The sequence below is a fragment of the Lissotriton vulgaris genome, chromosome 8 (assembly GCF_964263255.1).
Source record: "Lissotriton vulgaris chromosome 8, aLisVul1.2, whole genome shotgun sequence".
Lineage (NCBI taxonomy): Eukaryota > Metazoa > Chordata > Amphibia > Caudata > Salamandridae > Lissotriton > Lissotriton vulgaris.
Window position 1 is genome coordinate 786,036,537 of NC_141696.1, and position 72,089 is coordinate 786,108,625.

Here is a 72,089-nt window from a genome sequence, read left to right on the forward strand (position 1 = left end):
AGGGATGCCTGAGCAGATGCCTGCCCAAAAGCAACACACAAACACTACAGAAACCCACGCACAGAAACCAATCAGAAACAGACATACCCTGTCAGGCAAACTGTGGAAAGGCAATGGGAGCACAGACACAACAGGAGTGCACAACCCCATCACTCAGGAACAAAACACACACAACATACCACAAATCACACAAGAAATGCACCATCACAGAACTACACTGCCAAATGAAACCAATCACAGATGCACATGAAATCAAAAATGAACAAGCACTACATAACATCGGGGGATGCACATCAGGCAATACCAAGGCCACATACACACAGCACTGTATGCCCAACAAGAAGTGTGTGCACACCAAGCAGAACAGTCACACACAGACATGACTGACACAGCATCAACACACACAACACAAATCAGCACAGCACAAACACAACAGCACACCCAGGAAGTGAAGCAATACCACAGCCAACACACATACATCCAACACAACAACAATAGATGCACCACTCTGGGATACAAGAGCAGAACAATCTTGACCAGAGCACAGGGCAGCACACACAGCTGAAGTGCACATGAGCAATCCTCACTGATTAATAGCACAAGAACACCACACATAAACAATTGGGGCAATGTCCAGAGTGGAACATCACTCTTGGCCCAAGAACTGCACCACAAAGCACCTCGTCACAAATGAAGTGAGGGGGAGGCACACACACATGTACACCAAGGGGACAGCTGACATCAAAGTGAACTGACTTGCATGTCAGTAGTAGACATTTCAGGGTTTACCATACACAAATAGAGGGAGTGCAGACCCAAAATGGGTAGGAATAAGTGGCGCACATAGGGGATGGCATTACACCACACACCATGCCATACAGGAGGAGAAAAGGCACCATGTGCCTGCAATGCATGAGAAACACAACCACAGTGGCAGTGTGGAGCAGCAGGGCTACACAGTCTACACAAATACACGCAAGACACATGGATGAGCAAACAAACACAACACTGATGTGCAAGTCATACACTTTGCAAACACATAAGTGACTAAAACTACAAGGAGGCATCAGACAGAACAGCATGGACACACCAACACACTGTACACAGTGCACAACAGACAACTCACACATGCGCATACAACCATATCCACAGGGCAGAACATTACAAACAACAGGCACACAACTCCTGGGTGACACATATGTGTCTTTCACAATCCAGGGGCACACACACATCCACACCCCCTACAAAGTCACACCCTTCACAATGCACAACTCTTGACTACCCAAGAGCACACATCTCATATAGGCCATGGGACCAGGACTAAGGGCCAACACACGATGACCATACACATACATAGGTGGGCACACATAAAGGAATAACACACATACATCATGACATTGCCCAGCCTGCATGCAAACCTATGCACAGCATCACACCCTGTGCTGGCAGTGTCCCTCAACCTGACATGTGAACAATGTAGCCAACAATAGCACACTACTAAAAAGAGAACTGCATGACAGGTAAAATAGCCATCACAGATAACACTAGTATCAGTGTCTGAATGGACTGAAGACCCTGTCCCCCCTGATTAAAAATGTGATGTAGCCAAATAGCTGGGCAATGTTTAAGTGACACATAGAGCATGGACCACAGGCAACCAAATGCACACACCAAAAGAACTTTAATCTTCAAGGACACTGACAAAACAGACAACAGGAGTAACTGTCTTTATTCACATATTGCATAGATGTGACAGTAGAACAACAGTAGACATGAGCAAGGCAGAAAATGCTGATCATATGCAAGATAATCTGCACAGGCAAACTCCAAACAGGAAGGCCAGTGTCCATGGCAGGTCGCACAGCAAGTACACGAGAGGCTGCACGGGGAAGACTCCAACACAGCAGAGCAACAGGGACAGTGTCCATGGCACAGGTAAGACTCCAACACAGCAGAGCAACAGGGCCAGTGTCCATGGCACAGGTGAGACTCCAACACCGCAGAGCAACAGGGCCAGTGTCCATGGCACAGGTAAGACTCCAACACAGCAGAGCAACAGGGCCAGTGCCCATGGCACAGGTGAGACTCCAACACAGCAGAGCAACAGGGCCAGTGTCCATGGCACAGGTGAGAGTACAACACAGCAGAGCAACAGGGCCAGTGTCCATGGCACAGGTGAGAGTACAACACAGCAGAGCAACAGGGCCAGTGTCCATGGCACAGGTGAGACTCCAACACAGCAGAGTAGCAGGTCCAGTGCCCATGGCACAGGTGAGAGTACAACATAGCAGAACAACAGGGCCAGTGTCCATGGCACAGGTGAGAGTACAACACAGCAGAGCAACAGGGCCAGTGTTCATGGCACAGGTGAGAGTACAACACAGCAGAGCAACAGGGCCAGTGTCCATGGCACAGGGGAGAGTACAACACAGCAGAGCAACAGGGCCAGTGGGCATGGCAGGTGGCACAGCAACTATGTTAGAGGCTGCAAAGGGGAGACTCCATCACAGCAGAGCAACAGGGTCAGTGGGCATGGCACAGGTGAGAGTACAACACAGCAGAGCAACAGGGCCAGTGGGCATGGCACAGGTGAGAGTAAAGCACAGCAGAGCAACAGGGCTAGTGGGCATGGCAGGTAACACAGCAAGTATATGAGAGGCTGCACATGGGAGACTCTAACACAGAAGAGCAACAGGGCCAGTGGGCATGGCAAAGTGCAGAGTCAGGACATGAGAAGCTACACAGGCAAGGCCAGAACAGTAGTGATTGACAAGGCCAGTGGGCATGGCAAAGTGCAGAGTCTGGACATGAGAAGCTGCAGAGGCAAGGCCAGAACAGCAGTGAATGACAAGGCCAGTGGGCATGGCAAAGTACAGAGTCAGGCCTTGAGAAGCTGCACAGGCATGGCCAGAACAGCAGTGAATAACAAGGCCAGTGGGCAAGGCAAAGTGCAGAGTCAGGACATGAGAAGCTGCACAGGCAAGGCCAGAACAGCAGTGAATGACAAGGCCACTGAGCATGTCGAAGTGCAGAGTCAGGACACGAGAAGTTGCACAGGCAAGGCCAGAAAAGCAGTGAATGACAAGGCCAGTGGGCATGGCAAAGTGCAGTCAGGACATGAGAAGCTGCACAGTGAGTGTGTTTGACTGTACCCTTCCATGGCCAGCAACACACCCAGGTGGTAAACAATGGGCAGGACTAGCACACCTGTATGTGAGACAGGTGTATGAGGGAGACTACCACTCACACTTGGCTGTCAGGCTGACTTGGAGCTGGCTGTGTGTCGGGGAGAACAGGACCACTTGACTGGGGCTAGAGAGGCCCAGGTGATGTAGGGCTATCAGTGGCTTGGCAAGCTGGAGGGCTGTTTGGACCAGGTGGTGTAGTGGCATATGGAGGTGGAGTCATGCAGACCTGCGACACAGTGTGGGTGGGAGAGGTTTGAGGGGTGCCTTTCCACTTCTTGGGAATTCGAAATGCCTTCCCTGTACTGGGGTCAATGGGAACTGGTGATGACACAACAGGCACACACACCAACAGACCTGCATCGGGTGCAAACACTGGCACTTCCTCTGGTGACATGCTGGATCCTGCGGAATGCTTTGTCTGGCTACGCCTTTGGATCACCTTCCCTGTTTGCCAGGTGTACCCCCTACAGTGCCCTCCTTTGCCTGTTTGCCTGAGGTTGCCCCTACAGTGCCCTCCTTCACCTGCTTCACTGGGCTTGGCATTGGAGTTGATGTGGCAGGGGAATGTGGCCCTGAGCCCTTCCTAGGTGTACCCTTGCCATACAACACCTCCTCAGTGGGCGTAGACACTGCACACCTAGCTCTGTGTGAAGTTTTAGGGACAGGAGAGTCCTTCACTGTTGATGCCTCTGAGGCATATGAGCCTGATGTCTGCTTCATTGATATTTTGACCTTGCTCTTCCCTGACGGGCTCTCATCTTTGCATTCTGGGGTGGCTCTGCTCTTCTGTGGGGATGGTGTCTGGGCAAGCCCGCTTGGGTTGTTTCTGCTCGGTGCTTCTTGTGCTGTATCGTGACTGTGGCACATGGGAACAGTGGTCACTATCATCTGATGTGGCCACTGACTGGGGGATGCACAAATACACTGGAGCAGGAATGGGAGTATGTGCAAGTTGAAGGGCAGACGTCACTGTGGACGACAAAGCTTGGACTGTAAGGTGTAGCCCACCCATGTCAGAGTGTATGCCGTCCATGTAGGCAACCACCTGGCCGAATTTTTTGTCATGGTCACTGAAGGCATTGAGCAGGGCTGCCTGGCCCATACAAAGCAGGCGCAGGAGCTCTACAGACTCAGCACTGAGGGCAGCAGGGGGACAGGTGCAGGCTCAGTGGTGCCAGGTGTGAATCTAACTCGTCCCCTCTTACTGACATGGACACGGGCAGCACCAGAGAAAATGGATGGGAGGCTGGCCACTGGCCGCTGTGTGGTAGAAGATGATGCAGAGTCCCCATTCCCTGTGCCTGCCAACATAGATGCATCACTGCAGGCATCAGATGATGGAGTACTTTGTGTCTCAGGCAGGGATTCCTCCTGCATACTCCGGTCCCCCTCAGATGCGCTGGTGAGCTCTGTGTGTTGGGCTCCGGTGCAGCTGTAGGGTTACTCTCGCCACCACTGGTTTCCGGCTCCTGTTCCTCCGTGTCCACTGGCAATTCTGTATGAGAGAGAGATGCATCGTGTTAGTGTCATCAGCAGGACAATGCAATTCGATCAATACAGTACAGGAGATGCCCAAATCAACATGGTGACCACCACACCCTGCAATCACATTGCAGCAACACACTAAATAGATCACAACAGTGCCTGTAACCCTGAACATCTTCCATGACTGAGCCATTTTAAAGCCACACAGCACAACACTCTGCCCGTGGATGAAGTGTAGCAGACACACAACTTGCTCTGCCCACTCCTAGGGAGATGATGTGGGGATACCACTTATTACCACTAACAGATCTTGAGGGAACAAGAGGGGAAAACACACAAACCTATTAGGACATGACAGTCCACAATGACTAGTAGCCCATACCAAACACCATGTGGTACTCTGGGGCACATTGTTATCAGATGTGTGGGCCTGAACGATCGTGGTGCATGCAAGGTAGCCATACATGAAGTCACACTCAGATAGTGGACACTGCTGTTCACCCCCTAATAGACTCCCCACACTATCCCAATGCTGAATGACCATGTTGATACTAACACATCTGGCTATGGGAATGCACAGCAGGGAGGATCACCTTTGTAAGGCCAGTTTGGGCTAATGCATGACACTGGCACCCTTCCCAGCAACCTCTCACATGACACAGCACAGCACCACCCCACGAACATCACATGGGCCACTGCTGCCACAGGCCCTGTACACATGGATCCGCTCCCAGCCAAAGTCACCCTCCCTAAATACTCACCTCTGCCTTGCTGCTGATGCTCCTTCAGACGTGCATCCAGCTCAGGATGAGTCACTGCCAATATGCGGCCCATCAGTGGTGTCATGCTGCGCCGTTCCAAACGCCGAGTACGTGGTAGCAGCCCCAAGGTCATCTCTGCCACGTTCTTTGCCAGCCGGCTGATGTCGTACCACCTCTTGTGCAGTGGGTGCTTCATCAGTTAGATACCCCCAGGGCTCGCACATTTGCTGCAATGGCCCTCCACACTGCCTTACACTGGTGTACCTTGATCTGCAGGCATGGGAGCAAAGAAGGGGAAATAATCAGTGACACAGTGTCATGTACAAACATCTATCAGTACAGTAGCAAGACACAGACTCATTACCAAATGTAATCTCCCTCTATCCCAAACTGGGGTACACCTCACAAGGGCACTCTGCATGGGCCAAGCAGATGTGATTGCATGCATTAATGAGGGCGTACAGGGTCCCTGATAATCTTACACACATGCAGGATGACTGTACTGAACACCCTCTGTGGCTTGCACACATCTCCAGTCCTATGCATGTCTGGCCACTACATACATCACATATCGACCTGTGTCTGTGTGTAGAATCACTGGGTGCATGACTGGGCAGCATTCAATGAGCATGTCCTGTTAACATATGTGTATGTAATGTGTGTGGCATCGGGGTACATGGACTCACCAACAAAATATCCATCTACACAAGTGTGGTCATGTGCAATTATACAGGGCTGAGATGGTGCATATTTTTATTTCAGTGTGAATTATCAAGAGTAAGGGCACAGTAAGTGCAGTGATGTGATCTCGTCTTGGTGTGCGGGCACTGGGCATAGCCTCTGGGTTCACACTGAGTCGGACAACAGGGGCACACAGAGACAATAAGCCGAGCAATTACTGTCCTGGCACCTGCATGTCCAACATCCTGTGGCTCTGTATGGCTGACAATGTAACACACTCCAATCAGACATACAACTGCAGGCAGGGAAAACTGACATTGGGACATACACACACTCCTTCACCCTGGAGACAGCATGTTTGTCAGTGTATGACACAACCCCACACCCTCAGGCATATACTGCAGCAGTACAACTACATGTCTGCTCCCCTGCCCTACACCTCCCTTTACGATGACTTATCACAACATTGGGGGCACCATACAGCCTTGGGTACTGTGCGAGCACCTCGTCCACCAGGACCTCCAGCTCCTCGCTTGTGAATGGACTGGCAAGGATCTTCTCTTTACTTGATATCCCTGTGGACATGGAACACCTGTGGTGGAAGTGGGTGGTGAGGGATACCAGGCAGTAGGCTCTGTAGGCAGCAGCAGAAGAGAATCTTCCCATGTCTTCATGCCAATGACTACCGCACTTGTGTAAGGGGTGGTGCTGGTGACACACCGCCGTGGCCAGGCGGCATCTACCACGAGTAGGGTGCGGAGCATGCCCACCGCCATTTGGGCATGTCTTCATGCCAATGACTACCGGAACTGTGTAAGGGGTAGTGCTGGTGACACACCGCTCGGGCCAGGCGTTGTCTACCGCGAGTAGGGTGGCAGAGCGTGCCCACCGCCATTGGGCATGTCTACATGCCAATGACTACTGGTACTTGTGTAAAGGGTGGTGCTGGTGAAACACTGCTGTGGCCAGGCGGTAGCTACCACGAGTAGGATGGCGGAGCATGCCCACCGCCATCTTCCCATGACTTCATGCCAATAACTACTGTGCTTGTGTAAGGGGTGGTGCTGGTGACACACTGCCATGGCCAGGCGGTAGCTACCGTGAGTAGGGTCGCGGAGCATGCCCACCGCATCTTCCCATGTATCCATGCCAATGACTACCACACTTGTGTAAGGGGTGGTGCTGGTGACACACCGCCGCGGCCAGGCGGCATCTAGCACGAGTAGGGTGGCAGAGCATGCCCACCGCCATTTGGGCATGCCTCAATGCCAATGACTACCGGTACTTGTGTAAAGGGTGTTGCTGGTGACACACTGCTGTGGCCAGGCGGTAGCTACCGCGAGTAGGATGGTGGAGCAGGCCCACCGCCATCTTTCTATGTCTCCATGCCAATGACTACCGCACTTGTGTAAGGGGTTGTGCTGGTGACACACCGCTGTGGCCAGGCGGTAGCTACCGCGAGTAGGGTGGCGGAGCATGCCCACCACCATTTTCCCATGTCTCCATGCCAATGACTACCGCATTTGTGTAAGGGGTGGTGCGGGTGACTCACCGCTGTGTCCAGGTGGTAGCTACCACGAGTAGGGTGGCAGAGCATGCCCACCGCCATCTTCCCATGTCTCTATGCCAATGACTGCCGCACTTGTGTAAGGGGTGGTGCTGGTGACAAACTGCCGTGTCCAGGCGGGAGCAACCCGAGTAGGGTGGCATTTATTTATTTATTAATCTTATAAAGCGCACTATCACCTTGCAGGCATCCTGGCGCTAAAGGCTCTTGGGGTAGGAGGGGGTGTCAGGTCGGGCTGGTCAGCAAATTACTTGGGAAACAACCATGTTTTAACAGTTTTCCTAAAAGGAAGAAGCTCCTTAATTTGCCTAATTTCACACAGGAGCGTGTTCCATAGTTTGGCAGCTGCCACTTCAAAGGATCTACCCCCTGACCTAATCTTCCTAAACCTTGGCACACTCACCAGTCTAGCCGATGAGGAGCGCAGTAGCCTAGTCGGGGTGTACCAACCAAATTTAGATTGCAATGGTAAGGGTCCTATCCCATGAAGAGCCTTAAACTCGAGACAGAGGGACTTAAATTGTACTCTCTGTCTCAGAGGGAGCCAGTGAAGTTCCGCCAGAGCTGCCGACGCAGATGCTCTTCTAGGAAGCCCGAAGACCAGCCTAGCAGCCGCTGATTGAATTCTTTGTAGCCTATCCATCAAAAAGCCAGGAGATTCAAGCAAAAGGGCGTTACAATAATACAGCCTGCTAAGGATCGTGCATCTAGCCACTTGGGCACGCGCCTGAGAAGGAAGTAGTGGCAAGATCTTTCGCAGAGACCGCAAAATTGCAAAGCAGCAGGATGTCGTTTTTGCAATCTGAGTCTCCAAGCTAAGCTTGTTGTCAAGCATGACGCCTAAATTGCGGACTGAATCCACTGGTCAGACTTTAGTCGCAGTTTCGGGAGGCCAGAAATTCCCTGGAAAAGGACTGGGGAACTTATTCCCTGCACAGAGAAGCCCCTCAGTCTTTCCAGCATTGAATTGAAGGGAGGTATTCTGCAGCCAGTATGACGTATCCCGCAGACCCTTGTGAAACACCTCCATCGGTGTTGAATCCTCAACTGTGTATCGTCTGCATAATTTATTATGTTGATATTGTAAGACTTTATAGGCGTGATCAGAGGTCTTAAATATAAGTGAAATAAAATAGGACTAATTGCCGAGCCCTGCGGCACCCCATGCAGAACAGGAGAAAACGCAGACTGAAAAGGGGGCAGGGACACTGCCTGCTGCCTATCCTGCAGAAACGACCAAAACCAACGCAGAGCGGCTGCCTCTCACCCCAGCATCATTTAGTCTACTCAACAGAATCTTGTGGTTAACCGTATCAAAGGCGGCAGACATATCAAGCAGAATCAGTGCAGCTGCCTGACCCCTGTCTGCTCGCCTTTGAAGCGCATCCATAGCGGTCACCAGGGCCGTCTCGGTCCCATGAGCCGGCAGAAAGCCAAATTGAGGTTCCTCCATTAAGTGATGCTGTTCCAGATGTTTCAAGAGAATTAAGCTGACCATGCGTTCAACAATTTTAGCAGGAAAAGGCAGCAGGGAGATAGGTCTATAGTTCTTGGAGCATTCAGAGGCTAAAGAGGGCTTCTTCAGCAGGGGAGATCTCAGAGCCTGCTTCCAGTAAGCTGGAACAATGCCACTGGCAAGCGATTGATTACAGACCAGGCGAAGAGTAAGGAATAATTCATCCTCATACTCCTTCCAAATCCTGTGTGGCACGGGGTCCAAAGGTGAGCCAGAGGAGACACCCCGTGCCAGCCCGCTAAAGGCTTCGTCCTTAAGAGGCAGACACTCTGATAATTGCTCTTCTAATAGCCAAAATGGACAATTAACCATGGCCTCCGAAAGCCTATGCCCTGTAACACGGGGGCTGCTGGCCTCTGAGGAATTCTCCAAATCCTTGATAATTATGCAATATATATATAATGGCAATGCCCATCAGAAACAGTTAAACAAGTACACAGTGGCAACATGGTGAAGGGCACATCATAGTGCATACAATGCCATTATTCCATTGGATCCACAGGTGCCCGCACGTGCCTTTGTTGGGTATGTGTGACGTACATTGGTCTGTAGTCCATGTCATGTCAAGTATGCATTTGATGGTTGATGATGTATGACAGTGTTGAAGGGGACTCAACAATGTGTGCACTAATCAATGTGTTGTGGGTTAGTGATGACCATGGCAAGGCTTGTCTCACTGTATGATGTTGTTTCTTACTTGTGCTTTTATATCTGCGCCTGGACTCCAGCCAGCACCGGAGACACCACCCGCACGATGAACACCATCCACTCCGGATTACCAACCGACCCCTGCCCCCACCACGTCTTCAACCAGGCCGACTCCATCATCTGTAGTGACCGGGTTTTTGGTTCTATTTCTGAGTGATGGTGACTTTAGCTTGCTACCATCCTAGATCCCTCTTCTTAGCTTGTTTTGGTCCTTTTTAGGCCTCTTTTCAGACCTAGAAGCATAAACTAGAGGATAGCCGCTTTATATGATGATAGATCCCTTATTCCTGACTCTAATCCATCTATTGCCTATTGGCTTTGACATAATTATGTGTCCTTTCATCATTTTCAGGCCTGAAGACCTATAGTAGAGGGTGGATCCTGTAGTTCCGATTTTATATTACCTATTGGTAGGGTTTGTGAATGTACTTTGATAGAGCTATGTGTCTATTTCATCCTTTTTGGGCCTACAAGGCCCAGAACCAGAGAGATTCCATTTTGCTTTCTGCCTCTGCAGACTGAGATGCATGTAGGTCAAGTGTGATGTTTTAGTTATGATGTGTTGTTCGCTCTTTGCTAACTAGAGAGAACCGGCCGGTGCTGAATCTTATCAAGAAGGGTCCCTGGGGCTCAAGTCTCTAGACGAAACAAGCAGCTGATCACTGTGAGAGCGTCTGGAGCAGGGAGCCTGGTACATGGATTTGGTGGGAGGAGGCTACTGGCTGGAACTTTCCACTAGGGGAGAGCATTCCATACTAGCGAAGTGCAGAGAGGTGGAGTTGTCAGAAGCAGTTACTTGTCAGAAGCAGTTGTGTTCAGATGGATCTTGGAGCGGTCAGATGAATCTTGGAATGGAGTTGGAACTGTCAGCTGGAGCTGCCAGTTTGTCAGAATGTATTGAAGCAGTTGCCAGTCAGATGGAAGAGTTGGAGCTGCCAGTTGGAGCTTTTGGAGCAGTTGAGCCAGTGGAGTGAAGCCGTGGTGACAAAGGGAGAGAGCTCTGATTCCACCAGAGAGAGAGAGAAACATTCCTTTCTTATAGGGTGAGGTATTCTAAACTAGTTTGCTTTACACTTAATCATTCACTTTCCTTTATTCCCTAGGCTATATTCCCTACTGTATTGTTACACTGATTAATCCCTTTTCTTTCAGCGGTGTGCAGTCCTGTTATAATTCATTATTCAGCTATATGTGGATGTGTTAGTAATAAAGCTTTATGTATTCCTTAGATGTGTATATTCCCCTTTATTTTTCAGGCTATGTCTAGATTGCTAGTTATTGTGATAATATAATTTGCTATTGTGTAATAAAGGGACCCCAGTTCTTAGTGAACAGCTGTGCAAGTGTTATTTCTTGATGAAACTAACCTTTCTTCTAGTCAGATGCTGTTAGGTGGACGGATGTGTTCCCCGTCCGGGTAAGTGGTAACCGAGCAAGGGAGCAGGGAGCGCCTAAATCAGAGAATAACCTTTGCATATTGTGATTTGGCCATTCTTGTGTGAGTGGATTGAACTGTCTATCTACCACATAAAATATAATAATACATTCCCAGTAGATATTAGATATATAGAGAAACTTCGCAACAGAGAGAGAGAGAGAGAGCTGAAGGAATTCATAGGACAGAGATAGAGTGGCATTAGTGAGAGCATTGATTGTGATCAATGTGTATACCCGCTGGATTGCGGCTTGTGAGAGATTGCCGCTAGAGAGAGTGGCATTAGTGAGAGCATTGATTGTGGTCAGTGTGTATCCGCACCAGATTGTGATGGAAGTGAGAGCACCGGGAGGATACGGTGTGTAGTGAGATTGCCGCTAGAGAAAGTGTCATTAATGAGAGCATTGATTGTGCTCAATGTGTATACCCACCGGATTGTGGCTTGCGTGAGCACTTATTGAGGTCAGTGTGTAATGGTGAATGATCAGAACTGCCCCCTTCACTATGAGGAGGAGGGTAGCGTAGTCTGGGCCTGAGTTGCCGCGAGACTATAAGGTATGAGTGTGGTGTGGATTATGGAATTCCTTAGTAAATAGTGAGTATTCCTAGTAATCCTATAGATTTAGTGGTATTTTTGATGATATGAGCTTGTATATACTTGTGAAACACCACGCTGAAGTGTTCACCCTTTTAACAGAGGAAAGCCCAGATATTATGTTCCTATGCGAAACCTGGCTCCATGACGAACAAACTAGTATCCAGAACCTCTCACTACCCGAGGGCTTCTCTATGAAAACCATCAATAGAGACTCTAGGGGTGGTGGGATAGCTGTCGTTTACCGAACGACATACAACTGCTCCTTCACAAAGGAAGCTATCTGGGGTTGCGAAAGCGCACGGTTTAAGATCTCCACCAGTCCTCAGTTTACCCTCTCTGGACTCTATATCTACCGTTCCCCCGGCCCTACCTCTAGGTTCATTGAAGAACTTCTGGATGCAGCTCACACTCTAGTGGTATCCTCTCCCAACTTCACCATCTTGGGAGACCTCAATCTCCACTTCGACTCTATGTCTGACCCAACCATCAAGAACTTACAGGCAGACCTCACTGCCCTTCAGCTTAACCTGCTTATTCACTCCCCCACTCATTCTGCCGGGCACCTATTGGACCCTGTTTTCTCCAACCTCTCAGAGGCCACGGCTGATTCCCCCAAACCCATGGGCTGGACCGACCATTCCCTTATTAGATTCTCCTTGAGGGTCAGAGACCCGCTCACGAAAAATACCCCCAGTTCCTGCTACAAGAGGCCTTGGCACAGACTGTCATCTAATGACCTCACTAACAATCTAGGCGACTTCCACATTAGCTCTGAAAACAGAGACATACATTTGGCCTATGCTGCCTTTCATGAGTGGATCACCACAGGACTTGACTCCTTAATCCCAGCGAAGTGGACCAAAACCCGTAGCACCCCGTCTAACCCATGGTATAATGAGAACCTAAAAACCCTGCGGAAAGACTGCAAAAGAGCTGAACGCCATTGGCGGAAAGAGTATAAGGATACGGATAAAGCCACCTACCTGTCAAAGCAAAGGTCGTACCACAAGGCGGTACGTACCACCCGTGCATCCTTTTATGCTGAATAAATCAGCTTAAGTACAAACCCCTCCAAAACCATCTTTAAGCTTGTACAAAAACTCCAAAATAGCACTAATCCAGCCCCATGCATTACCTCCTCACAACAATGTGACGACCTCGCCACCTTCTTTATAGAAAAAGTGAGAAAAATCTACAACACTTTTCCACAGGACCTCCTGGAAACCCCCGAACCTCGTAAACTCTCGCCCGATAACCCCAATTTGTCTCTTATACCTAGTATAACTCATGACAATCTAGCCAAACTATGCACAAAGGTTAAGTCCGGTTCTCCTACTGATCCCATGAGACCAGCCAAATTCCTAGAATCCCTTGATTTCTTCCTCCCCCCCCTGGCCACCTTACTCAACCTCTCTTTCTCCTCTGCGGTGGTTCCCACATGCTGGAAGCAGGCAAGGGTCTCTCCGATTATCAAAAAACCCACACTAGACCCCTCAAAGCCAGAAAAGTTTAGACCAATTTCGCTGCTTCCATGGGTTTCGAAACTGGCAGAAGCCCATGTGAACAAAGTACTGTCCGATTACATGGCGCAATATCAAATCCTGGACCCCTCACAGAACGGTTTCCGGCCAGGATTCAGTACTGAGTCCGCCCTGCTGACTACTATTGAACACCTCCGGAACATCATGGACGCCGGTCAAAGTGCTGCGCTGATTTTACTTGACCTCAGCGCGGCCTTTGATACGGTCTCCCACCCTCTTTTGCTAAATCGTCTCGAAGCCATAGGGATCAGTGACCTAGCTCTTGAGTGGTTTCGGTCTTTCCTGAAGGATAGATCCTTCCGGGTCTCAGCCCCCCCATTTATCTCTCAGCCTCACCCCATAGAGCAAGGAGTCCCGCAGGGATCGGCCCTTAGCCCTTCCCTTTTTAATCTCTACGTCCAGCCTCTCGCTGAAGTAGCAAAAGAATGGGACCTCACGCTGGTGTCGTACGCCGACGACACGCAGCTGGTCATTTCTCTATCTTAATGCCCCTCGATCTCAGCTGCGAAATTTAAGAATGGCTTAGAGGCAGTCGCGCGTTGGATGTCACACAACTGCCTACAGCTGAACGCTGGAAAAACAGAGGTGCTGCTCCTGGGAAATAATCCCTGTTACTGGAGTGAGCACTGGTGGCCGTCCTTACTTGGCCCCATCCCTTCCCCCAAAAAGTAGGTGAAAAATCTAGGTGTCTGGGTGGACTCCTCCCTCAATTTCCAGACACACACCAAGAAAGTGGCTGCTACTTGTGTGGGCCTGCTGAGGAGCCTTCACCCGATACTTGGCTTTTTCGACCCCAGTACGCGCCAACTGATAGTTCAATCTATCATTTTGGCTCGACTGGATTATGCCAATGTTCTATTCCTTGGCATCAACAAAGCAGAGATGGCTCGGCTGCAACGGATACAAAACTCTGCAGCCAGGGCTGTCGTAGGCCTCCCTCGCAGATGCTCTGCCAGAAACACCACCCAGAAGCTACACTGGCAACGTATTGAAGCCCGTGTTCAATTCAAGGCTCTCACCACTGCTTTTAAAATTCTTAGATCTGACTGTCCCGGGCTCCTACGCCCACTCCTAGTGCCTTACACCCCCCAGCATGCCCTACGCTCCTTAGGACAACACTTGGGGGTAGTCCCTCGTACTAGGCTAAGCAGAATGGGTGGCCGTTCTTTAAGAGTTTTAGGGGCAAAGCTTTGCAATGCTCTGCCTCCCCACATTCGCTCCATGACCAACTTGTTGGCCTTTCGCAAGGCAATTAAAACTTTTCTATTCTCCCCAACATAATCTCCCTGTAGTTCCTCTCCCCCCTCCCCCTCCCTTCAGGTTTCTGTTATGGTTCAGCGCCGGGACGCCTCGTTGCTGGGGCAGCTGTTTGCGCTTAGTAAAATATTAACATAACATAACATATATATTTTTAATTCCCCATCCCCAGGAAGGTACCTAGGTACTGTGGTAAGTAGGCTCTGGGGAGGGAGATGGTTACGTTTCGGCTGGATTGGTGGTGTCTTGGTGAGCTGGTGATATCTGGTCTGAAAATCCGGGCGTTACATTATCGCACCCCAACTCCGGGACATCATCAACACCTCCTTCAACACCGCCACCTTCCGGGAGATCTGGAAGCGCGCCGAGCTCAGCGCCCTCCTGAAGAAACCAACAGCGGACCCCACCGACCTCAAGAACTACCGCCCCATCTCGCTCCTCCCTTTTCCTGCTAAAGTCATCGAGAAGACCGTCAACAGACAGCTTGCCACCTTCCTCGAGACGAACGGATACCTCAAACCCTCGCAGTTCGGTTTCCGAGCCAACCACAGCACCGAGATGGCCCTCATCGCAGCCATTGATGACATCAGATCCCTGATCGACAACTGGGAAACAGCGGCCCCCATCCTCCAGGACCTCTCTGCAGCTTTTGACACTGTCTGCCACCGCAACCTAGTACAGCGCCTAAACAACATCGGAATCCAAGAGAAGGCACTGGAGTGGATCATCTCATTCGTCGCCGGAAGAACCCAGAGAGTCCGCCTCCCCCGTACATATCCGAGACCACCAAAGTCATCTGCGGCGTACCACAAGGATCATCACTCAGCCCAACCCTCTTCAACGTCTACATGAGCCCTCTCGCAGCCATCGCACGCAAACACAACCTCAACATCATCTCCTACGCCGACGACACAGCTGATCCTCTCCCTCACCAACGACCCCACCACTGCCAGAACCAGCCTACACGAAGGGATGAAAGACGTTGCCGAATGGATGAAGAACAGCCGCCTGAAACTGAACTCAGACAAGACGGAAATCCTCATCCTGGGATCATCGCCCTGCGCCTGGGATAACTCCTGGTGGCCCTCTGCCCTGGGCACCACTCCCAAACCAACGGACCACGTGCGCACCTGGGCTTCATCCTGGACTCCTCCCTCTCGATGACCAGACAATTCAACGCCATCTCATCATCATGCTTCAACACCCTGCGCATGCTCCGCAAGATCTTCCGTTGGATCCCCACCGAAACCAGGAAGACAATCACCCAGGCACTCGTCAACAGCCGGCTGGACTACGGAAACACTCTCTACGCGGGAACCACAGCCAAACTTCAGAAAAGGATCCAGCGCATCCAGAACGCCTACTCACGACTCGTCCTGGACATCCCCCGACACAGCCACATCTCCGGCCACCTGAGAGACCTGCACTGGCTCCCCGTCAGCAAGAGGATCACATTCAGACTACTCACCCACGCACACAAGGCCCTTCACGACCTGGGCCCCAAGTACCTCAACAACCGCCTGACCTTCTACGCGCCCACCCGCCAGCTACGATCGTCCAGCCTCGCCCTCGCCGCTGTACCATGCATCCGCCGCCGGGGGAAGATCCTTCTCCTACCTGGCAGCCAAGACATGGAACTTCCTCCCGATCCACCTCCCGCTGACCCAGGATCACCTCTTCTTCAGGAAGCTCCTCAAGACTTGGGTCTTCGAGCAGTAACTGATCCCTACCCCCCAGCGCCTTGAGACCCTCCCGGGTGAGTAGCGCGCTATACAAATGCCCATGATTGATTGATTGATTGATATCTGCTCATACATACAATTGACAGTTTGCGGACTACTGTGATCATTGTGTTGTGGATGTGTGCCAAGTTTACATGATGCATTGAGGTGTGACAGGTACAGCAGATGAGTATGAGACAGTCATGTTAATTTTACACACATTGGCTGAATGGTACGCTGCAAGGCATGCATATGTGAAATGTGGGGTTTAGTATGTGTGCATTCATAATGACCTATGTGTTGTTTGAGGCACTTGTGTATGGCAAATGGAGAGATGTGCCCTCTGTTGGCTCAAAAGTCCACCCATGTAACCAGGTGTGTCACGCATTTCTCAGGGCAGTCTTTGTTTTTCCGTGACATCCTTAACGGCATGTGCTGTGGCCATTTCATGATGGTTGTCATTGACATGTGTCCATTTTCATCTCAACTAGGAGGAGGCCTAATCTCCTACGTCACTTGACACTGCTGGAGGACATGGAGGATGTTGCGATCATTCGCAAATTCTGCCTCAACTTAGCCACCCTGAAGACCCTTTGTGATCTGTTGGAGCCCCACCTGCAGCGTCGTCGCCACTACCCAACAGCTTTCCTACCAATGTAGAAAGTGATGGCAGCCCTCCATTTTTTTGCAACTGGTTCCTTCCAGGAGACCGTGGCCAGCGCTTCAGGGATGTCTCAACCCATGTTCAGCCTGGTGCTGAGGGATGTTCTTTCAGCCATGAAGACCTTTAAGGACAAATATATACATTTCCTCAGGGGAGCAGAATTGGCCGTTGTGAAGGGAGACTTCTAAATGCTTGGGAACATCCCCTATGTTGTTGGTGCCATTGATTGCACACATGTCTGTCTGTTGCCGCCACAGGCGAGTGAGCACATTTTTCGCAACCGAAAACATTATCACTCGATCAATGTGCAGGGGGTGTGCCTGGCAGACATGATCACTTTGCATGTGTGTGCTAGATTCTGCGGCATGGCCCATGACTCGTACATCCTGCGGAACAGCATTGGGCCCGAATGATGGTAAATATACTTTCCGAGCGTGCTTGGATTGTGGGTGAGTATGCCTAGTAATATGGTGTGCTGTGTGTGTGACCTGCTGCCCTCTGCCTGTGCAACATTGCAATGTGTGTTTGTCATTCCTAGGTGACTCTGCATATTCCAGCCATCCATGGCTGCTGAGCCCACTGCGTAATCCCAGGACCCCGGCTGATATCAGGTACAATGAGGCCCTTGGCAGGACCTGTCGTGTCATTGTGCGGACTTTTGGCCTGCTCAAGTCAAGATTCCGCTGCCTTGACAGGACTGGAGGTGCACTGTCATACTCGCCTGGGCAGGTCTGTAAGATCGTTGTGGCATGCTGTATGCTCCACAACATGGTCATTCACAAGGGGATTCCCCTGCTCCTAGATGATGATGAGGACCCAATCCCCCCACCTTCCCAAGGACCTGAGTCCAGTGATGAGGACAGTGGAGGGGAGGAAGAAGTTAACATGCGTCAACAGCACATCACCCGCTACTTCACTTGAAGGTGGGGGACAAGGTCCAACTTGTACTATGTATGGTGTGATTGCTGTGGTCGGGAAGGGCTATGTGCAGATGGTACAGACAGACACATGTTAAGTCACCTGTGTGTGGAAATGTGACAGTGACATTTCATCTATGAACATTTACGGGACTCAGTTTGTTGACACTTGTTGCACATTGTGTTGTCTGCCTGTTGACTTATGTAGATGGTTGGTGTAGTGTACTGTCTGTGATGCCACACTGATACAAGTGACTGTTATTCTGTCTCCCTGGGTGCCTTGAAATTATCCTGGCCTACATACTGTATACCTTTTGGATACATTATGGACATTTTGAACACTGTAACTATTGCACTAAAGACAAAGCTGAACCAATTGAAGTGTGTAAGCTATTTTATTTACAACATTGAAATGTGAGGGGTGCGGGCAGATTTACATGAAGGTGGTGATGGAGCAGTGAGCAGTGAGTTGACAGTCATGGTAAATGAGATGTAAGAGTCGATGTGGTGACTCAGTCCAACAGACAACGCTAAGGAAGCGCGGGTCGCGGCAGGACTCTAAGCATTGTTCTCCTCACCATGACACTGCCTATCATCAGGTATCAAAGGGAGAATATGCCGGCCATCCGGGGTCGGATTACTACTTGTGACCTCCCGCCTACGGTCCCGGTATGTGGTCCTTATCGCTGTACCTGTTGCGGTTGGGCATTAGATACTCCTTCTCGTATTCGATCATTGGACTCGCCATCTCTGCGTAAAAATTTGGCTGGAATATACGATCTGAATTTTCTGATTCTGAATGTCAGATCACTAGTAAAACACCATCAGGAGATATTTGATCTTCTTAAAGATGAGTCACCTGATGTGCTCTTCTTGACCGAAACCTGGTTACAGAATTCGGATTCCTCCATAATCAACCTGGCCTTTCCCCCAGATTATTCTATCTTCACTCTTAATCGTGCTACTAGGGGGGGTGGAATCGCAATAGCCACTAAGCGGTGCTATCCATGTGAATGGAAGGCCTTAAAAATTCCAGGATGTGAGAGTGCCCTCTTCAAAATTTCGTTCAGCCATCACTTTACCCTTTCTGGCCTATTATTATATCGTCCTCCGGGATGCGACTCTGCCTTTAGGGCTGCTCTTCCGGACTTAATTAACACTGAGGCACTAGAATGTGCTAATTTCAATGTTCTCGGAGACCTTAATCTTCACTTTGATTGCCCGTCTTCACCCCCTATCAGGAGCTTTTTGGCTGATTTGGAGGCCTTGCAGTTCTCCCAGCTGGTCACTTCCCCCACTCATAGAGATGGCCATATCCTCGACCCTTTCTTTACTAATTTAGAGGGAATTAGAGCACTCTGTCCTACCCAGATGGTTTGGACAGATCATAGGCTGGTGAAAATAATATGCCCTATATCTGAACCTCCTTTTATATCCCAGGACAGATTCGTTTTTAAACGCCACTGGAAAAAACTGAAATTGGAGGACTTCTACCATTTGCTGGAGGAGGCACCATTGGGCCCTTTTACGGATGTTGACCGCGGTTATGACTCCTTCTGCGAGTGGATCTTCCGTGCCCTTGATTCGCTCATCCCTTTAGTATGGTCCAAGTGTCGCTCGAAGGAGCCCAGCCCTTGGTATGATAGTACTTTAGCGTCGCTTAAAAGTGCCTATGGACAGGCTGAAAGGCTATGGAGGAAATCGTTTGATCCTGAATTAAAGGCTTGCTACCTTGCTAAAACTAAAATCTACCATAGGGCGGTGTGTAGAACACGAGCAGCCTTTTATGCCCAAGAGTTCCAGAACAGTCCAAATCCTTCAAAACTCATATTCAAGAGGTGTTAAAGGATCTCATGGCCAAGAGGACAACGGCGGCTGAAATTTGTTCGGACTCCCATTGTGAGGGTCTGGCCTCCTTTTTTCTCGAGAAGGTTCAAGCCATCTATCGAACCTTCTCGATGGGCTCTCCTCTTCCAGAGCGGGTCAGATGCATCTTGGGAGACAGTGAGTGTCTTACTATCCTGCCTTCCCTAACTAGGGAGGACTTTGATTCCCTGAGCCTTAAAATTAAGTCAGGGTCTCCTGCAGATCCGCTGAAACCGGCTCAACTTAAGAATATGTCATCTCTATGCAGCACTCCGATGCTGTCTCTGATCAATCTGTCACTTTCCTCAGGTGTAGTTTCTATTAGGTGGAAGCAGGCTGTAGTTACACCTATTTTGAAGAAGGCTACCCTTGACCCCCTTAAACCCGAGAACTACAGCCCCAATTCTTTGCTCCCTTGGGCTACGAAAGTCACTGAGGCCTATGTGAACGGCATTGTTGCAGACCATCTGACTAGAGCAAACATTCTTGACCCTACCCAGAATGGGTTCCGTGCAGGCCACAGCACGGAGACGGCCCTACTTTCTATGGTCGAACATCTTCGTTCTGTGCTTGATGCGAGTCGGACGGCGGCACTATTGTTATTAGATCTTAGTGCTGCGTGCGACGCGGTCTCGCACAGGATTTTGCTTCAGCGACTTGAGGAAGTAGGTGTCAAGGGTTCTGCCCTATGCTGGTTTTGATCCTTTCTTGCGGAAAGGTCTTTCCAGGTTGCGATTCCACCCGGCAAGTCCAAATCCTATCCGTTGGACCTGGGGGTCCCACAGGGTTCATTGTTGAGTCCCACTCTATTCAATCTCTACGTGAGGCCGCTGGCTGCGGTCGTGAAGCAATGGGGCTTGACGATTGTCTCATATGCAGACGATACGCAGCTGGCGGTCACGTTGAGTGGGGACTCTGATATGGAGGCTCCCAGGTTCCGTGACGGTTTACGGGCAGTGGCCAACTGAATGAATTCCAACTGTCTCCAGTTAAATACCAAGAAGACCGAGGTTATGGTGGTCGGCAAGCAGGTGGGTCTGTGGGGTGACGAGTGGTGGCCTTCTGAACTAGGTGTGACCCCCTCTCCAGCATCGGAGATAAAAAATCTTTGGGTCTGGCTTGACCCGACACTCAGTTTCATCTGGCACACCAAGAAGGTGGCGGCCTCTTGCTATGGCATTATTAGAGGACTTAGACCCATTCTTAAATTCTTTGATGCCTCCACCAGACAACTGGTGGTTCAAGCATCTGTGTTGTCCCGGCTGGATTATGCCAGCTCGCTCCTGGCCGGGATTAATCAGGCAGAACTTATCCAGCTGCAGCGAGTTCAAAATGCTGCAGCCAGAGTGGTGATAGGTTTGCCTAGGCGGTGCTCGGTTTCCAAATCTCTGCGCTCGCTCCAGTGGCTCCCTGTAAATCAGAGGATCAAATTCAAGGTTCTCTGCCTTGCGTTTAAAATCCTCAAGGGTACGTCTCCCCAAATTCTGGAGAATCTGATGACACCTTATGTACCCCGCGAACCCTCAGATCTCTCGGTCAGAATCTGGCTGTGGTTCCGCGCTTCAGGTTGAGTAGAACTGGTGGCCACTCTTTTCGAGTTCTAGTGGCGAATTGGTGGAATTCTCTTCCTCCTCAAATTCGGGCCATTGATGACCTCTTCCAGTTTAGACGTGGCATCAAGACCTTCTTATTTGTTTAGCCTCATGCTGTTTCTGTAGTCTTTCTATTTTATCGGTGTTGTGTTGTGTCTGCCTTATCAAAGCGCCAGGACGCCCCTTCGCTGGGGCAGCTGTGCGCGGTATAAGAATAAATAACATAACAACATAACAGGTGCCATTCACAAGGCAGTGTGGGGAAGGACAGTCCAAACAGTCAATGCAGTGGGGAAGAGGGTTGCCATCAGGGCTGGCTCCGTGACTGGTGTTTGGCTGGTGCTTTGTATCCTGAGACTCCCAGGCTCTTCTTTGGACGCCCCCTTGGTCACTGTGCCCTGGGGGACCCTGCTGTATGTCCAGCGGCATCTGAGGACTCGCCCCTCTCTGTGGCGGCAGGGGAGGATGGTGCACTGCTCATCTTGCAGCACAACAGAGGGGAGCGGATGTGTTGTTTGGGACGCAGGCCTGTCCCTCAGTAACGCCACTTGCTGGCCCATGAGGTCCACCATTTGCCCCATGCGGGTGTCGATGGACCTCATCAGCAGGAGGAGCTTGCGTAATAGTTCTTCAGACCGGCCACTTTGTCCCTGGACCTGTTCGTAGCCCCGATGACTCTGGTGAAGTGGTCCAGGGATGGTGTCCCAACCTCCTGAGGTCTGGGGGTGACCCTGGCCCTCCTACTTGCCCTGCTGCCATGGACCTGTTGCCTCACCACTGTGGGTCCACGCACACTCTCCCTGCCGTCCACAGTTGTTGGTGTGGGCTGGTCATCCCCTGGGACAGGGAGGGTGCTGCAGGTGGCACTGGTGGTGGTGGTGGCAGCGGTGGAGGCACAGGCTGTAACTGCAGGGTTCTGCTGTGCAGTTGTTGTTGCAGCAGACATGGTGGTGAGGAGGATGGGGACCTGGGATCTGTTGCTCCCTGGCACACCAGATGGGCCGGCCTGGAGCTCATTGTCCAGAGAATCCTGGGAGTCTACATCCGAGAGCACATGCACCGGGGGTGGAGACTGGCTCTGCTGGTCGTTGCTGTCATCCTCAGCAGTGAGCTCTTGGTCACCTGTGGATCAGATGGGGAATGGTCAGTGTTGTGCACTGTGCAAGAATTCTGTTAGCTGCGTGTCATCCACTGTCTGTACACTATACAATTGACTGATCTTCACTATTTTTTGTAAGTGCAATACTGTGCCTCATTACATGATGCAGAGGTACACAAATTACTCGTACATGTCAGGTATCGATGCATTGCATGCAATTGGTGCTGTGTGTAGTGATGCAGGTCTCCCACCCACAAACAGCCAGCCCAGGGAATATGGCTACCTACCTGTAAGATGAGAATAAAGAATGCAATAGCTTCCATGTGCTCCTGGGTGGTGTGGGGGAGGGCTCCATCTTGCTGGGGTGTGGGACAGGGGGCATGGGAGTAGGAATACAGGCCTCCCTCCCAAATTCAGGCCTCCCAGTGAAGATGGATACCTACCTGTAAGGTGAGGGTGAACAATGCAATGGCTTCCATGTGCTCCTGGGTGGTGTGGGGGGATGGCTCTATCTTGATGGGGTGTGGGACAGGGGGCATGGTGGGAGTAGTAATGCAGGGCTCCCTCCCACATACAGACCTCTCAAGCAAGATGGCTACCTACCTGTAAGGTGAGGGTGAACAATGCAATGGCTTCCATGTGCTCCTGAGTGGTGTGGGGGGAGGGATCTATCTTGATGGGGTGTGGGACAGGGGGCATGGTGGGAGTAGTAATGCAGGCCTCCCTCCCACATACAGACCTCCAAAGCAAGATGGCTACCTACCTGTAAGGTGAGGGTGAACAATGCAATGGCTTCCATGTGCTCCTTGGTGGTGTGGGGGGAGGGCTCCATCTTGCTGGTGTGTGGGACAGGGGGCATGGTGGGAGTTGGAGTGCAGGCCTCCCTCCCACAAACAGGCCTCCCAAGTAAGATGGCTACCTACCTGTTAGTTTGTTTGGTGAACAATGTAATGGCTTCACAGTGTTTGTGGGAGCGAGGGAGTGCTCCATGCTGCTGGGGTGTGGGACAGTGGGCACGGTGAGAGTTTGAGTACAGGCCGCCCTCCCACATACAGACCCCCCAAGCAAGATGGCTACCAACCTTTAAGGTGAGGGTGAACAATGCAATGGCTTCCATGTGCTCCTGGGTGGTATGGGGGGAGGGATCTATCTTGATGGGGTGTGGGACAGGGGCCATGGTGGGAGTAGTAATGCAGGCCTCCCTCCCACATACAGACCTCCAAAGCAAGATGGCTACCTACCTGTAAGGTGAGGGTGAACAATGCAATGGCTTCCATGTGCTCCTGGGTGGTTTGGGGGGAGGGCTCTATCTTGCTGGAGTGTGGGACAGGGGGCATGGTGGGAGTTGGAGTGCAGGTCTCCCTCCCACAAACAAGCAGTGGGCATGGTAGGAATAGGAATACCGGTCTCCCTCCCACTTTCAGGCCTCCCAGTGAAGATGGCTACCTACCTGTTAGTTTATTTGGTGAACAATGTAATGGCTTCACAGTGTTTGTGGGAGCGAGGGAGTGCTCCATGCTGCTGGGGTGTGGCACAGGGGGCACAGTGAGAGTTGGAGTACAGGCCGCCTTCCCACATACAGATCTCCCAAGCAAGATGGCTACCTACCTAGAAGGTAAGGGTGAACAATGCAATGGCTTCCATCTGCTCCTAGATGGTGTGGGGGAGGAATCTATCTTGCTGGGGTGTGGGACAGGGGGCATGGTGGGAGTAGTGCAGACCTCCTCCCACATACAGACCTCCAAAGCAAGATGGCTACCTACCCGTAAGGTGCGGGTGAACAATGTAATGGCTTCCATGTGCTCTTGGGTTGTGTGGGCGGAGGGCTCCATCTTGCTGGGGTGTGGGACACGGGGCATGGTGGGAGTTGGAGGACAGCAGTCCTCCCTCCCACATACAGGCCTCCCAAGCAAGATGGCTACCTACTTGTTAGTTTGTTTGGTGAACAATGTAATGGCTTCACAGTGCTTGAGGGAGGGAGAGAGTGCTCTATGCTGCTGGAGTGTGGGACAGGGGGCATGGTGGGAGTAGGAATATAGGCCTCCCTCCCACACTCAGGCTTCCCAGTGAAGAAAGCTACCTACCTGTAAGTTTGTTTGGTGTACTGCAATGGCTACAAGGTGCTTGTGGGAGGGAAGGAGTGCTCCAAGCTGCTGGGGTGTGGGACAGTGGGCATGGTAGAAATAGGAATACCGGTCTCCCTCCCACATTCAGGCCTCCCAGTGAAGATGGCTACCTACCTGTAAGTTTGTTTGGTGTACTGCAATGGCTTCAAGGTTCTTGTGGGAGGGAGGGAGTGCTCAATGCTGCTGGTGTGTGGGACAGGGGGGATGGTGGGAATAGTAGTGCAGGCTGACTGTGATCATGCTCCCATGGTTATATTGCTATCTACATTTAGGGTACATGGGAGTGGGTGTCTGTTGGATCTGTGAGACAGGTTTTTGTGGGTGTGTGGTGCAGATGGATGTGATTTGTCTGGATGGTGTGTGTTTTTGGATGTGCAAAACAGTACATATCAGTGTGTTGGTTGACATTTGTTTATACTTACCAGCCTCCACTCCCCCGGATACTCCTGTGAGACTCTCAGTATGCAGTATGGCAAGCACCTTCTCCTCCCATGGTGTGAATGTTTTCTGTGGGATGGGAGGGCCACTGCCAGTCCGGTTAGTCAGCACCCAGTTCTTGCTCCTCCTCTCTTTGACAACCCTCTTGAGATCATGCCACCGCTTCATGATCTCCTTCTTGGATCGCGGGGGTGGACCCTACTGCATTGACCCTTTGTACTATCCTTTCCCACATTTGAGCCCTTGTGGCTAATGGTGTCTGTTGGACCAGGCTACCAAACAGTTGTGGTTCCACTCTGACTATCTCATTTACCATGACTGTCAACTGACTCTCAGTGAATTTGGGCATTTTCTGTGATGCCATGGTGTGTGGTGTTTGAAGTGTTTGGGGGTACAGGGGTGTGGGTGGTGTGTGTGGTGTATTTGTGTGAGGTGTGTTATGTGCTGGAGGATTGTTGGTGCTGGTGTGATAGTGGTGGCGGTGGATGTGCTGTGTTCTCTTGCCTCTCCTGTTGGATTTGGTGGATGCCCTTCTCTTCTGGAGTGTTGCAAAGGATTGTGGTCAGTGAAGGGGCTGGTTTTATACACAGCTGAGTGGGTGTGTCCACATGGGATTTTGCTGTCTGGTGTGTTGTGGGGTTTGTCCTGGAGATTGTATGTTTCTGTTTAGCATGTTTTCTTTTCATTTGGTTGTGTTTTGTGTAGTTGGGGGGCATGGCTACTTTGGTTTGTGCAATGTTTGGCATTGCGGCGGTATTTTTGTATCATCTGCCATGTTTTTCATGTATCGTCTGCTGCAGTGGCTATGCTGCAGCTCTTCCGCTGTCTCTCACATTCACTCCTGTATGCAACCGCGGTGGTCGGAAACAGCGGATCGTACCGCGGGACCACCCGGGATATACTAATTTCCCACGCGGAGTCTCCAATATGCTTGCGGCGGATTATAGCTTTTCCGCTGCGTTTCTGACCACCGCGGTTTTGGTTAGCCCGCTACCGCCGCAGTTGGCTTTTTGGCGGTTGCTCCTAATTTGACTGCCAGTTTCTCCACGGTCCCGGCGGGCGGTTGTTTCCCGCCTCTGTGGCGATCAGGGTGGTTTTCCGCCCGTCATCCTAATGGGGCCCTATGTTATCAAAAAAACAAAAAAAATTAATATACTAAAATGTATGTTTCTTTCATGCACTTACCTTCAGAATATAAATTTACAATAACACTATTGTAATTGTCCTAACAATATAACAAAGTTTCAAAAAATATATATTATAGAAAAATATAATTATTTAAATATTATTGTTTTAATAATATTTAAAATATCAACTATTAATAACAATTTACAATATATACATTTGTAAAAACTTATTATAAAATTTTACAACATTTTTTAGATAAAATGTAATAAAGAAATGTAGTAACGTTAACTTTTTCTCATAAAAAATGTTAAAAATGGAAATGTCATTCATTAAAATATTACAAATATATTTACTTTACTATTAGTATTATTCAGAAAATTTATACTTTTTCAAAAGTGTTAAAAATATGTTTGTAAAAATATATTTTTAATTTGACTAATGTACATGAAAAATATATGTTAAAATATATGATACTCTTCATAATAAATTCTGAATAATATCAACATTTCCAACTCCTCATTTTAATATTGTATAAAAACTAAATAAATACAATGTAACTGTGAAGAAAAAAAATGCTGAACAATAAACCATAATAAATTACAAATCCAACTCCAAAACAAAATAAACTCAGGGAAAGTGCTGGATAATAAACCATAATAAATTACTATTTCAACTCCAAAAATAGATAAACTCAGGGAAAGTTCTGGATAATAAGCCATATTAAATTACCATTTCAACTCCAAAATAAACTCCAGATTAAACTCAGGGAAAGTGCTGGATAATAAACCATAATAAATTACTATTTCAAATCCAAAATCAAATAAACACAGGGAAAGTGCTGGATAATTAACCATGATAATTTACTATCCCAACTCCAAAAGAAACTAAACTATAAACAAAATGCTGGATAATAAATCCCCAAATAGTTATTAACCCTAACTCCAAAATAATAAAGGAAAATACTACATAATGTAAAAATAACAAATATGTAAAATTAATTATATAGTATTTCACACCAGAATGTTTCCCAAATGTGTTCGTAAAAACATTTAAATAAAAGAGTTAAAAGAAATTTGAAAAATACAAATATTTATTAATATATTGTTAAAAAATTGAGACACCCCTTCTCACAAACATTTAAAAATATAAATATTCAATTCTAAATCATAATAAATAAATTACAAATTTAAAATTTAAATATATATCTAAAAGTTATTGGGAAAAAAAACAAAGACAATAAAATAATATATATCATATATTAATCTAATTTTATATTTATTTTTAATAAACATTCCTAAATTATTCACAACCCTTTCCCCAAAACACCCAACATCCCACTCCTAAAATTGTACAATCTTTTTAAAAATATTTAACATTTTAAACCAATATTTTTTAATTACTCCCCAACCTTATACCCCATAAACCCAACATCCCACTCCGAAAAATAAATTAGAATACCATAAAAACAAATAGTTTTTACATAAAAAGAATAAAAAAATATAAAATAACCACTTCCAAATTCATAAAAAAATAATAATAATAATAGTCGATATTATTAATATATTATATTATGTATATTTGCAATTGATAATTACTGATGTGATATTTGTACATTATACAAAAATTTATATTTTAAACAACAAAAAACCTTACCTCAATATTTTCCACCATCGATATTCTTGCCTCGATATTCAACGTTGATATCCTGTCTCTGCACCACTCCAGGAGGCCCCTTTGCAGAGTGGTTGAAAAAGGGGGTGTGGCAGTGAGGTCTCAACAATCCCGCTGATGGGGGACTTACTAGTGGCAACAATACAGGTTCTTGGCCCTCAATGACCCTCAGCAGCCAACGGGACTTCATAAGGGGTGGCTGGGCGATACTCCACCTGCTCACAGAACTCAGTGAAATTCTGCAGCATTTTTCAATAACACTGCGGAATTCCCCAGAGTGAAACTCTGTGAGGTCCACCCATGCCTACAGAAAACAAGCAGAACTCATTCAGGCACTCATGCATGTACTCAGAGAACAACTCGGACACTCTCCCAGCCTCTCACAGAACCATCACTCATGTACCCACTCACAGAGAAACTAAGGGGGCGATTACGATAGCGGATGAACTGGAGTCTGTCTGCCATTGTGGTGGGAACCCGGACCGTCTGCAATTCATGCGGCGGTCCCACACACCCAATCAGGATGCGACCGCCACCATTTTAACATTGCGGTAGGTCCTACTGACAGCAGCACCCACTGGGATGGTAAACATGTTATGTTTTTCACTGCACCATGTGGCAGGCAGCACACAGTGCATGTCACTTGGTGCAGTGAAATGTAGGGGGGTACCGCCAGTGCACCCACCCCTCCCCCAACACATGGGGGCCCACAACGTGCCCCCAAACCCAATCTCCACCAGCCTTTCAATGGCGGTGTACCCACCACAGAAAAGCTGGCTGGAGACAGCACTGTGATTGTGATCTGGCGGACAGTGCCTGCTAGGCACTGTCACCATTTCATTGATGCAGACTGCTTGATTGCAGTTCCATGGCAGACAACCTTTGCGTCTGCCGTGGTCCGAGCGCGATTTCCTCTGCCATCGTAATGTAGCAGGGGAAACTTGTGTTCCAATTGCGCATGGCTGGCTGTGACAGGCCTTCTGCAATCGTATTTGGCCCCTAGGTCACATACACCCACTCACAGATACAGTCATACACTCATGCACCCACTTGCAGAATCCGATATATCCTCCATCACCCACTTACAGATCTACTCAGAAACTCACATAGCGGCTCACAGACCCTCTCAGACTCACACAACCACTCAAAGATCGATTCAGACTCTCACATACCCACTTACAGCCCCAGTAATACTCTCTCATACCGACTTACAAACCTATTCAGACACTGATAAACCAACTGAGACACTCATGCACTCACTAACACACTGAGTGGCCTATTATGATGTCAGGAGGACTTGCATCCACTGACACCTTCTCAGTGTGCGAACCGACCGACTATAGGTCGGTGGTTCCGCACTGCCTATTAAAATGTGACTGCACATGGTGCGGTGCAAACTCCCATTTCTCAATGGGAGCATGTGCTGCTGTCGGAAACCAGCCGCAGCTCAAGCTCCAGTAGAGAAAATGGAGTTTCTGTGAATCCTTGCACCACTTGGCAGGCATTGTATAGTGACTGCCACACGGTATAGCGTTTTAAAGGGGGGTACCCTAGGTGGCCCCCAACCAAAGACCGCTCAGGTATGAGGGCCTTGCTAAGGGCCGCTAAGTCCCTTTCTAACAGGTTTTACATATTGGAATGCCCGACATGGGAAGCCTGTCTGAAATTGACATCATAATCCCAACGGCATAAATGCAGTCAGAAAGGGATTATGAGAGGCCTCCGACTGGCTGACAGGCTCCTTGAACCTGTCAAGACATTTTAAACTCTAACCACCTTCTTTGTAATAAGGCAGTCGAGGTTAAACCAACCATGTTGGTCAGAAAGTCTCCAACCTGCAGTCAGAGGCTGACATCCTAATCTGTACCTCAGTGTAAAAGGTTAGTGGTTACAATTAAGAAATAAAATTTTATAAACATTACAATTTCACTTAAAAAAACAAAGGTTACAGGGGCGTTATAGTTGGGAAATAGAATTTTAAAAAAGTAGAAATTCACTGAAAAAATTAAAAGTTACAGGGATGTTATAGATAGGAAATACAATTAAAAACAAGTTAGAAATTCGCACAAAAAACAAAGGATACAGGGACTTTATATTTAGGCTCAGATTTCACTCATACAAAACCCGCAGTTATAATCATATAAGCTAACTATAGCTTATGCCCCCAAAATGCACTGTTCATTACCTCACATATTATATCATTCATGACATGTTCAGTGACATCACTCATGACATCTTCCAGATAACCACTCACATACCTAATCACACCCCCATGCAACATCTCATATACCCACTCACTCACCCACACAACCACACACATACCCATTCAGAGACCCATACAAGTACTTATACAACCGCTCACTTATCCTTAGAGCCACTTATGTACCAGCTCACTCACTCATAGAGCCGGATCATACACCCAGTCACTTATTCATTCAGCCATTCACACTGCTACATCCTTACCCATGCAGCTACTGACACACCTGGTTATTCACCTATACAGCCACTCACACACCCACTCACCCATACACTGTTTCAACAGAGCCACTCACTCACCCATTCAAACACTCACTCACACACCCACACAACCAATGACATACCCATCCATACATCCATATACCTACCCACACAGCCGCTCATACATCCATAAAATCAATACCATAGACACTCACTCTTCTATACAGCCACTCACACACCAACTCACTTAACCAAAATGAAAATGATTTTTATAGAGCGCACATAGCTGCCCTGAGGCGTCCAAGCGCTGAGATTACAGCCGAGACTTTGGTTGCTTAAAGGAAGGATATCCACCCGAACTACTGATTGTTAAACGGGAGCGTTTTCAGCTGTTTGCGAAATGAGGTGAGATCGAGGTTGGACCTTAGATGCTGGGAGAGAGCATTCCACATCTTGGCCACATTATAGGAAAAAGAGCGGCCTCCCGATCTTGTTTTCTTTATTTTAGGAACAGTGGCCAGAGTGGCATGGGTTGAACGCAGCTGTCTGGCAGGGTGGTAGGGCGTGATGAGGGATTGATTGATTACTGGGCCTAAAGACCAAAAGGCCTGATGTGCAATGCAGTGAGATTTAAAGCTGACTCTTTCCCTAATGGGGAGCCAGTGTAGTCTCCTTAGCCCAGACTTTACTGATGATCTGCGGGGGATTTGTAAAAGAGTCCGGGCGGCGCAGTTTTGTATCAATTGCAGTTTGCGCATAGTGAAGTCAGGGGCTCCCAGGTATAGGGCGTTCCCGAAGTCCAGCCGGGATAGGATCAGGCCCAGAACCACAGTCTTTCTTGCTTCAAAGGGAGTAGAGGGAGAGTCTTTCTGATGACTCTGAGGATGCCAAAACAGATGGCAGATAGTCCTATTGCCTGCTGGTCAAATGACAGGGACCTATCCAGCCAGATACCAAGGCTCTTGATGGTATCCTTGGGTGCCGGGACAGGGCCTAAGCAGGGTGGCCAAAAAGCATTGATAGAAGATGGTGCGAGCCGACCCAGAAGCATAAGCTCAGTCTTGTCTCCGTTGAGTTTGAGACAAGACTTGGTCTTCCAGTTCTTGACTATCTCCAGACAGCCTGTAAGATCCACGCCCGCTGAGGAGCCCCCTTCCTGAGCCAGAGAGACGACCAGCTGAGTATCGTCCGCGTAGGTAATGATCTTGATACCATACGTTCAGACGATCTCAGCCAGCGGCCTCATATAGACGTTGAGTAACGTCGGGCTCAATGATGATCCCTGCGGGACTCCACAACCCAGAGGCTTACTGGTGGAGGTGGCATTGCCCTCATATACCTGGAAGGATCTGTCGGTCAGGTAAGACCTGAACCACTCCAGAGCTCTGTCAGATATTCCAGTATCCAGGAGACGCTGCAAAAGGATGCCGTGGTTAACGGTATCAAATGCAGCGCTCAGATCAAGGAGGATGACTGCCACCGATCCTCCCCGATCTAAGATTTTCCTGGACTCCTCTGGGACAGCCAGTAATGCAGTCTCGGTCCCAAGCTTGGGCCGGAAGCCTGTCTGGGAGGGATCGAGCAGCTGGTTTTGTTCAAGAAAGGTTGTTAATAAACCATTTATGTATTTCTCCACAATTTTGGCTGCCCAGGGCAGCAGGGAGATCGGACAAAATTTGTTAGGATTCTTAGTGTCTAAGTTGGGTTTTTTGACAAGGGCCCTCACCATGGCCTGTTTCCAAGCCACTGGGACTGTGCTGGTGGAGATCGAGCAAAGTAGGGAGGATGGTCTGTATAGCAGAGACTAGAATATGTGGAGGTGCTGGGTCACTAGGGGAGCCTGATTTCACCTGACGCATAAAGGAGGTGAGTTGGTCCGCATTTATCAGGGGAAATTCCGCCAGCACAGGGGGGCACTCACTCAAACAGCCGCTCACTCACACTTATACAGCCACTAACACATCCAGTCACTCACTCATACAGCCATTCAGAGACCCACTCGCTCACTCATGAATGAATGAATGACTGAAAATGGCACTTGTAGAGTGCACAGCTAGTCTGGGTAAGAAGTATATTAAGCCCCCGCTTCACAGGTCGGAGGGGCGGGTGGTGCGTACCTGACCCCTGGGCCTCCTGGGTCCTGTAGTGCTCCGATATTACCCCCAGCAGTCTTGGCTCTCATGGAAAGCAGAGCGCAGGGTCTCCCGTGGAGTGGGAGACGCAAGAAGTATATTAAGCCCCCGCTTCACAGATGGGAAGGGTGGGTGGTGTGTGGCAGACCCCTGGGACTTCTGGGTCCTGTAGTGCTCCGATATTGCCCCCAGAAGTCTTGGCTCTCACTGGAAAACAGAGCGCAGCAGTCTTGGCTCTCACGGAAAACAGAGCGTAGCGTCTCCCACGGAGCGGGAGACGCAAGAAGTTTTTTAAGCCCCCGCTTCACAGGTGGGAGGGGCGGTGGTGCATAGCTGACCCCTGGGCCTCCTGGGTCCTGTAGTGCTCCGATATTGCTCCCTGCAGTCTTGGCTCTCACAGAAAACAGAGTGCAGAGTTTCCTGGGCAGCGGGAGACGCAAGAAGTATTTTAAGCCCCCGCTTCACAGGTGGGAGGGGCGATTGGTGCGTGGCTGACCCATGGGCCTCCTGGGTCCTGTAGTGCTCCGATATTGCCCCCAGCAGTCTTGGCTCTCACGGAAAACAGAGCGCAACAATATTACTTACCAGAAATTACAATATTCTTGACAGCGATATTATTGCAACACAATATTTTTGTATCACAATATTTTTTCCTAATATTTCTGTCTCCCGATATTTTAAAACTCGATATTTGTCCATATGCTGTATTTTCTTCAAGCGCCATACTCCGCAGATGCTTCTAGTAGGTAATATAAAAAGCATATCACCAAGACATGTAAATTGGATTTAGGTATAGAAAATCTATACAAACTTACCTTTCAATATTTTGTCCTTGGTATTCCTTTGCTATTCAAACCACGATATTGTGATCCTTCAATATTCAGCTTTCGATAGTCATTGAAAGACAGCACCAATGGCAGGAGAAAAAAGTATTAGCTCCTTTCAATTGAATTGTCCCTAGAATCAGTAGAACTCGTTCAGGCAAACAACACGTAGGATGTCTTCATAAAATGCAGCTATTCTCTGGAAAACACTCCCAATCCAGCTTACATCAATGACTCAGCATCTGACGTTCTGGAACCAACTAAAAACGTGGGGGCATATTATCAAGCCTGTGCGCTAAAATTATCGCCGCTTTATCGGCCGAAAATGGGCTTGATAATATGCTCTGTGGAATTCCAATCGAAGCCCATGTTAGATGTCTTCACATCTAACATGGGCTTCGATTGGAATTCCATAGAGCATATTATCAAGCCCATTATCGCCGCTTTATTGGCCGTTTTCGGCAGATAAAGCGGCGATAATTTTAGCGCACAGGCTTGATAATATGCCCCGTGGCTCTTCCAGAAATTGCAGTGAGACTGAAACCATCTTGTAGTTGCGCCTAGCGCTGGGATTCCCCAAGGGTAGCCATGCACTTTATCAAGAATGAATGAATAATAATAATATTTAAACAAGGCATAAATCAACACCCAGCAGTGTCCCGCTAATGTTCTGTACCAGTCACCAACACATTTAAACTTTCAGCTGACTGCGCAAGCTGCCTGGGAGAGATGGTGGTGTTAAGTCCACCGATAACCATGTCAATTTTTTAAAACATTGCCATATGTTAAGGAATATGTTAACTTATTGTTAAATGTTCTTCATGGATATAATTTAGTTTGAGATGTAGTGCATTTGTAAAATAAACTAAAGAAAGTTATTTACTAGAAGCTCAACTCTGGTCCAGTTGGTAATACCAATGTTTATTGCATATGCCTGATGCTTCTTATGGTTTGGCTTGATAGCGAAGCTGTCACCAAACAATTTTGTGAGACTCACAGAGAGGCTTTGGCTCTGCCAACATGTTGGGAACTAGAAGTACAGGATTTGATTGGACGGAGATTGTGTACTTTCACAAAAATGCATGCGGTCCAAGCAGATGTGATCATTTAATTTATTTATACAGTCATCTGACCTTCTTATTAATTTTTTTTCCTCAAACATTTGGAGTATAACCATAGGAACCCTCTTCGTCTGTAAACATCAGTGACAGCGTATTTCACAAATGTGTGGTCAAAGACGTTATGACATTATAGGCGGATGGAGGCCTCAACCAGCCCACTGTCTCCAGAGAGGCAAGACTAGTGGCCTGACGGGTTTAGAGGTGTCCCATGACCACCAACTTTAGGTATTTTTAGCCCACAAAGTTGCTGCACTCATCTCAAGCAGACGTGAGCTGTACAGCTCTCCACTTTTTTGTGTGCAGTTTTCATGTAGCGCAAACTCGACCGAAAGGTATTGGAGCTCTGTACATAAGCACCAGTTACACATCCATGTTTGGTAGGCGTGAGACGATTAAGGGTCAGATTTATGGGGAGTTTGTGTAGAGCACCTCAGCAAGTCACCTTGGTGTGCTGCCCTACATCAAAGGGAAAGGGCAGGAACTCACTGTATTTATCTAATACTGTTCATTACTGTTCTTTCCCCCTGTGCTGGGGCCGTTTTGGCAGCTTAGCACCAATGCAGGGACACTTGCACCATGCTGCAAGGGCGTCGGTGTTGCTTTCAGGATTGTTTTTGGGCAGAAAGGGGCACCTTATCACACAAAAACAATCTTGGGAGGTTTTTTCCTTCTATGTGTATTGCAGAGGTGTAAGGTTTTGCTGCATCCCCAGGTTTACCTGGTCTTGTAAATCTGGGGAAGCATAAAAGTCCATGGGTGTTGCATGAGGACAACCTCTGCAATGCCCATATAATACATCCCTAGAACAGAGAAAGGCAATGTAGAGCTTTGCGCTGCTTTGCCTTAATCCATATCTATGAGGTCATTCAAAGTCACGCAAAGTGGCTTTGCGTGGCCTTATAAATATGATTTTGTGGTTTTCCCAACCAAAGCTTCACAAAAAGTGATGCCACAGCATCAGTAAGGGCTTATAAATATGCCCCTGTTCGATTTACCCAGAATCACACGTTGTTGAGTCCACAGTGAGACTCGAACCTTGTACCCCAATTCTGGAGTTGGCAGCTCTGGCCATTACACCACATCCTCTCCAGGCTTCGACATGCCCACCTTACCAGTGAAAATAAATATTTCATCATTCTCCTAAATAAAAATCTAATATTTGTTTGTTAGCTAAGTAATTATTAGTGCCAAAAAACTTAAAAAGCCAATCAGTTTTCTATTAACTAACCCTCTACAAAGTGAAGAAAACAAAATGTTTCATATAGAAACCTCACCTAACAGGGTTGCCCCTTGGTGGCATGTTTCATCATTGGGTACATTCCGTTCTGCTCTGGAACAGATTGTTCTGTGACCTACGAATTAAGTGGGAGCACTTATAGATGTATATTATATAATGTAAAAATATGATAAACAAAATAGGATTTTGGGGATATTTGTGTGTGGAAAGAAAACCTGCCCTGGCAATTTGCAGTATTTGGGGATTACGACCCGCAAGGTAAATACAAGAATCTGCCAAAATTCCAGCAATTTAAGGTGTGGCTGTGCGACAATTGCAATGCCTTCTTATTTCATTGAGAAGAGATAAACAGCACACAACTATTGGTGGGTGGATCTGGAAAACCTGACTGACTTCGTAAACTGCAGGTCCAAACTGTTTGGGAAAGGAAAAGGGTGAGAGTTTCGGTTTAAAACCCACACTGAATGCTGAACAACAATGCACCGTGTAGCCAATTTGTAGCGTAACCCCTCCTCCCTTCTTGCAACAATAGGTTGAGAATAATACCAAATCTACAATCAGAAACCATTAGCAAAAGGGTATGCGTAAATGCATGTTTGGAAATAACAATATCTCCATAAGCCTCCTCTGGCACAACCCCGCCTTTTTGTGTATGCTGACTGTTAGATCTGGAGGTCTCTAGTTGGCAGAGGTAGGTACCAATGTCCAAATAGTGACCCTTGCTTCTAGTCGGGGTAAGGGGGAAACACTCTTTAGATAACCCCTGCTCACCCCCTTGGTAGCTTGGCACGAGCAGGCAGGCTTATCAAAGGCAATGTGTAAAGTATTATACCAACACTCACAGTAACACAGTGAAAACACCACAAATGGACTCCACACAATTTTAGAAAAATAAAGTATCTTAATCTAAACTACACAAGACCAAAACAACAAAAATCCAACATACACAGTTCAAGAATATGAGTTTAAAAGAGTTCTAGGTTTTGCGTCAAAATTATCCACAGTTGCATCATGTTTAGCCCAAAGTACCTGTATATGCGACAAAAATTCTAAAAGGAACCTGCAGCGTTGAAAAACAAGCGATGCGTCACTCCTTAGACCCTGGGGAGGCGTTGCGCCAGCCCCGCTGGACGCAGCGCGTGGGTTGCGACAAATCTGGTTTGCATGGGGAGGATATGATACCTTGTATAGATTCCGGTGCGCAAGTTCGGTAGGAAGCGTCTTGCACAGGCACGATTCCACGATCTTCAGGACAGTGACAAACTCAGGTACGGCGGCGATGCGCAGCGCAGGGTCGATCTTCTCCTCTCACGGCCTCTCGATGCGAAGGCTCTGCTACGATGTTCGTAGCGAGGTGATGCGGTCCACAAGCAAGCGGTGCAGCAATCTCACCCAGCGACGACAGGCTCTGCGACGATACACAACTTCCCGCACAGGGGCGATGCGTTCCGACGATCTCGATGTTGGTGGCGGCAGGATTTTCCTCGCACTGTCGGTGGATGCGCTCCACAAGCGAGCAATGCGCGGAAATAGAAGATTTTCTTCTTTTCTCCTTGGCCAGCTTTTTAAACAGCAAGCACAACTTCCAGAGGCCCCACGATTGGATCAAGCACTCTAGGAAGGACAGAACTCATACAGCAGAGTTCAAGGGGAAGCTGGGGGTGAAGTCTTTTTGTTCCTGGGACTTCTTAACAGGGAGTCTCTGGCACCTTGGAGATCTCTTCAAGCAAGGGGACAAAGCAAAAACAAAGTCCTTCCCCTCTCCTTGGCAGCAAAGCAACTGCCCCACAAACCCACAGCAGGACAGACCTTCCTCTTCAGTCTTCCAGTTTTCTCCTTGGCAGAGGTTCCTTCTTGATTCCAGGGTGATCTAATTTTCTTTAGTCTGGGTAGCCCTTTTTATACCAGTCTTTCCTTCGTTCTCTAGAGGCAGAGAGGCCTTGGCTTGGTCAGAACCAGTTCAGGTCAATTCATGAGCACTTTGTTTTTATGTCTTCTCCTCTCCTTTCAAAGAGAGGGGCAGAGTCGTCAGCCGCCCAGCATTGTGAATGGCAGGCACAGCCCTATTCAGGCTCAGGCTCAGGTGCTCCTCCCACCACTCAAGATGCAGATGCAGTCATTCAGCCTAGGGCTGACTCATCCACCCTCCAGGGGGCTCCCCAGCCCCTGTCACTCTCAAACCAGACAGTCAATTCACAAACAGGCCAAGGCACACAGAAAGGTTAGACAAGAGAACAGACACTTTCTAAAAGTGCTGTTCTCAAACACAGGATTTAAAAACCATCCTTCCTAAAAGATATGTTATTAAATTCTGAGTTCAAGGATACCAGACTTTAGTTTTCTATCTTGCTCCTACGGGACGATATGCAGGTAAACATTATACTCAGCAAACCCCATTATAGCCTATAGGCAAGATAGCCCTCTCAATAGTGAAAAAACGAAAATGACTCTAATTCACTACCAGAGCATGTCACACACACTAGGACATTCTCTACCTTTCATATACACTGCACCCTGCCCTGAGGGCGGGCGGGGGGGGGGTACCTAGGGCATTCTATAGGGGTGTCCGAAGTGTACAGAAGGGAAGGGTTAGACCTGGCCAGTGTGGACACTGGGCAGGGCAGGATGGCAGTTAGCAACTGCACACAGGCACTGCGGTGGCATGCCTGAGACACCATTTTAGGGCTACCTGTGTGGGTGGCACAATCAGTGCTGCAGCCCACTAGTAGCATTTGAATCTCCTGCCCTGGCATACTTAGTACACTTTAATAGTGACTTCCTGGTAATACAAATATGCCAATCATGGATAACCAATCACAATGACAATTTACTCAGGGAGCACTTGCACTTTGACACTGATCAGCAGTGGGCAAAGTGCCCAAAGCATCTAAGCCAGCAAAAACAAAATCCAGCACAGTGTAAAAAATACAGGAGATAGAGGCAAGAAGTCAGGGGAACCAAAGATGCCAGGTCTAACACTGACTATGAGTGGAATAATAGCAATTGTTTTACACAATGACATGCCCTTATTTTTATAAAATGCTCAGGATATACAAGGTTGCATGCCCAGAGAGGTATATACACAGTACAACTGTTCGTCTCCCATTAGTTGAGATCAAAACAAACAAGGAACATGGAAAATAGTATTGCGGACCTGAAAAGCATACACAAAATAGCAGACATGCACCATTATTTACAAAAATATATATTTTTTATTTTTCCTATTTTATAGGCTGATCATATTTTACTATAGTTTAAGAACAAAAGAAATAACATAGGAGGAATACAATGGAGGAAATGATGACCTCTTTGCTAAAAAGTGCATAATGTTTACACATCTAGATACTTAAATCATTCTACAACAGAAGATATAGTGATTTGTATTTTATCTGAAATTCATTGAACATTCTAAAATTCATATACAAATTGTTGGTTAATATTGGAATGAAAACAAGTTGATCTTGGGCATGGCTCTTGTACAATTTAGATCCTACGCGCCTTTCGGCCTGGAGCCTTCATCAGGACGCCATGTACAAATATCAAATGAAACCTCTATATTTCATACAGGGCACTTAAACCTCTAGGGTACTTCAACTGCAAGCGATTTTGCGGCTCTTCGGTTCCTACATAAGATTCTTAGATGGATGTCTAGTAAGTCAAACATGGTTCTAATATTAATCTTTCCGAATTCCAAAGCTTCCTGTCTGTATATCTTATCGGGTAAACCCAATCTATGCACTGATACAGGTTACTGTAGTAAAAAAAAAATGTGACTATCCATTACGGATAAAATGGAGCTTGATGCCCCATCTATAGCGGTAACCGCTATGCAATTGCGACAAAAAATGTGTTATGTGTATTCCGATAATGCCGCAACAACAATCCAATATGTATAAAAAAAGAGAAGATGATGACAGCCGCTTTTTATTTAAACCATCTTCGGGATTAGAGTGTCCATTATTGTGGGTTCTGGTGCGCACAAACTGCCGCTAGATTGTGGTCCCGAATTTTAAAACGTCTTGCCTGGTGAACGCCATTCGTCTCCCACCATTCTTTTCAGAAATATTGCATATTTGCTATATATAACATTTTTTCAATAATATTGCTTAATTTTAGTTTAAAATGTGGTCTGTTCTGCCTGATTTCCCATAGTACGTGGCTGGGGATTAAGAAATGTGGAAGCATTGCCATCATGCGCCATCAATTTGGACCGCAAGTGTGGTCCAGTGTTCAAAGCAGTGGTGATGCAGCACCTGCTTGGCTTTGAACTTGAGCTTCTCTACTCAAAGCGAGCTGCTGGAGTTCAGAGAATGCGGCAGCTGTCCATTACTAGTCACCATTTTGGAAGTGGGTGCAGTCTAGTTTTCAAAGCAGCAAAGACGTAGCGCTTGCTTGGCTTTTAACTTGAGATTTTTATATAAATACACCATGGGAACACACCACAGTAAGATTCGGGCCTCGGATGGCAATGTAGGTCAGTGTACAGCGTCCATGCCTTGGAATAGTAAGTTCGGCACAATCTGCAAGAAATATTGTTTCAAAGATCCAAATATATTGATCCCCACATGTCAGAGTATTCTCTCTCCCGCTTTATTTATTTATAGAGTGTGACTACAAGCTTCTCTCCCCACCAGAGTACCCATGATGCAGGAATGCTGCAACTTTTATGTATGTGGTGTGTTTTTCTATGGGGCATATTCTCAAGAACGTGTGATAACCTCCACAAATTTTGCCTAACGCAACTGTGCATATCACAGTCTATTGCGAGAAAATAACACTGTCTTAACATCCAATTCCCAACCCGGTGGCACCATGCGATAGTAGCATGATAACGCTCCAAATGATTGCGCAGCATTCAACGTGACTAACAGAAAATGGGAAACACAAACGCACAAAAAGTTGCGATGCCCCAAAGCATGATCCCAATATCATCGAAAACCAGCGACAGCCCTGCAATAGCCATCCATCATGCGGGAAAACGCATTATAAAAGAAAAAACAAAAAAACACACGAAAACCAATTCAAACTGCGTAGCACCTTCAATGCACCCGGACTGAGTGCAGAGGAGAAGTTGAACCCCACAAGCCCCACGTAGGACCAGCATGTAACTCCGTGTTCGTAGAAGGGCAAGGAGAAGAGAAAGACGGAGTTCATTCTGCAGGAAGACCGGATCATCGTCACGGAAGTGATAGGACAAACAGACCCTCACTGCCAAAAAAGGCAGCAACGGCGCCTGGAGGTGGGAGTCCTGTGCCACAGGAGGGGCTGGATGAGTTGGATGAAATTGTGGCCACAGTCACCAGTGTGGAGACGGTCCTAGGAGTTGGGGCCCTGGACACAGCCCAATATGACCTGACCCAACTGCAACAGGGTGAGTGACGACCAGGGATTGCGGCGACGGGGGCAATGGGTACAATAGAACACAAGCACAATCATGTGTAGCACACCGCACATGCACAATGACCATGGAACATGTTCCTGATACCCTTGGCACACTGCAGCACACATACAAACACCAAGTAGGCCCCCATCCACCATACACTATCAATCCATGCACATGTGATGAAACCAGAAAAGCAGCGGTTGTGTTGGCCACACTGACTAAGCAAGTGACACTGCATGACCAATAGCATGGCAGCAGCCTAAAAAAATGACATGGTGCACAAATCGACATGGAGGTGACCCAGTGTGGATCACATCTGTAAAGGAGAAGGTCACACTGTGACACATCTACGTGCACCTCCAACCCATGCCGTCCAAAACACCCAGCAGACAAACAATGCACAAGGGCACAAAAATGGTGCAAGAGCACAAATAACCCAAGTCGCAGACATCCCAGCCCCCGAAAAGCACACAAATCAAAGGCACACCACCTCAAAGGAACAAGGGTCCACGAAATCAGAGCTGCAGGGTTGACTCTCCCACAATGCAGCACGCACACATAGCAACCACAGAACATCACCAATGACGGCAATGTGGGACAACGTTCAACACCTACACCACAGGACAGAGGACGCAACATGTTCCGCTTGCACGTAGTGACTGGCCACTCACATCTGGCATTGCCTGACACTGTGTGATGACAATTTACGAGTACTGCCACACACCCATCATGTACTCGAAAAACCGACTGTCTGCCATCAAATATCCAGCTCCACCAAAACAGTCACAATGTACACTGTCACGCAGTCTGCATGTGAACATCTGCAAAGCGGCAACATAGATGGGAACCTCTGTTAACATGCATCTCCCCTTAACATTGCAGGGGGACAAACAACACTTACTGCAGAGCAGACCATAAATCCCATCAGTGATGATGAAGATGACAATCTGTTCAGACACGCTCCAACGGCTAATGGACACCCCACCCCCAGGAGCAGGGCAGCCCAGCTGCCTCGAGGTGACCCCACCACTTGCACAGACCACACAGCAGGAAACACACACCACCATTGCTGTCTCCCAGGACCCCCACGAACAACACATGGAATTTCAACACCTTGTGTTGGGTTGCCAGATGGAGTTGGCTGATCAGCTGCGGGTGGGTTTTGAGCTTATGGCAGCCAAACTCAATGCCATACGTGGGTGTCTGAGTCCCATCAGGGACCACTTACAGTCCCTTACGAACACACACTGTCCGCACCATGCTCCACGACAATCTTTGGCTGACATCGCTGGGGCCTCCTCCTGGATACAAGAACTGTCTAGTCAGACAGGCACCAGCGATGACAGCACAGAGTTGGTATAGATGCACAGGACCATTGAGACCATGAAGCAGATGCAAGCTGGAAGTTGAGATGCCACGGCTGAACATCAGCGAGATATAGCTGGGATCTTCCATGCCTTGCAGTTCATCATTCTGCCATTGCTGCCACTGAGCCAGTTCCAGATGACTGCAGCAGGAACTGTGACACACACCTTTCCAACCCCTGACTTGTCAGAGGCACACAGTGATGCAGCCCTATCACCATCGCACCCTGATGTGGCAGTGGCACCCAGTGATGCAGCCATTACCCCGCCACACACACTGGACACACCGGACACTGAGGAATATCTGAGGACTAAGATGTGGATGGTAATTCCTATGTGAGGAAGAAGGTAGTAGCATCCATCACCACCATATGACGTGTCCCTGCCTGGTTCTGCCCTATGCATCATGCTGTGGGACAACACCTTCTACTGACCCCAGAAAATACACCTGGACCCCGACATGGACTGGCATATCTTAACTGGTTGACAATAACACAGCAATCCTGTAACAGACAGCACTACCCCTCCCAAATCACTTTCCAGTCCCCAGCGGACTCTAGTTGGCCCACCACTGGGCTCCCAAGTAATGTGGGCTTCTCATGGCCATGTACAGCTCCAGCTCCAGAATGCACCAGAATGTGAATAAAACATTCAAAATCAGACAGATGTGTAATGGCTATGTTCACTCAAGTGTGAAAGTATGTAAGTATGTATGGACAATGATTGCACAAGAATATACACCTGTGTAAATGACATTAATGTACATGTTGAACCCTGAGTCACTTGGCTGGTTGGATGTCTGTGAAGGTGAGTACTAGCTGTGACCTAGTTGCACATTAATGTAAATCTTGCAACCCCCCCAATGTAGGCACACTTCCATGTATTGAATACGGCTGTGTGTGGGAATGACCAATTCGGTAGCAGGCCAGAATTGGTGTCCTACATCACGTGTCACCAGAACTTCACATCACATACCTACATAAACATATCAGTGAGGGCACAATCTGCTTTGATTCATAGCATTGCTCCACATGGCCAGAAGTTGGACACCATACTCACATTGCTGGAGACACGTAAGTGCACAGGCCTGCCAGCAACAATCCTGAACACAGTGTTTGGCTCACAGAGTTGGATCAGGCAAAAGGGACCCACCCGAATTGTACAGGCATCACTCAGTCCCTCCCTGTGTAGGGACAATGCTCATTGTGGCACACGATTCGTATATCTAATCAACACTCATCGCATTTGGACAGTTGCGGGGACATTATTGTCATGTGCATGTCAGTACGGACAAGGCAAGGGCCACAACATGCAGGGACAAGCTTGAGACACTTACAAGCAGCATGGGAACATATTGAGGTGTAAGACATGGCGGTGCAAAAATGTACACAAAATCATTACGGATGGCAAAGATCTCAGCCCACCTTGCCTTGCTGGACAAGACATGAGATGTTTGGCGTCTGCCCATTGCCCTGTGTGAGGGGACACGACTCACAGCCCAAGGGGTCTGCATAGTGCTGTGCCACCGGACTGCGCAGACTGTCTGTTCTGCTGACAGTAAGCAGGTGGAAAGGTCCGACAAGGTCACATGTCGCGCTACATTGCCATGTGTGTACTGCCCCCCAGCAGTATGTCCGATTTGGGAACGTTGGCAAACGACGCTGTGCTGCTCTGACCATGGAAGTGTCTCAACTTGCACAAGTGTGTGCACACACACGTAGTTCCAGACAAATGCATTCTGAGTCCAGATGAAGGCAGACATGGTCAATGTTGTGGTGGGATATTTGAGCATTCCCCACAATGTAACAAGGTGTTGGGACATGTGCTGTTGGTGTCAATCCGATGTGGCTGCAGGAACATATTTACTCGTTCATGATTGCCAGTGCAGCTTTATGGGCAATGTTTTCCAATTGTACATCGTTGTCGGGTTCACGGAACACCAGGGTGACCCAATCCCTTAACTGGTCCGGGCAGATGTGCTCAGTCCACGCCATTTCCCCAATCCATAACACAGTCCAATAGGGTAGCGCCTCAATGTGGTCACTGCACACAAGGAGTTTGCGATCTCCCATGCACAACTCTCAGCACATATGCCAAAGATCAGTGCATCCCATGCACATCTTTCCTGGTGACACTCCTGTTCATGGGACAACAGGGGGCGCACTGTCTGGTCATAATCCAATTCAGCTACTGTTGCGTTGGATAGGCAGACCTCCATGGGGCACTCAAATGTGCATGATCAACAGTGGACCCAGGACTGGACACAGGTGATGTAGGCAAGACAGAAACTCAGACGGTAACTGATTCACAACACTGCCGTTGGCACAGATCCCAACAGATGCAGCATTTGTGCACTGTACAGTTCCATGTGACAGGGGTTGTGCAGGTGTCTGGGAATGCCTGCCATTGTATTTGTTGGTCTCATAGCACCGGCACTCCTCAGACTGGCTGCAGTTCTGTGGACGATATGCTGCAGCTCATGGCAATGAGTAGTATGTGTGGGCAACGTTTGGACATTTGGGTAGTTTTTTACCAATGTGTCAAAATCATCCCCTTCAGGTGAAGGTCGTGCAGGGACAAGTGTGTGTGGGGCGTGGGTTCGTTGGTTTTTCATTAGCACTGCTCTTGGTGTGGGAGTCGTCGGAGGCTGCTTTGGTATCTTACGCAGGGTGTGCCAGCTACATTCAGGACCAAGGTCAAAGGGTCGGTTGGCCTTCTGCCTTGTGTGTAGGGACAAAGGAGCTTTAATTCCTAATTTTAGTCTAACTATTGCTTGCTTTTATGTGATGTGATGTGGCCTTCACGCTGACTTTGATGCCAGGCCTGTGATTTGGGGTAAACAAATTTCGAGACACGTTGGCATGTTTGCATGTGCCAAGGGCCTGATTTACATTGCACTCCTTGTTCAGTCCCTCTTTTACTCTCTCTTTCATTCTCTCTCTTTCGTTCTCTCCCTGTCCTTTGATGTGTGCCTGCCACACATTCTTATCTTGGATATTGTCTTGCAGGCTGTGATTCACAGGGGATGCCCCCTCATGACTCTTCACAATAGTTGTTTGGAGATGAATTAGTATGTGACATTTTGTTTGGTCTTTCAATGGTGCATGAATGACTCCGAATTTCTGTACTCATGTATGTGTTGATTGCTGCAATTGTGCGACATCAGACAGGTGCTTTTTTCCATGTTTCGGTCCCGTGATGTGCAGTGTCTTGGTCCAGTGGTGGTGGGGTGTGCCCGGGGTAGGGCCAGGGGGGAGGTGGTCCTGGGGGTGGTGGCGGTCGGTGTTGTGTCCCTCTTGGGTTTTAGCCCACATGATCAGTGGCTCGAGGCATCTGTTGTTATTCAGGTGTGGCTCTGGGCTGGGCTCCCTTTTGTGGTGCAGGCTGTTCTCTCACTTTGCACCAGGTCAGAGCAGGTGTTACTTTCCTGCAGCTAACGCACCTTATCGCATGTTTTGTGCTCTTATCGCCGATCTAGCTGGACGTTGAGAATGCTGCGGAGTTATGTTGTTGCTGCTTTCTGCACAGGAACAGCTACTCTGCACCTCATTAGCGATAGTTGCTGGGGTCATATGTGGCAATGTTTTTTCCTGCTGCTATCGCGGGTAAACTGGTGCTATGAGCTGTTAGCACCACCTTGTAATTGAGGTGATAACTTTATCACAACTTTGGCTGTGATAAAGTGCTGTTAACTCGGCAATAACTCCTTGAGAATATGCCCCTATGTGTTTCGTGTTATATGTTGTGTGCCATAAGGCTCATTTTGGTTTGACTAAATTTGTTTCCCCTTAAGAATGATACTACTGAACTTCACAAGCTTGTCACTACGAGTTGGGTGCACTGATTGACACATATGAAGGGTTCAATATTACCAGTAAAAGTGGATGTTTCAGTGTGTGTACTTGCAAAATCTTTTAGCAAACTAACTCTCCGATTAATTATCCACAGATTCCCAAGCAGTAAACACCAAGTAGGTGCTGTAGATATATCTAGTGAGAATATTCAAAGCATGCAGAGTGTGGGCAACTATATTGGGTAAAGGAATTGGTATCAAGGATCCTTGGTCCTGAAGAAAAGCCATGGTGAACAGCTTGAAACGTGTTGACCCTTAAAAAGGCAGATACATTGTTATCGACTCATTCTTTTACACATTTTTGACCATACTGACTGGACGACAGAATAAAAAATGATCTACTATGCAGGTATTTTTAACTTCTTCTTTGCATAGTAAAATACCCCCACTCCTATTTTGTTACCATATTTTTACATCCTATGAAATACATGTACAAGTGCTCCCATGTAATTCGTAAGTGGCAGAATGGACCGTTCCACAGCAGAAAGGGATGAACCCAATTATGAAGCATGCCACAAAGGGACAACACTGGTGGGTGAGGGTTATATAGGAAAACATTTTGTTAAATCCACCTTGCGGAGGGTTGGTTCATAGAAAACTGATTGGCTCATTTTGTTTTTTGTACTTATCAGCAGGAGGATGAGCCTTTCTGTCCCTTTGCCTCCCCTTTATTTTTGATAGTAAGTAATTATCAAGCCATAAATTCTCCAATCTGCATGGTGTTTCACATGTTAATGTTCCTGATTGAGCAGAGGGGGCAGTAAACAAAGGGAGGTAGAAGGGGCAATGATCACGGTGATGGTGAAATATTGATCGCACAATCAATCACTGGCTGATGAGTCCTTTCGACGCCCGGCTGCAAATCCGGCCTGTGCTCTAGGTTCAACTACTCATTGTCTTCACTTCCCTCTGCTTCATTGCCATCGCAGCAGCCACCCCTGATTTGAAAGTGGTTCCAGATTCAATTTGGTACCACAGGGAAAAAACAAGATATTTCTGGGGTCTTGTGAGTGTGTACATTCCAACTAATAGCTTAAGCCCAGAGAGAGGTCATCCTGCCTACTCCTTGTACTATGCCTGTTGCTGGGCACTGGCTCAGCACTCCACTGAGCTTTGTGCAGGGGCTCTTTGGAAAATGTTAGCAGGAATCATTGAGAGGGACCTATGGCACCCAAGTTACAGAATTATCGGGGTCTGAAAAGGTACACTTTGCACATGGAGCAGTTGGGTAGGAACGCAAGCTGGCCAAGGAGTCAGAAGGAGTGGGTAGGTGGCATGAGTGTAATGGAAAGCTTGTAAAGGGGTACCGCAGCAGTTTGTTTGCAGGAGTCGGTTGGTCATTTAGGTGGAAGTGGCCTGAAGTTGGGGAAGGGTATTGTGCAAGTTGTGGGATCTTGCTTACCAGACATATTGCAGAAGCTATTCGACAATATTGCCAGGGGTAGACAGGATATTTAGGGGCCAGTGGGCACTTTTGGGGGAGGGGGCGACTGGACAGCAACATGGCTGTAATAGTGTCTGGATTTGGGAAATTGTGTAACAAGTGTAACATGGAGAGAATGTGGTAGGTATGACAGAAGTATGAGGAGCTCAGATTACTACATATTAGAACGAGACAGGAGGACATTTGAAGGGAAGGCAACTTAGCCGCTACTAATGTGTTTCTTGGCCTTTCCTGATAGCCTTTTCTGATACTTTCTTAGCTTGGCACTAGATTAGTGGTACTCAAAGTGCATCCCTCTTGACTGTTACATGCACCCCCCCTGGTGGGCAGCAGTACGAGCTGCTGTTTAGTTACTCAACTCAAAAATTCATCACAAAATGGTAAATAAACCGACAGGCATTTATTAACCTGCAAATAAATGCTTCCCGTTTATTTAACATTTCTTAAACAGACGCATTTTGGATCAAGTATTGTGACACAATGTAAAGCACCATGTTAAGATGGCCGCCATCATAGATGCATTGTGAGAAAGTTCCTTACCGTCATTGAGATAGTTACTCGGGTGACGACAATGAGTTTAAATAGCTTCCTCGCAGTGATCATAGTTGACACTGATGAAGGAATTTCCGAAAAGCATCTGTTTAGTGTACTTGTTTGCTGATTAAAGATTTATTACTCTACCCCCGTCGAGTGCTTGACTTTTTTGGAAAACAAAGGAAGTCGTGGCAGCATGCAGATATATATATATATATATATATATATTCCAAGAATAATCCGATGGAGCGCAGAGCTTTCCAGACAGCTGCAAAAACGGACTCGAACCCAAAATTATGTGCAAATTGATGATTTATTTAGCAGATGGTGTTCCCTTAGTCATCACGACGCGTTTCGCGCTTCACAGAGCGCTTGATCACATGACACAGGTGATCACCTGACACATGTTTAAATACAGTCTACCAATGTAAATCGAACTACAAGTGCAATAGAAATGGAAGAGTTAAGTCTCTACGAACTACTCACATTATTGTTGCAATGACTGCAAATGCATTTGTTTATAGTGTCTTTTGAACACATTTAAGCATCTGTAGAGTTAAATAACTGGCATAAGTAAAAAAAACATGTGTAATAAACGTTCGGTGAAAGTGATTAAAAGTAGGAGTTTAACCAAAAAATATTTTTAAATAGGATAAAAACAATCATGGTTAATTATCGGTTAAAGTGCAGCATTATTTTTAGAAGTTCAACGTTTTGCAATGATACCGGTATAGTACCCTATTGCTAAAGTCCGTGTTTTAAAAACACGTACACATGTGGAGCCCCACAAGTGGATACATTGCCATATAATATGTGCAAACTGCAAAGATATGAAAAGTACTGTAAAGTGCTGGTGCAAACAAGACTGAATAGCTGCCAAATTTCATGAGGACAACATCACCTATGGTGGCAAAACGATATTGCATTGAGGGATAAAGGTATAGTCTCTGTAAAATACGAAATACAATCCCCAATTTGGTCGTTTTACCAGTGATAGCATTCACGATGTGTACAGTACTAGGGAGAGTATATTAGGGAGAATATATTATCATTCATATAGAGCCGTTTGTTCCATTCACAGCAAGTGACCCAGTGATTAAAAAACAATACGATATTTTGTTCATAATTCATATAAAGCCATATAAATACCTTAAAATAGTAATTTACATAAAAGACTAAAATTAATGAATCTAAAACCACATATAAATAGATTGATAAAATCACAGGCTAATTAATGTATATGGTACAAAAGGGTATAAATGACATAGACAGTCCCAGATATTTCTCCGAATTAATAAAGACCCATGGAACTTTGAAACAGGTTGTGTATTAATGGGGATTAGTTTTGTGTGTATACTTTATCATAGACAAGTATATAAATCTTCCGTAATGTTCAGGCCTGAGGGATGCTTTGTATTCAGTTCAATGATGTACTGTGTTTCAAGGCGGCGTAATCTGTCTTCCCTATTGCCACCTCTCCTGCTAGCCTGTACACAGTCTATAACATAGTATTTGAGGTCACTACTTTTGGAATTGTGTTTTGACTTAAAGTGCCTCGCTACAGGATAGGTATTGTCCTGATTCCCAATGGCTCGAAGATGTTGCAGGATTCTTCTGTGTACTGGGAGCTTAGTGCTCCCCACGTACAACAGGTTGCAGAGGCATATTAACACGTAGACAGCAAATTCTGTCTTACATGTTAATAGTTTCGTAATTTTATGTTCTCTGCTATCAAAAGGGGAATGGTAGCTCTTTTTGTTGATAGCTTGTTGGCATGCCTTGCAGATTTTGCAATTATAGAATCCTGTATGGGTTTGGTACCATGCTGTTGTTTCCAGTACCTCAGGACTAGTTTTGACCAGTTCGTCCCTCATTGACTGCCCTCTGCTATATGTGATGCTGGGCCTTTTAGGGAGATCCCTCCCGATCACTGGGTCACTAAGGACCAATGGCCAGTTTTTGCTAATAATTTTAGCTATTTCCTTGTATTGGGTGTTGTACTGTACAATAAATCTGAACTCAGAGTTCATTGTGGTGGTGTCCTCAGAGTCTGTTGTTAAAGGTAAGTTACCTGCCAATAAAAGAGATCTGTCTTTCTGATTGGCTTTCTCAATAGCCGCATCTACAATTTTAGGAGAGTATCCCCTGGCTAAAAATCTTGCTTTGCTCTCCCTCTGTGCTGTTACATGCACCCCCCCTGGTGGGCAGCAGTACGAGCTGCTGTTTAGTTACTCAACTCAAAAATTCATCACAAAATGGTAAATAAACCGACAGGCATTTATTAACCTGCAAATAAATGCTTCCCGTTTATTTAACATTTCTTAAACAGACGCATTTTGGATCGAGTATTGTGACACAATGTAAAGCACCATGTTAAGATGGCCGCCATTATAGATGCATTGTGAGAAAGTTCCTTACCGTCATTGAGATAGTTACTCGGGTGACGACAATGAGTTTAAATAGCTTCCTCGCAGTGATCATAGTTGACACTGATGAAGGAATTTCCGAAAAGCATCTGTTTAGTGTACTTGTTTGCTGATTAAAGATTTATTACTCTACCCCCGTCGAGTGCTTGACTTTTTTGGAAAACAAAGGAAGTCGTGGCAGCATGCAGATATATATATATATATATATATATATATATATATATATATATATATATATATATATATATATATATATATATATATATATATGAGGCATACAACGTCTTGGCATTTGTAGAAAAAGATGAGGCGAACCCATGAATAGTGCGGTAGAATTTATTGGAGCCCAAACACCACACCGAACATGACGCGTTTCAGCCCACGGAGGGCCTTGATCACATGATATATATGCTTATGATTCTTTTGATAGCGATGTACCTGCACCATCTTTGCTATCACACCCCTTCTAGTCACTTGTTTTTATCGCAAATGAAAGTCGTTAATTATTGCTTTTCTATTGACTCATAAACTATTCATGTACCATAGACTCAAACTATCAGTGTACTTGCCTCTTAAGTGGTAGTTGTAATATGCAATTTCTTATAGCTAATGTTTCATATTAAAGCCTCTAAATTATTTAGAAATGTTCTAGAACCTAACATCATTATCAACTGTGTCCCTGTTTTCTCTTAATGATGAATTGTACACCTCCTTCTAATTGGAATTCTTGCCCATGGGTCTGGATGGCATGAATCTGCTTAGGAGGGGTCACATTTCATAATCTGCTTGAAGGAGATGTCCAGGAATCCAGAACAATGTCTATGCAAATTATGCAAGCTTTTCTATTCTGGTTATGGGCTAAAAGAACCTTTCCGCATGTAACACACAAAAAATAGATATACAGAAAGCTTATTGCATACCGTGCTCCATAACTTTATTTAAAAAGCAGAAGGCAAAATGTATGAATGACAACTACAGATCTTCACATACTCTTGTACAAGCACAGTGGAAGGTATGTGAGCAGTGTGAGTGCAGGATCTATGTTGTAAGTGAGAGGTAGTTGAGGGCAAAGTGAGCTTTGTTTAAGAAGAGGGTGAGAGCGAAATTTGTGGAATTAGAGCATGCAGGGTTTTTGGTTGTGCATGAGTGCGCATGGGGAGTGGTATGTCAGTAGAGGGTGATAAGTGTATATGAGTGCAAGGTGAGCATTGTGTGTACCCAGGATCAGTGGTTTGTGTGTTCAGTGAGCTGTGTGAGAGTACAGGGTGAGTGTAAAAGGGAAGTGGTGTGAGAGTGCAGGGTGATCGTTCAGCACTAGTGATGTGTGAGGTGAGAGGTGATGGAATGCAGGATTAGAAGTATCTGGGTTCGCATCGAGATATTTTTGGGTTCAGGGTGAGAAGTAGATGAGTGTGCATGGTGTAAGGTGGATTTGTGACCAAGGTGAGCGGTGTGAGTAGAAAGTAAGTGATGTATTACTGTACAAGGGAAGCTGTGTGCAGGATAACATGAGTTTATATTCAGGGTGAACAGTCTATGTATAAGGTAAGTGGTTTGTCTCTGTGCATGAGACTGGTGTGGTGTGTGAGTGCAGATTAAGAGGTGTGCAAGAGGTGTTGTAATGAATGGTGTAGGGGAGTGCCCTTTTTAAATGATCAGCCTCCACATTTTGCTCTGCATTCTGTAGTTTTAGAACGGTAAGTGTACTGGGAGTTGCTAACCAAGCCCCAGTGCCAGTTCTCTTTCCCTCAAAATGTAATGTGCATTGGTACACCCAAATGGCAAAATGCTTTAACCCCCTTCCCCTTGTAAGTCCCTAGTATATGGTATCAGTGGTACCCAGGGCAAGGGTGTTAAAGGGGTCACCAGGGCTGCACCATTTTTTGTGCCACAAGTGAAAGTGAAGTCTGCAGTACTGCTTTTGCAGCCTCTATTTGCAGCTTCACTGCCCAAATTTGACTCTGCACAAACCCTATGGACAGAGTACCCTCACTGCCTGGAGTCATGGACGTCACACCTAAGGTAGGCCTCCTAAAGCCTTGGAGGCGGGGTGCATTAGTTCAATGGTGATGGTATAAATGTAAGGATATATATACCTCTACCGTAATCTTGCCATTCAAGTTTACTTTAAGTGAACAGCAGTCCATAATGTAACATGGGCTCGTCATGAGGAACGGTTGAGCTGTGCTTATGACGAGCTGAGCTCGTCATGAATAAAGGAGCTTCAAAAAAGTCAGCACCGGAGGGAAAAACCCTTAGCAGCCAAGGTGTTAAACAACGTGCTTTTTAACCCCTGACACGATTCTCATGTTGAGGGTGAACTCGCATGTATTCAGGTTGTGCCCGTAGAGGATGCCCTCCAAGAACTGGAGTCCCCTTGCGCCTTGGGGGCCTTTCTGAGCCATTTGCCATCAAGACAGAAGTTTGACCATGTGCTGGTGAGTGCTATTACTACCAGAGAACGTAAAACAAAAAGCCTGGGCAAAAAGGAGGTCACAGCTCCGCCTTCTCAGGATAGCTAGGGAAAGACCCATCAGGGCAGTGGTATTTAAGTGACTTGTCTCCCAGTGGAGACAAAGGCCCCCTGCGCTCAGGCACTCAGGTTTTATGGGAAGGCAGGAAATTAGATATGCAGGAAGGGTACAACCCCCAAAGGCCAACCACACCTCTTGGGTGAGCCAGATGGCCTCTATTGTAGTTTGGTTATATATACCCCCTGGTTGTGGTCACCTCAGGAGAAGAGCAGCCCCAGGACTAGTAGCACATTAGCTACTAGTCCTCACACCCCTAACCACTCCTTAATTCCAGGATTAATGGGGCACCCCTTGCACCAGAACTCCAAATCTGCTCTGAAGAAGAAAAGGGCAAAGAAGAGACGCAGGTCAGCACAAAACAGGGTTCCAAAAAGAAGAGGCTCAAAGTACTGCAAATATGGAAGGCCCCTGCACCAGCTGCATTTTACTTCGTCCTGAACAAGAGACAAGTTTCGAAGGTGAACCCCTCTGCAACTTAAAGAGTTCATCTGGACTGGAGAACCGCAGCCTTAAGGCCCGATGGCACAGGGTACGACTGAAAGCCCCGGGATTCACCTGCCTCACCTGTCAGAAACAGAGACACGGACTCTTCGTCTGGCGTGGAAGATTGTATTTATTAGCTGCAGCTAGTACAGTGCTCTTAGAAGTCGTTGGTATAACGAGGTTCAAAAGAGACTGCCACTTATCTCTGTGGCGCACAGGTTTATATACAGTACAATACAATGCAAAATGCAATCACACAAGGGCATGAGACATTGGCAAATGTTATAGACAATGCTTTACGTCCGAAGCAACTCAAGATCCCGGTTGTGTTGTCACTCGACCCCTTAAGCAAATTACAAACGAATCCACACAATTCAATTTACAAGTAGAGAAAACACAGCTGTATGTTCTAGAAGGACAGTCGTGAAACAAGAGAATGCATGAGATGTGTAGCGAAGGACAGCAGATAAGATAGCTTAAAGGAAAGAATGGTGCGAACCAACAAATAGTCCGGACGGGGATTAATCAGCTCAGACAGGAATTGGTGTACTCGGCCAGACCCTGACACTCGTTAGTAAACATAGGCAAAGAAGCCACCTGACACGTAAATACAGAAACGACAAAAACATTGCGTTCGCCGCGCTGCCTGAGTGACCTGTCATCCTCCTATAGAGGTGGAGTGGACTGACCACTTCGTGATAGGTTTCTCCCTTCCCATTCTGACAGAAGATCGCCCCCAACCTGCCCCTCTTCCTCTATGGGGCAGGCAGTGGCACAAGGTGTCCGTGGAGGCCTTTAGAGACATCTTTGTTCCCCCGGACATTTCCACCTTGGATACCCCGGATATGGCCCTTTCCAAATACAATACTGCCTTGAATACTGCAGTTAACCTTATTGCCCCTTTAAGAGTCTGTAATCAGCGGTCCAACCGCCGGCAGGAATTATGGTATTCGGATCTACTGCGTGCAGAAAAGAAAGTATGCAGGAAGTTGGAGAAGACCTGGAGAAACTCCCATACTGTAGCAGATACATTTCTCTACCACTCTGCCATGAGATCTTATCACAGAAATATCAGAGCTGCTCGTAAAAACCATATTATTTCTCAACTGTCTGAGGCAGGCAATGACCCGAAAATACTCTATCGGGTTCTCCTAACCTTCACCAAGCCTGTAGCTTGTGAAAGTCCAGAGACTGTGTCCCAACAACTGTGTGAAGACACTGCTGGGTTCCTCTCGAATAAGATCGACTCCATCTACCAAAAAATTGCCCACTCTAGTAGTTTGGTTGATACTAGTGACTTCTCTCTAAGCCCTCAGCACGAGACTGCTGAATCTGGCCCTACTAAACTGTCTTGCATCCCTGAGATCAGTTTGGATGATGTTAATGCCCTGATTGGCACCATTAAATCTGGTTGCCCGGCGGACCTTGTTCCTGCCCGAGTGATGCATCTCATAGGAGACACTCTTAGTCCTACTATTCAGACCCTGATTAACTGCTCGTTATCTGAAGGTTTAGTCCCACAGGAGTGGAAAACTGCCCTTGTCAAACCCATTAGGAAAAACACCTCCGTCCCTTGGTCTGATATGTACAACTTGAGGCCCAACTCTCTTCTGCAGTTTGTCGGCAAACTGATGGAGAAACATGTCAACTCTCATTTCTCCAGTTTCATTGAGCAGGCCGGTTGCCTGGACCATTCTCAATCAGGGTTCAGGCCAAAGTATAGTACCGAGACGAAAGGAGAGACTGCTCTCCTTTCGGTCACGGATACTATACGTATGTCTCTGGACAAGGGTTTGTCTGTGGTGTTGGTGCTGTTGGACTTGTCTGCAGCATTCGACACCATATCCCATGCCATTCTCCTAAGAAGACTAGAGGAGATTGGCTTGGAAAAATCTGCCCTGGCGTTGTTCACCAGCTTCCTCACAGACCGTACCCAGCAGGTGAACATGGGCACTTTCAGTTCCACTCCTTCCAAAATCACTAGAGGAGTCCCGCAGGGCTCCTGTCTCAGCCCTACGCTGTTTAATGTCTATGTTGCCTCTCTGGCCAGTATTATTAGATCGTACGGGTTTGTACCCATATCATACGCCGATGACACTCAGTTGCTGTTTACCTTTAAAACCTTCACCCCTGTGGTAAGGCAGGCCTTCTCGAGTGGCATGACGGCGGTCGCCAGCTGGATGGCCAACAACTTCCTCCAGTGTAATGTGGGAAAGTCAGAAGTCATGTTGTTCGGGGAAGCTAAAATCCTGTGGGCCCCTGATTGGTGGCCTACCAGCCTGTGAGAGGCCCCCTCCCCTAAACAGGTGGTGAAAAATCTGGGGGTCCGCCTTGACAAAGACCTCACACTTGTACATCACTTTAACATCACGGTGGGGTCTTGTTTTCATGTCATCAGCCTCCTTCAGAAGGTGTTCCCTCTTCTCCCCGACACCTCGAGGAAGACCTTGGTTCAGGCTCTCGTGTTGAGTCGCTTGGACTACTGTAATGGTCTTCTCCTAGCGGCCAATGAGGGCGTTTTAAACAAACTCCAAGTAGTACAGAACACCGCAGCACGCCTGGTGACTAATGCCCCTCCCAGAACTCCATCCCGGGCCCTCCTTAAGTTGCTCCACTGGTTGCCCATCCGGAAACGGGTGGAATTTAAGACCTGCTGCGTGGTGCACAAAAGTTTGCATAATTTAGGGCCATCCTACCTAGCTGACAAATTTGTCCATCATCACCCCTCACGAAACCTGCGCTCTAGTAACCAGCTGTTACTGCAGGTTCCCAGAATCAGCAAGACCAGACAGGGAGGACGTGCCCTCTCTGTGATGGGTCCACGACTGTGGAACAACCTTCCCCTTTCCCTTAGGCAGTGTACCAGCCACTCAATCTTCAGGAAGAGTCTTAAGACCACGCTGTTCCAGTACTAGCGCTCACATCTCTTTGCTTCCTCCGACAGCACTGCGCGGAGATACACCTTCGGGTGTGATTCCGGCGCGTTACAAACCCATAAATAAATAAATAAACATAAGTGGCGGCGGCTACAAAATGAAGGCTTAGCACGAATGAATTCGCAATTTACAGAACCTCAGGACATCCTAGGACTAGAGGTACTAGTCCCCTGCAGTCAGCAGGCACAAACCACACTTCCAAGATCCTAAGAAGAATTATCCGCCGTGCTCTGTCCACTCCAAACTTAATCATCCAGTGACCTTCTGAAAATCATAGTCCTAAACCTCAGTGTGTCTCAGCTCTCTACAGTGTTCTCAAGACTCATGGAAGAACGTTTGCTTCATCGCTGCATTTATCATGGCCAGGGTTTGTTGGTAATCTTGTTGACTACTGACTACTTTATGCGACGCTCCAAGAAGAGGGGATCATTTGCTCCATCAACCTTCTCTTTCTGTGGTGCAGTTGTCAAGTACTTGCATCCCAAACCTGTCTGCGATTGCACACCTGTTAAAGTCAGCTCCTGAAGCCCCATTCAGCACCATGGAAAGCCCGGTACACCTCTGCACCAAGACGCCCAAGCTAAGTAGAGTTGTTTTACCTGGAGATTCCTGGTTCAGGAAATCCTCCAAGCTTCACCCCAAGGGGCTCCTGTGAACTAGACCTACAAATATCGTTTTGTTAAGTTCTGCTTTTCAGCACCCACAGCTCCAGTTCGGAACCAAGGTTAGCAAAGTCAACTATGCACTCGACTGCCTGGGCAAGGTAAAGTTGTTCTGACTATTAAAGCTTAGAAACAGAGAGATATTTGAGAGCCCTGATGAAGTCAGAGATGCGAGCGCATCAGGTCTGATGAAACACGTGGTGGCTATTTTGAGAACATTGTAGCTTGTAAAGGAAGGATGAATAGTCACCTGTGATGAAAATATCTCAAGAATAAACATCAGAGTGGAAGAAGACGGATTGGACTTTGGTTTCATAACACACACTTAGTGGTGCTCAGGATAACCTGTTTCTTGCTGTGCGACTAGATTTTTCTAGTCTGTCTTTGTGGGTATGAGTGGCTCCACTCTTCCTTGGAGCACACAATTTGATATTTTTGCATTTGACTGTGGGGATTGCTGAGAATCTTGCACATAGAGCCTTGCCACGTCCAGCTTTGGTTGTTTTTACTATTGAAGCTTAGTCTGTGGACCAACAAGATCTTAACTTCAAGTGGGTTCCGTTGACCTCACCCTGCAAGTGACCAAGGGTCACCTGATATTTTCCCAATTGACCGCAAAGGTATAGTTTGACAGCTCCGCAAAGTACTGATTTATTGACCCAAGTTTAGTCTATTTCCTGGTGGATTTACATAGGGATCTCTCAGCTAGAGTTAGGGTTACCCAGGAAGGGAAATGCACAAGGCACTTTAAATCTGGTAGAGGTGACTGTGAAGGATGTATTTTGGCACCACTACTTTTTACCATTTAGATTAATAATTTAGAAAAGTTTTTAGACTTGTCAAGTTTGGACATCTCGCGAGTTGGAGAAAGGGGTATTCCTGTTCTCCTATATGTGGATGACGCTGTGTTAGTATCCCGTACAGCCATAGACCGTCAGAGGCTATTGGATGCCTTTGGGGTCTATATGGAGTCCTTGGACGTAACAATGAATACAGCAAATCCCACATTATTTCTATGGGTCAAGAAATAGAAAAGTAAAGTCCTTTTATTGCAATGGAGATGAGGTGTCTAGGGTGTCCTCTTTTACCTATATGGGGGTTCTATTTAATGAGAAAGGTTCCTGGGCCCCCAACAGAAAATCAAAAGAAATGCAGTGGTAAGATCAACAGCTGCTATTCACGGGTTCACACAGTGTCTGGGGTTAATATTTATAGACCTAAATGCTTGACTATTGCTCTCTATGGCTCTGACATCTGGGGCTACAAGCACTTGGAAGGGGTGCAGATTTCCGGAAAAAAGATTCTGCCTACCCTTTTGTTTGTCCCCCAATCAACTCCAACTTTTGTCATTCATCAGGAATTGGGGCTCGAATACATGTCAGACTCCATGAGGATGGTTGGCCTCGGTAGTATGCTGGCTTAGGACCTTGCTTAACCCAGACTTTGCCTGGAATCATCAGTTCAGTCAGAACTGTGTTACCCTGGAGAAAGCCAGTAGTATCCTGTGGTTGGACAATGTCAAGGGTATGTTTTCAAATGGGGGCGCCCCGATCTTATTGATTACCCAGATAGGATAAAAAAAGAGGATCATAAATAGGGTAAATCCCAACTTTTTAATTTATTGAGGATGGAGCGTGAGGAGAGGGAGTTATTGAAACCATCAGTTAGGGCTCACTTTCTGTTAAAAACCTCCCCATTGATTAAGCCCTACCTAAGAATTGTTACCAAGCCCTTTCATCGTTGGCTTTTAACTAGGATCCATTTTAACTTAATCCATTTCTCCTTAGGTAATCTGCAAGGCTGGTGCAAACCAGAGGATATAGGCCCATGTCATTGTGATAATTTTTCAGCACAGGACACAATGCATCTCATAATGTTTTGTGACTACTATAATGAGATTCGTAGGAGATGTTTAGTTCCTTTGTTAAGGGTAAAGGGCTTCTCACAGGTCAGACCTGCTTTACTGTATCTTCAACCGCTTAACAATCTTTAGGAGATTTTTAACATTGCCAGTTTTCTAGTGGCAGCAGTTCTTCTTAATAAAAAAAGGAACCCTATGTTAAAATCTGTATGACCTTATATAGCCTATAGCCTTATGACCTCTGCTTTATTTTATATGAAATTATTCTTAATTGTGTTTTAGGGTCTTTTGCATTAGAAAATAGATCCTGCTGTATTTATTCCTTTAAAAAAAAAATCGCTTAAATGTCTTATTGGGTTACATGATTTTATTATATTGTACAATGTGTATGAGGATTTAAGATTTTAATTAATCGAAAATAAGTGATTCGACTGACTGACTGACTCCGGTTATATGCCTTGTATTGATTTCAGTTGGTGTCTCAATTTAGATAAAAGTAAGTCTATTTTTATAAATTGGTGTTAGATTTCTTTAGAGTTGTCTCAATTACTTATTGTTAATGTTGGTACTGTAAAATGCTTCACACGTGTTCCTCTAAGTAAGCCTGTCTGTTCTTTGCCACTCTTCCAGGCCTGAGAGAAGGATTACTAGTGTGAATCCGAGGTCCATTTTTAGGTTTTGTGCTAATATAACATGGTGAGGCCTCCCAGCCATACCACATAATATTGCCACCTTGCTACAAATGGTGAGTGCAGGGTGAGTATTGAGTATGCAGCGTGAGCAGTATTTCAGTGTGCAGGGTGAGAGGTGAATGCACAGGATGAGAGGTGTGTGCGCAGATGAGAGCTGTGTCCACGCAGGGTGAACTGTCAGCATGAGTAGTGTGTCAGTCGTGTGTGAGTGCAGTGTGGAGTGTCAGTTCAGGTTGTGAGTTATGTGGTGTAGGATGACAGGTGTTTCAGTGCTAATAGAGAGGTATGTGAAGTGTCGAGTGCAGCATGTGTGGTCTCTCATGTGCAGGGTGAGCAATGACTGTGAAAGATGAGTACTCCAATTGAAAAGTGCATGCGCTGAATGTGATGTGCAAGGTGACTGGCATGCAACCGCCTAGTGTGTGGTTTGAGAGCAGTGTGAATGCAGTGTTGCTCCACAAATGCATGATAAAAAAGAGAGTGACTGCAGGGTAAGATTTTGGTGAGTGCAAAGTAAATGTAGAGTGTGCTGCATAAGATGCAAGTAGTGGGTGATATCTGTGTGTGTGCTGGCTGTGCAGATTGTAAGTACAGGATAAGAGGTCTGTGAGTGCAAGGTGAGTGGTCTACTTGGGTGATTGCAGTATAAGCGGTATGCTGTGTAAATGCAGGGTGAGAGGTGTGCCCTTGTGAATTCAGAGTAGCCAAATTGGTTTTATGTGAGTTCCTTTTTCTAATGAACTGGCATTTTTCTTTTTACATAAAAAACGCCCAGCCCATCAGCAGCTCCTTTTTAGTGAAGGGGTGTGTTATGGGGACATTTTCTGCTCCAGCTACTAAGATCACCATCGGTGCTCCTGGACACCACATCACAAAGGTGTACTTGCCATATTACTGAGAAACAGATACTGGCCCCCCCATGCAGGAAGTTGTAGTAAGCATCTTTGACCTCTCAAATTAAACGGGGATAAACTACAGAGACCCTTTAGAATAAGGCTAGACTGGGTAACTATTTAAAATATTAAATGTATATACCCTAATAGATCAAAGAACAACAAAATACGAGCTGACCGGTTGTAGTCCATATTAATTATTAACAAGAAATGTAACCATCAACCAGTAAACCACAAGATCACTTTTGTTAGACCTGACATCATTGGCTTGAGTCTCTCCTCCATTTTTTCTGTTTGCCTCCACTGTTTTACGATGTTTTGCTGGATAATGCTTTGGGCGCCGTGCCACTGCTGATCAGTGCCACAGCGCAAGTGCTCCCGATGTTAAATTGATGTATCGATTGTATCCATGTTTGGCTTATTTGGTTTACTGTCAGTCCCTAGTGTAGTGCTCCAAGAGTGCCGGGGCTTGAAAATCCAAATGCCGCTCGTGGGCTTGCAGCACATGTTGTGCCACCCACAAGAGCGGCCTCGTAAAAGAATGTCTACGGGTCGGTCATTGCGAGACCCACGTGCAGTCTGGTACTGTCACGCGGGCTGCGCAAGTATACTTACTTGCCAGTCCCTTAAACCTTCCCTTAACTTCATGTTAGTCACCCCTATGGTAGGCCCACGGGCAGGGTGCGTTGTAAGTAGAAGGTGGGACACGCCTGACCAAGTTGGCATGTCCTGATAGTGAACAACAGCCATCTTCGTTCTTCACTATTGCGAGGTAGCCTGCTCTCCATTAGTTAGAATGGGCCGCCGGGATTATTATTGCTATGATCCTAGCTGGCTCGGGGAGCGTGGTGCAATGTCAAGTTTGGTGTCCCTGAACTCGGGGTTTAATTACGCATCCATTGGTGTGGATGGTTTTTGGACTCTGGGTTTGAAAATAGCACTTTTAGAAAGTGTCTATTTTCTTGTCTAACCATTTCTGGTTTCTGCTGGTCTTGCGTGTGTGTGACAGGAGCTGGGTGGCTCCAGAGGTCTGGATGAGTCAGTGTGGGATGAGTGGGACATTTGCGTTGAGAGTAGGGGGAGAGTAGTTGCTGATAGCCTGCCCTGACTGATACAATGCTGGCTCCACCTCCTACCAAGCGACTGATGGCTCTGTGCCTGCCATGGACGATCCTGGCCCCACCTCCTGCCAGGAGGCCGATAGCCAAAGTCAAAGTCAAAGTCAAAGTCAAAAATTGTATTTGTTTCGGTACTCTATTGAGGACCACAAATTTGTTTAAAATTTACACACAGTTATTTATACAATTTAATACATTTTCAATGAAATTTTTAAAAATGTATAAATTTTATAGCAAACAAATTAATTCGGCGGCCTTTTGCATATTTGTGGCAGATCTTTAGCATTAACAATCCTACATGTCCGATAGATGGGATCAAGACACGTTAACCGAGCATTTACCACTTTGTTGTTTGGGCATATAAATAAGAGGTGCTCAAGATTCTGTGTACCCCCCTGGCAGAGAGTACATAGCGAAGAACTATCTATTCTCCAGGTAGAGGTAAAGGTTAGCACGGGTAGTATATCCATACGCAACATCATAATTGCCCGCCTTGCACCATGTGTGAGAGAATAGTCTAAGTAGGGCTGATAATGCTTATATTCCAAAGAGTTAGCATAAGATTTATACATAGATAGTTTAATACAGTGTAATTGATCAAGCTCGAAACTCAATTTGGGGGTAAAAATTTTTAGGAAGAGTTTGAGTTGAGCAGGTGTCCAAGATAACAAAATTTCTAAACTGATTTTAGCTAACTGAAATGCCTCTCTCATATTTCTGAAAAAGGTAAAATGAGTGGAATTTTTATCAAAAGTCTCGATCTTTAACAGGCCTCGTAAAGTATCTTCTTTAGAATGGAGAAGGTTGTAAGCCCACCTGATGATGCTTGCTACAGCTGTAGCATATGCGCTGGTGATAGAAAATTCCAGTCTTAGTGCCTGCACTGGTGTAGAAGTTGAGACTTTCAGTATATTCTTTAGTGTTTTGCCCTCTTTTAAATCCATGTAGGACCATTGTTTTGAAGGAATATATTCAGAGGCATATGACAGAACCGGGGGAATCTTAGCTTTATAGACTTTTATTAATGCTGAGAAATGCCTATTTCCAGTGGCCGAGTACAATCGTGAGATGGCCCCAGCATGTAAGTCACATTTCCTTTTTAGATGGTTAATTTGTTTAATGTTATTTATATTGCAAGAGAAAATTCTGCCCAGATAGGTATATTCCTCTACCTGCTCTAACCTCTCTCCACCCAGCTTTCAGCAATACCTAACTCCTTTTTTCTTTTTCGAAAATGCGACCACTTTTGTTTTATTTATATTAGGAATTAGAAAATTTTCTTTAGAGTAGTTATATAAAATGTCTAAAAGGCGTTGGAGTCCAAAAGGCGTTAAGTCAAACATGACTATGTCGTCCGCATATAATAGAGCATGTATGCGTTGAGTGGTGATCTTCGGGGGCGTGCATAACCCCTGTTGCAGTCGTGATGGTAAATCGCTTAAGTACAAAGAAAATAAAATCGGGGCTAAAAGACACCCTTGTTTTAGTCCATTTGATGTCCATATTATTTTAGACAAGCCCTTATCGCTCCCCATTTGTACTCGGCACCAAGTGTTGCTGTGGAGATTCACTATTAACTGTAGCAGTCGTTCAGGGATTCCCATCCTTTTTAGTTTATTCCACAGGGTCGGTCTATCCACTCGATCAAAGGCAGTGGTGTAATCAATGAAAGCTGCGTATATGGGTTGTGACTTCCCTGCTACATATTTATCAAGAATTGTTTGGAAAATTGCTATATTATTTGTAACTGAGTGATTAGGTCGAAATTCAGCCTGAAACATGGGAATTAAATCCAGCGAAAATGCCCAGGATTTTAATCTGTCCAATATTTCCGCTGCGAAGATCTTCCCGGCAGCGTCCATCAACGCTATTTGTCTGTAATTTCCTGCTATGTTTCTATTTCCTTTTTTGTGTATGGGAATAATTATGCTTCCCTGCCAGGACTTTGGTACTTTTCCTGAGTCAAAGATGTAATTAAACAAAGGTGAGAGCATCAGGCTCCACTTCTTAGGATCGGCTTGGTAGACCTTAATGGGGATCTGGTCTGGGCCGGATGCTCCCGTGCTTCTTGCCTTTCTAATATTCTTAGCAATAGAGACTGCCGAAGTCTTGATGGTCTTGGTATCTTCGGTTTCCATCTCTTGAACAACAGCCTCCGTTACCATAGTTGTAGAATTAGATTTGTATAAAACACTCAAGTAACTGTCCCAGTCTTCCTCTGATACTGGGGTCGCTTCCAGCTTCTTTTTAGATCCAGTCATTTTCGCAATCAGAGACCAGTATTTGCGCTGATTACATTGTTTGACTGCTAATTGGATATCAATCCAGTTGGAGTCCTGAACCAGTTTTTTCTGTTTAGTTTTTTCTCTTCGTATTTGATTCTTTAATCTATTGATTTCCACTTTATTTGCCGAAGAGAAACTCAGATGTTGTACTCGGATTAATCTATTAAGCTTTTTTACAGTAGGTTGATTCCAATTTTTTATCCTATTAATATTTTTACTTTTCACTGGTCTATCCTGTTGTGATTTGCTTTGAAGTGCGTACTTGAGATGATAGATTATATTTTCGAAGTTCTGTATAGGATCATCTGAATAGATGGTAGTCAACAACTGGGTATGAGTGAGTCGAGTTTCTAAATAATCCAGGTTATCTGAGCACCAATAAATTTGACGTTGGGCTATATTTACTTCGGTTTCAGTTTTGTAAAATATTGGCTGGTTCATGAAACTGGTCTGTGCAATCCAAAGAGTTGTTAAATGTAAAAGTGCGTGGTCGCTGTCTTCTTTAAAGTTAATTGAGAGTTGGGTGATTTGTTCCTTTTCTTCTATCCCACAGATGAAATAATCAAGGGTAGACGGAGCTCCATTTCCCTGCCTTGTGTGGGATGCTGGTTTATCTCCCTTAATATTACTATTTAAAATTATCCCATTTATGCTAGGAAGGAATGATAGTAGTGATCTTCCTCTCTTATCTGATTTTGCTCCCTTAGGGAGTTGTGGGAGAGATATTTCAAGAGATTCCTCTTTAAAAAGTTTGGCCCATTTCTCAATTTCTCTATTTGAAATGTTGGCGTTCATATCACTCATGATAATGCATGGCATATAGTGGCGATCATCAAGTATGTGAATAATAATTTCCGTTAAATGATCAAATAAAGAATCGTATTCATTACTGGGAGGAGCATAGATGTTAAATAGCAGTATATTATTCTGGGTGGTTGCTGATTGGGATTTGAATGACACCTTAATAAATTGTAGGTTATCTGAATTTGTATCTATAATTTCTTGTGACCAAGAATATTCCTCGCGTAATAAGATTGCCGGACCTCCCTTCGCATGGCCCCTTTTAGATCTTTTTGCGGGGATTTCATAGACATAGTATCCTTTTTGCGAGAAGGACTCAATTGCTCCTGCCAGTGACAATGCTGGCTCCACCTCCTGCTGGGCGTCTGAGGACCCAGCCCTGCTCAGTGAATAAGCCAGGTGCTTCTGCCTGGCTCCACCCACAACAGACCCAGGATGTTGGGAAAGTCCCCTGCATGGACAAAGGGATCAAAGCCGAAAAGGGGTATAAGAGTAGGACCCCTGAACTAAGAAATAAGATCACTTCTGACAAGGTACCTTGTAACCAAGGACAAGAGGCCTGCTGATGTGAGGACTTGCCTACCCCTTCTGCCAGTGTGCTGTTTGCTGGGGGGAATCCTGCAGTGCTTCTTTATTTTTGCCAAGGAACCAGGAGAGAGGAACTGTGTGTGTACTCTCACGCTTGCTAAGAAAATCTCCAAGGACTGGAAGAGTGCAAGTCTCCTGCTGAAGTCACAGGGCTAAAGAACTTCATCTGCTTAAAGTGCTATTTGCTGGAACCTGTGAATCCAGCACCTCTGAAAGAACCAGCAATCTCGACGCCGACGGACGTCGCCGAATCCAGCTCGACATAGTGAGTAACGGCTCCAGTGTCCCGCTTCCTCGACGCTGGCCGCCGGGCCCGATCGACGCCAGCAGCAACGCCAGTGAGTAGTGAGTTCGACTCCAGCTCCAAGGGACCCCGTGTCTGCACCGCTGCTGATCGTGTCGCCCTCATGCCCTCTCGACGCCGTGAGCGCTGTTCACACTTGCAACAGAATCATCGACATCGACGACTGCTGAGGCCTGAACGACACCGGAGACGCGACGCCGGATTGCTCGACGCCGCTGATCATCGTGTGCTTCATTTTCCAAGATACTGTGTTGTTGGGGGTCCGTGTGACTCCGGGCTCGACGTAGCGCTCCTCGCGGTCGAAGCCGAACCTTTGGATTAACTTTACCTCGACGTCGTGTAGCTCCCGTGTGTGTTACCTTGTTGCTAAGAACTGTGTTTCCAAGAAGAAGAATTGCTTTGATACGAAAAGACTTTGTCCTAAAGAAGCATCCGCATTTGAACCGTTATTTCCCTTCCAAAAGTATTTATTAAGATTGTGTATATTTTTGTCGTTATTTGGTCTTGTGCTAAGCCTTATATAAAAATCCTTATTTTTATAATACTACTGTGTCGTGTCCATTTGTAGTGTATTCACTTTATTACTGTATGTGGTCATAAATGCTTAACTCACAGCCTCGGAGATAAGCCTGTTCTACTCTGCCAAGCTACCAAGGGGGTGAGCAGGGGTTATCAAAGGGTGTGATCCCCTTGCCCTGACTAGAAAAGGTGTGTCCCTATTTGTCAGAAGTGTATACCTCTGCCAACTAGAGACAGCCGGTTCTAACAACTTTGTATATAAAAATATGGTTAATTCAGCTATATATGTGCCTCACTCTAAATATAAAATAATCTGCGAATACAGAACAGCAACGTACAAATAAATGGAACTTTTTAGAGACCTTTGATACGTAATACATTCAAAAACTCTTGTTATTAGGAAGTTACACTCTGTAAACAATCACAATAATATAATAAAGACATCATATAGGTACAATAAATATTAAAAACATCTGATAGCGAAGGGCGCGCTGCAGTGGCGATCCAAGATTCCGCTCCTTGAATCGGCTCCGTGTCACGGAGGAGCGTCTTCTATCGAGGGGCTTGTTTTAATGCTCGAACCATGCAGAAAATTATGGATTCCGACTGCAGAAGTTCTGCTGCACGCTGATGCAAGCTTTTTTAAAATAATTTTGGTCTTTTTTACTGTTTTCTGGCCTCCGCCTCCTCCGGCCTCTGTAGATGCTGCCATTTTGTCTTCTCCTCGCAGTCACTCCTCACTTTTTTGTTTGTTATGCTGCCTCATTGCTAAAATGTGCATTTTTCCTCATTTTTGGTCTTTTTGAGAGGATGTTATTTTTAAATGGTGCTATACTCATCACATAAGAGACACTTGTTTTTATTTTTCATTGATGTTCATGGCATCATCAAGATTAATCAGCGATTATTAGTCCTTCTCTTCACAAGGTATGTTGGCGTTCCTTCATACTGGCTGTTATTGACTGTGACTTTGTACTTTTCGTGCCTACAAACTACATATTGTTGGCCGTGCTGAATTTCGTGCCTTGCTATGGATGCTTCAAACTGTACTAAGCCTCAAGGCACATCAGGGTCATCTGTTGGAGGTCACACACACTCAGCTGTTAATACTAACAAGCGTGTTAAGAAAGACCTCATGGCGATTCTCAATGCTGCAAAACAGCACAAACAAATTATTTGGTCCGGCCACTAAGTTTTATTCAACCAGGATGTTTCAAAGCCAACCGCCAACCGCCGAAAGTAATTTCTAGAACTCAGACCAATGCTTAGAGCCATGAATGCTCGTTATGGTCTCATCCACACATGCATCTTTAAAGTGACCTACAAGGAAAGAACTTTTACTTTTGAAGACCCAGCTGAACTTCGTAAATTCATCCATGTTCACAGCGCCATTTCAAACAACTTTTGGTGCCTCAGTTATTCTTATTAATTAATCACTTTCTCACTTCCTGTGAGTCGCGCAGATCTTTCACTCAGGCTTATGTCTAATTCCTAAAAAAGGTAAGGACCCTTACCTTTGTAAAAATTATAGGCTCCTTTCCCTGATCAATACCGACCATAAAATCTTTGCTCAAGTACTTGCCCTCTGCATTAATAAAGTAATCCCAAAACTCATCAACATATATCAATCTGGCTTTGTTAAAGGACGTTCCATCACTGATAACTCCAGAATATTTCTTATAATATTATTATTCTTATTCTTATATTATTCACCTGGCCTCCAAATTAGATTCTCCCATTGCAGCTATTACGTTGGACACTGAAAAAGCATTTCATAGGGTTAATTGGGATTTTATCTTCAGCGCACTACAGTGGCATGGCTTTAGCCCACCCAATATTAAGTATATTCAATTGCTATATTCTGTCCCCGCTACTTCTATATGGGTAAATGGACGTCAATCTGGATATTTCCCACTACTTAGAGGGATGAGACAGGGGTGTCCCCTTTCCCCTCTCCTGTTTATTCTTGCTTTGGAGCCCTTTTCAGAAAAACCTAGACATTCACCACAATACACAAGTTTTAAATTGATTAATATTGACATCAAATTCACTGCCTATGTTGATGATATTCTTCTATATATCTCTAATCCATCAACTTCCCTCTAAGCATTCTTTTCACTTCTACAAGAATACTCTTTTGTTTCTGGCTATAAGTTGAATATTGTTAAATCCAAAGTCCTGCCCTTGAATAACCGGTATTATGACCCCCAGTGTCCCATGAAGAAATCGAATGCACTGCCGAGTGCACCCCCCGTCAGTTGGCGAGTGTAGCCCTGGGAGGGGAGGAGATGGTTGCCCCTGGTGGGAGGGGTCCCGCAGAAATGTCCCTGGTCTCGCTAGGAGACATGCAAATGGTCCCTCCACCCCCTCTGCCTAGTAACACTAGTAAATATAGGCAGTGGGTGACCATTAATGGCCATAGAGTGGAAGCTCTCAGAGACACCGGAGCGAGTGTGACAACTGTCAAGTGTCACTTAGTGTCCAGGGAGCAGGTGGTTCCCCACGCATTCTACCCTGTGATAGCTGCTGACAACTCCCAGAAAGAGTGTGAGGTAGCTCAGGTTTCCTTTGAATGGGGGGGAGTTTCAGGTACTCTTCAGGTTGCTGTGAGGCCCACCATGCCTGTCGATTGTCTCCTGGGCAATGATTTAGAAGACTCCCCTTGGGCTAAGGTGGAGAGGGAGGCGCACTTGAAAATGTTGGGTGTGCCAGAGTGGGTGTGTGCAACCACTCGATCGATGACAGCGAGTAAGGGTGTTGATGGGGTTCCGGAGCCTGAAAGTACGGCCCAGGACCCAGCTGTGAAGAGAAGAGGCAGGAGGCGCGGGAAACCGGCCCCCGTAGTTCCCATGGTCCAGGAGGAGGTAGACCCCGAGGGGGATGCCCTGGAGCCCACAGGGGAACAAATTGCCGAACTGGGAGATCTGCCCGAGCTGACCCATTGGCAGCAGGATAGTGGTCCCTCCAGGGAGGAATTCTGTGCCGAACAGAAGGTGTGCCCTTCTCTTGTGGGTATGAGGCAGCAGGCCTCAGCCCAATCCTCAGGTGATCAGTCAGGGTCACATTTTGTGTACTGGGAGAACGACCTCCTGTATAGCGAGCCTAAGGCTGCTGAGCCTGGGTCAGCCCGTGTGCTGGTGGTACCCCAGCGCTTCAGAGCCTTTCTTCTGGGTTTGGCTCATGACGTTCCGTTAGCTGGACATCTGGGGCAGGACAAGACCTATGACAGGCTTGTCCCCCATTTTTATTGGCCTCAGATGTGCAGGAATGTAGACATCCATTTTAAGACTTGTCACACTTGCCAGGCAAGTGGGAAAAGCGGAAGGAAGCAGAAGGCTCCCCTCCAACCTTTTCCAGTGGTCAGTACCCCCTTTGACCGGGTGGGTATTGACATTGTTGGGCCCCTGGACCCCAAGACAGCCCTGGGCAACAGGTTCATCCTGGTCTTGGTGGACCATGCCACACGGTACCCGGAAGCCATCCCTCTCCGAACAGTGATGGCCCCCGTGGTGGGACGGGCACTGAATGGTGTTTTCTCCCGGATGGGGTTCCCCAGAGAGGTGGTGTCAGACCGAGGCACCAACTTCATTTCTAACTATATGAAGTCTCTGTGGAAGGAGTGTGGGGTAACCTACAAGTTCACCACTCCTTACCACCCTCAAGGAAATGGGCTGGTTGAGAGATTCAAACGGACCCTTAAAGGCATGATCATGGGTTTTGAAGAACCAATGAGGTGGAAATGGGACGTCCTCTTGCCATGCCTGTTGTTCGCTTACCGAGAGGTGCCGCAGAAGTCTCTAGGGTTCAGCCCCTTTGAGCTTTTGTACGGTCACCCGGTAAGAGGGCCTTTGAGTCTGATCAAGGAAGGCTGGGAGCAATCTCCCAGGAAACATCCCCAGGATGTATACAGCTACATGCTGGCCTTTCGGAACCAGACTCGGTGCTTCAGAGAACTTGCTCAGGCAAATCTGGAGGCCAGCCAGGAGGAGATGAAGCATTGGTACGACCGGAATGCCACTCTGGTAGAGCTTCAGCCTGGCCAAGAAGTGTGGGTCATGTCCCCTGTGGAACCTTGTGCGCTCAAGGACAGGTGGACTGGACCGTTTAGGGTTGTGGAGAAGAAGAGCGATGTCACCTACTTGGTGGACTTGAAATCTCCCAGGAACCCCTTGCGGGTCCTGCATGTCAACCGTTTGAATCCCCACTTAGAAAGGTCCGAAGTGGGCATGCTCCTAGCTACAGACGCTGGAATGGAGGAGGAGAGTGAGCCTCTTCCTGACCTCCTGTGTGCTAAAGAGCAAGACGGGTCAGTGGATGGTGTGGTCCTCTCTGACACACTGACCCTTGAGCAGAAACAGGATTGTCGCCACCTGTTGGGACAACTCCCGGATCTGTTTTCCTTGGTTCTGGGTGTCACTCATTGGTGTGTCCATGACGTTGACACCGGAGACAGCCCTCCTGTGAAGCACAAGGCTTACAGGGTGACTGACAAGGTTCGAGCATACATTAGGGAGAAGGTCTCCAAAATGTTTGCGTTATGGGTGGTTGAGTCCTCTAGCAGTCCTTGGGCCAGCCCTGTGGTCTTGGTCCCGAAGGCTGCAGCGCCTGGTGCTTCACCAGAACTTCGGTTCTGCGTGGATTACCGAGGACTCAATTCAGTCACGAAGACTGACGCGCACCCCATCCCCAGAGCTGATGAGCTCATTGATCGGTTGGGGGCTGCCCGGTACCTTAGCACATTTGATTTGACGTCTGGGTACTGGCAGATCGCCTTGACCAATGGGGCAAAGAAGAGGTCAGCATTCTCCACACCAGATGGGCTATACCAGTTCCGGGTGATGCCCTTTGGGATGAAGAATGCCCCTGCCACCTTCCAGAGGTTGGTCAACCAGGTCTTGGCTGGACTGGAGGATTTCAGTGCCGCCTACCTGGACGACATCGCAGTGTTCAGCGCCAGCTGGGAGGAACACTTGCGCCACCTCCAGGAAGTGTTGTTGGCCCTGTGCAGAACAGGCCTCACAATCAAAGCCAGTAAGTGCCAGATTGGGCAGGGTTCTGTGGTGTACTTGGGGCACCAAGTAGGGAGCGGCAAGGTTGCCCCCCTGCAACCCAAGATTGATACCATCCTGGCTTGGGCGCCGCCCAAAACCCAAACTCAGGTGAGAGCCTTCTTAGGACTCACGGGTTACTACAGGAGGTTTGTCAAGGATTACGGTAACATTGTGCACCCCTTGACTTCGCTGACTTCCAGGAAGCAGCCACGAAATGTGATCTGGACTGATGCCTGTCAAACGGCCTTCGATACCCTGATAGAATGCCACTCTGGTAGAGCTTCAGCCTGGCCAAGAAGTGTGGGTCATGTCCCCTGTGGAACCTTGTGCGCTCAAGGACAGGTGGACTGGACCGTTTAGGGTTGTGGAGAAGAAGAGCGATGTCACCTACTTGGTGGACTTGAAATCTCCCAGGAACCCCTTGCGGGTCCTGCATGTCAACCGTTTGAATCCCCACTTAGATAGGTCCGAAGTGGGCATGCTCCTAGCTACAGACGCTGGAATGGAGGAGGAGAGTGAGCCTCTTCCTGACCTCCTGTGTGCTAAAGAGCAAGACGGGTCAGTGGATGGTGTGGTCCTCTCTGACACACTGACCCTTGAGCAGAAACAGGATTGTCGCCACCTGTTG